The sequence below is a fragment of the Amborella trichopoda genome, chromosome 12, assembly GCF_054954075.1.
Source record: "Amborella trichopoda isolate Santa Cruz 75 chromosome 12, AtrichopodaSantaCruz75HAP2 v2.0, whole genome shotgun sequence".
NCBI lineage: Eukaryota > Viridiplantae > Streptophyta > Magnoliopsida > Amborellales > Amborellaceae > Amborella > Amborella trichopoda.
The window spans coordinates 44,841,044-44,912,581 of NC_142347.1; the positions used below are offsets into that span (position 1 = coordinate 44,841,044).

Below are 71,538 nucleotides of genomic sequence, written 5' to 3' on the forward strand. Positions count from 1 at the left end.
CTGTCTGGAAGAAATATGGGAAATGCATTACCAACATTTTAAAAGCACTTGCTTATCTTTTTTTTCCACAAAATTATACTGAAATGCGGAATTAAAGTCATCATCACACTATTCCAAAAAGATTTTCTAATAATAACATCATCACCATTCTAGAGAGAAAGAAATAAATAAATGTATTAATAATCATAATTTCAAAGATAGAGAGAGTGCAAAGTATTGATCTTAATAACTAATCCATAAAGATAAATCTAATTAAAGTACAGAGAGAGAGAGACAAATCAATTTAAACAACATGTATCATACTCTGTTTAATTTCAGCGCCATCATGTATCATACTCTAATAATTTCAGCAGCATGTGGCTTACCTTGATTATAAAAAGAATGCACCGAAATTATATCAAAGAGTATCAAAATAAATCACTGTTGTTCATATAAGATATAATCTAAACTCCATAGAAATTTCCTAAATTGTATAGAGAGAGAGCCCATATCAGGATTCATAAAAAGAGCTCGAAAAACTCAACAGAGAGATTCCCAAATGATGAATCATACAAAAAGCTTAGAAGAAATTCCACAGAGAGATACCCCCACACTAAAAGCAATTATCATATAATCAAAACCCAAAAGGAAAAACGATTGACTTTATGAAATAAATATTGGTAACGACTGTGTGATAACCCCATGATCACGATTTCTGAAACCTTTCATAATTACTGATTTTATGTAAACTAAAATAACAAGAATGAGCCAAATCAACCTATAACTTTATTGATTTTATGGAAACTAGATTAACAAAGAACGAACCAAATCAACCTAATCTTACCTGCTCGAATTAACCCCTTTGGCCTGTAAAATGTTTACTGTTGCAAGAATCTTTTACCCTATCAAACCCTACTTTTATAGGGCATTAGAAAAAATGAAAGCCCTAAAATTTTTAAGGCAGATTTATGTCATAGAAAAATAGGTGAAACCCTAATTTTTTAATAGAGAAAGAGAGAGAAATTGCTCTTACTTGGACACGGTAAGAGAGATAAATGCTGACTTCGAATAGGGTGAGAGAGGTTGCTCCAAGAGATAGAGAGAAATGCAACAGTTTTGCTCGAGGTTGCTCCAAGTTTGTTGCTCCGAAAGAGAGAGAGAGCAAATTTGCTCGCAGCAGTTACCCGCACGGCTTGCTTGTAGAGAGAGAGAGAGTACAGAAAAGGGAGGCTCGAAGAGGGACATAGAAGAGATGTTGAGTTAGCAGCAAAGGGATTTGGGGAAATGACTCTTAAACAATTACCCATGTCGCCCCGTAATTGATATCTTAGCTTTATCACATGTAATAGTTTTCACGATATATGGGAAAATGACACATAATCTATTTTCATTTCCTTACTCCTTAGGTGTACCCAAACACTAAAAATGCTAGATTTCCTTATAATCTGTTTACTTGTAATGGGTTTCCTGGTATCCAAATGACCCCTTACTGAAAATACAGGTACATGTCCCTCACATTGATGACTCCGATTTCTATTTTTAACCTTGGCTGGAGATCCAAACTCTCGTGGTCTCTTATTCAAAGTAAGTCCCAAGAAAACTCTCTCCCTCCCTCCCTACCTCTATCTTCGAAAAATTTATATAAGGTGTCAATCTCATACTAATGAAGTAAGATTCACTCGGGAAAGGGGCTGGGTAGTGGTGGTAACACCCCCACACCCTAGTTACCACGTTGTGGTTTTCATTTCTAATGATACTATCCCACCAATACATTCAGAAAAACTAACTCCTAAACTATTTGAAAAAATGTATCTTCCCCATTGAATTATCCAAAAAAAGAAGTAAAGTGCACTTCAAAAATCCTCTACAAGAGAGTGTTATGACATTGAAAAACTCTTAAATTGGTTATTTCAACCTCGAGATATATACATATGAAAAAAATCAATTTCAAATTGTAAAAATAATGTATCTTGTAACAAGTTATTTGGACCATCTATTTTTAAAATTCTCAAGTGCTTCTATATCTATCTAATCTATATATTTTTTTGAATTTAAATTTCATAACAAGGGATGAAAAGAGACTTTGAAGCCATTACAAAAGCTTATGATATTGGAATTTCATCTCCAAGTAAAATATAAAAGTGTGCCTTGCTTCTACAGTATTAGGAAGACACCTTATATAAACTTCAACCCTCTACGAAGGGTGTACTTTATATAAGGTGGTCATCATCATCATTATAACCTTTTTTCAATTACTTGGGATTGGCTACATGAATATTAGTCATCTATTCTGCTCTATTAAATGCCATACCCTTAGTGAGATCATAAGTCTCCATATCTTTTCGGACTACTTCCAACTACGTCCTTTTCGACATACCCCTTGCCCTTTCAATCTTTCCACTTGAACTAACTCGCACCTCTTAACATGTGTTGTACTGGGTCGGGGCTACATATGGCTCGCCCACTTAATTATATTATCTTTCATCGTATCGCCTATTGGTGCCATTATTAAATTTTTTCAAATGAATTCATTTCAAATTTTATCCCTTATTGTCTTGCCACTCATCCATCTCAACATCCTCAGCTCTGCTATATTCATTTTATGGGTACATTGTTTTTTGTCAGCCCAACATTCTACCCCATAGAGCAAAGCTGGTCTCATAGCTATCCTATAGAACTTGCCCTTCAACTTTGTTGGTATGCGACGATCACATAGAATTCCAGTTATACATCTCCACTTCACTCACCCAGCTCTAATTCTTAGTGTGACATCTTCCTCAATCTCCTCATTTTTTTGGATTATCGACTGAAGATATCGAAAGTGATGTCTTTTTTGTACTTTTTGGTTGACAATCTTAAGTACTTCCTCGTTTCTACTTCTATTATTACTAAACTTGTATTCTATATACTTTGGTTTAGATTGGCTAATTTCAAAACCTTTAGATTCTGGAACATTCCTCCAAAATTTTAACTTTGTGTTGACGTTGTTTCGAGTCTCACTAATCAAAACTATCTCATTTGTGAACAATATACCGCATGGTACCTCATCCTATAGGTGCCCAATTAAGTCGTCTATAACCAATACAAATAGGTATGAGCTCAATGCTGACCCTTGATGTAGAGTTTATATAAGGTGGTAACTTTTTTTGGGTGAAGTATATGGTGGTAACTTGTAGAAATGAATTCACAATGTTATATTGGATAGTATAGACCTGACATGTCTTTTAATACAGTATAGACACATTGAGCATATTTAAGATGGGTGCGGTTTGTATAAGGTACGCGTCTTCTACTGTACAAGTGAGGCGCACCTCTAAATTTTGCCGGAAGATGTAGTTTTGGTGTTATAAATCTTATGATAACTTGAAAATCCATGTTTGACCCTTATTACGAAATTTAAAAATTAAAAAATGATGTAAATCGAGCAGACCTATAAATATTTGAAAATCTTATAAATAGATGGTCCAAATAACTTGTTACAAAATGTACTATATTTAGGATTTGAAATATATATTTTATTTATATCCACACATTTTGAGATTGAAATGATGAATTGGACTATTTTTCAACTTCGTAATATTCATTTCTATTAGATTTTTTAGGTGCACATATAACATAGAAAGCTTAAACTTTTTCCTTTTGAAGGTTGTAACAAATCTGTGACTACGTAAGGATGCAAATTCTATAAGACCTAGGCGTTCGAAAAAGAACTAAAGCCCCACCACAAATCCTCATTTGGGGAGCACTTTGAGCATGAAAAATCTTTGTTATGGCTTTGAAATCAATTTATGAAATTCGTAGCTCAAAAAATGGTATAGATCTTGCTCATTCATGAGCACTTGAAAATGGACACCCTAAAGAATGTGTTATAACATATACTGTTTTTATGGCTTAAAATCCTAATTTTATTCACAATCATAATAACAAAGGATGAGGTGTTTAATTTGACGGTTTTTCAATTCCCAAAATACAAGTTTATATGAGTATTGATGTAACAATCCTAAACTTTCATATATAAAAAAAAAGAAGAAGAAAAGAAACTTTTAATAAGTGATGATCCATATGAGCATGATGGTCCTTAAGGACTATCACTACTTTCAAAAGCTTTTACCTTCATTTGGTTTAAGCTTTTACGGCCTTGCCACATCCTTTAGTGGTCGTGGTTTTCAAGTGTTAAAGGCGGTCGATTACGCGACACCTCATACATGAGATGGAGGCGTTTTAAAGAAATTAAATAGGACAAAAGATAAGACGTCGCCTAACAACTCCTTTCTCGCTCTTCCTCTTACAAACACAGTGAGCTCCTCTCTCTAGCCGAATTTTTATCGGAAGCTCCTTCTCAAATATTTTAGGTAAGTGACTTCATTATCTTGAAAAATAATCCATTCTTTTTAAAAATGAAATGAAATAATTACTTCTGCTTATTATCATGAATTTTAGGCGCGATAAATTTTATGCACAAACGACCTCATTATTTTGAAAAATAATATTTTTAATAAAATTGTGATATTTTATCTATGTTAGAAATTTTAAATGTTGTAAATTCTTAGAAATAAATTTATTTATTTTTCTTGTCTATTGTTAGAAAATTTTAGATACTGTAAAATTATTAGAAATAAATGTGATATTTCTGCTTTTAATAAAACTGTGAGATTTTCTCTACTGTTTTTGAATATTTAGACATAGTAAATTTCATATGCAAATGGCTGCCTTATTATTTGAAAATTGATATTTTTGCAATTGATTATAGCATTGTCTGTGAATGCTTATTTGCGAATTGACATCCCATAAATTGTGATAATTCCGTATTCTTGAATTTCTATAAGATTTTTTTCTATACATATTAGATTGTCAATTATGCTAGAATGTCTTTACGAACTGCTACATTTCTAAATTTGAGCCCAAAATATTTAACTGGTTATTTTTGAAATATTATTGAAAGTGACTGTTATTAATGGTTTCAGTGAAATTCATATTAATAATTTCAGTGATATGTTGAGTACATGATATTGGTGCTTTCGAATGTTTAAAGAGATTTAGAAATACTTTAAGTATGCAAGTGGACTCATCCGGTTCGCCGGTGAGGTATAAAGGGACCTATCCGGTACGCCGATAGGGATTAAGTGGACTCATATGGTACGCCGGTGAGGTATACGTGGACCTGCAGGGATTAAGTGGACCTATTTGAGATGCCGATAGGGATTAAGTGAACCCATCAGGATGCTGATGGGGTATTTAGGTGACCTACTTGGGACGCCAGTAGGGTAATTTGTGAAATTATTTGAATTATGCACTGCCATTAAAAGGTTATATGCATTTCAATTATTCGAATTATACTTAATTAAACATTTTTGAAAGTGAAACTGTTGACGCATTTCTGTTAATAGATCTCCTTTTTGAAAATATTGATATCTTTCAACCATGATTATTTTTTGGATTATGATGATCACTTATAGAGTAGCCAAACTCACCAAATTATGGTAAACATTTTTTTTCAGGATAACTGCGGTTTCATTTTGAGTGCTCGTCAGGATCAACTCTGGAAGAATATTGTAGTTATGCTTAAACTTTCTTTTGTTACTTTGTAAGGATTCACCACTGAAAATTTGTTCTATCAAGTGATGTATATATGCCTTGACTGTCACAAGTCAGGAATATCAGTATCGTAAATTCTTGGGGCGTGACAATTAAGGTGAGGCTTTCCTTATTTTGATAGAGCTGGAGCTCCATCAAAACATTTTATACCATGTAAAAGGGGTTGTGTAGGTTAAACTCATGGAAAATATTTTGATAGTAAACTGTGGTTTTGCCATTGAAAAACCTTCAAATCGATCATCTCGATCTTGATAATTGTGCTTGTGAAAAAAAAAATGGATTTCAAAACCTAAAAATAGTGTATATTGTAACAAATTATTTAGATCGTAAAAATAAATGTTCACGGATATACAAGATCTATATATTTTTTAAGCTTCAAATTTCATAGTTATTGACGAAAGTAATTTTAGTGCCATCATAAAGATTTTCTCATGCCTAAAATGCTTTCCTCACAAGGATTTAAGGTGAGGCTTTACTTTGTTTTTAATAAAGCCTAGGCCTTTTAGAAAGGAGTACGGTTTGTATAGAGCCTAGGCTCTAAAAAATCAAATTTGAGCCCACCTTCAAGTAATATTGAGAAATATGGTTTCAATGCCGGAAAGTTTTGTGGTAGCCTTAAATTATATCTTCATATTTAATTATAAAATTTAAAGCTTAAAAAATAGTGTAGATCAATCCGATCTATGAAAACTTGAAAATCTTAAAAATTGATAGTTGAAAAATGCGTTACAAGATGCCCTATTTCCAAAACTTGTAATTCATTTTTTTCTTATGTCTATGCATCTTGATGTCGAGATTATTAATTTGATGATATCCGGGCATCAAAACCTCCATTCCAATGAATGTTTTGAAGTAGGCTCTAATTCGATTGTTTAGAGCCTAGGCTCTATATAAACTTTTCCCTTTAGAAAGTGCATCCTATTCTCATACAAGGAAATAAAAACTTATCCCTCTGTAAAATGCCCGCTCTACATTTTAAGTTTCCGACGACCTACCCCTCAAAACACTCAGCTAGCAAAAACCCTAAACCCCATTAGTCGAGATTAGGTTCCCTGTTATTGCAGAGTTTGGTGTGGTGCAAAATAATGGGCAGGAAAACCGCCTCCAAACCACCTGGCCTTTGTTCTTTCAGTGAACAGGGAAAGTTCTTTGCCATTGCAGACGCAAATGGCTCTGTCAAAGTAAGATCTCTTTTCCCTCACCTCTGTTTTTCATTCCATTTGATTTTAATGGGATATTTATTCCATCTCTCTTTAACTCTGTAGATGCATATGACTTCTTTCCCGTTCTCTGTTTCTCTATGTCGCTTGTGTTCGATCCATTCGTCTCTCTCTTAGAGAGACAATTACAACTCTTTTCTCTCTTAGATGATAATTGGTATTTTCTTCCAATTACATTTGGGTTGTGAATCATTTGACTGGATGCTTGCTTTATATGGAGAACAATATTTTTTACGTTTTTCTTAGTATAGAATGAAAGTTTTAACGAAGAGAGAGACATTACTCTTAATCTCTCCTGTTTTATGGGTTTTGTCGAATAATTGCATTCCATGTAAGGAATTGATGTCTGGGTGGGAAATCTGCCATTTTGGGTGAGAAATTTTTTTTCATTTCGAATATGTAGAAATTATCAATTTGACTGGTTCTCATCGGATGAGGCTTGAGAGTGATGGAGAAAACAATTTCCTTGTGTTTTTTATTTTTATTCGTTTCTTTTAGTTATTTTTTATTTATTATCTTAGCTGATTTAGCAGCACTTTACACTATAAAATTAAATATTTTCTGTTTTCTTGAGAAGAATGGTCACTTATTTTCTATTTGTTTTTTTCCTGGTAATTATGAGCTTTTGATTTTAGAAACATATATCAATGGCTCACCATTGATTTTCTCAGAACTTCCATGCAACTGCATCATACACTGTGTCACGGGAATGGGAAAATGAATATGTCTCATGTAAACTAAATACATTGTGAGTGCATTATGAGATATATGGACATGTATACATACCTATATATGTTTTTTATATACAACTGCATCATGCACATCCACAATGAAATTGGAGTGAACTGAAGTTGAGCTACTATTTACTAAAGTAGAACCTTTCATGTGATTAGATGGGCCCAAGTCAGGTGGCTTCTTAAATCAGCAAATATCGTGTTTTGATGTGTATTTTCTTGGCCTTTGGGGCATTCACACATTCTTTGGTAGGCCAATAATGAGGGATCCCAAGATATTATAAGTATTTTAGAACTTGCTTGCTTACTAGGGTACTTATTCCTGGAAAAGCCTTTTTTTTTTTTTCTGCTTGTGATCATGTAAAAGAGGTGACAAGAAGGAAAACTAAAAGGGAAGGGATATTGGAAATTCACATGGCATCTTTCATGTTGGTAGTGGGAGATGGGTAAATCCTTATTTCCAGTGAGTTAATGTTTCCCCTTAAATTCAGCTGGGAGCTTGAGGTTTGGGCATTTTGGCTATTTGCTTGCTTCTTCTTCCAAAAAAAAAGGATGGGGAAATATTTGCATTTCATGTTATATTGGTGATACAATTCAAATGATATTTTTGGAAGGCCATCTGATCAAGGAACTGTTTTTGAAGCTTGAATTTTTCAGGGCTCTTCATGGGTTTGGGATGATGAATTTGTTTGTGACTTGCTGTTATGGGAGGACATAGTGATCTGGTTTCCAATGCTTCCGAATAATGTCATCTTCTCTTTCGTATTTAGTATTGGTAGAGAACCTGTTGGGAGTCAATTTCTTTAAACTTGATGGGAATCCTCAAATATGCAATTTAAGAGAAGTGTTTTTTTATTTTATTTTATTTTATTTTTTAAATATGCTTACTTGGATCATTGTTAGAAAAACCGGGTGATCTAGCCGCTAACTGCCCGGTTAGATCTGGTTTTGGGCAGTTTTGGTGATCGACCTGTATTTTAAAAAAAAAATAAAAAAAATAAAAATTCTCAAAAATAAGAAATTTGGTTTGTAATGCATTTTTAAAATATTCTTTACATTATGGTAAAGGTTAAAAATTGCTTTTGTCACTAATACTCACTTTAATTCAAAAATCAATTCATTAAAATCTATTTTTTTCATTAATTTTCAATTTCATTTGAATGTGTTTTGTTTTAATCATTCTTTATATACTTTTCATATTTTCTTAGATTTTTTTTTGCACCTTTTTTATTTTTTCAGCACTTTTTTGACCGCCCGGGACTTGCCCGGTTAGAACGGTTGAATCGGCCGGTTTACCGGTTAGGCCGGTGAAACCGCTTCCGGGCCCATGTCTGGTTAACCGTTCCGGTTTGATCTTGCGAACACTAACTTGGATGCTCGAAGTTCAACTGTTCAACTTATTGAACCTGTTCATAATATGTAGATATGGGACACACGTAATGGAAATCTTCAAGTGGAATGGAAAGACTCCAATGGCGAAGAACTTAGTTATTGCACTTGTATGAAATGGGTTTTCACTAAAAAGAAGGTATGTTTACGCAATATCTTTACTCGTCCTTGGTGTATCTATGTTTTACTTGAGAATTCAGTTGCAAGTGATCTCATTTTTGAGGACCAGTCGCAGAGAAGACGTTTACCAGACATACTTTCCCTTGGCACACGTGGCGGTGATGTTCTGACCATTGATGTGGCCACTGGCAAGCTGAAATGGAAATCCACTGCATGTCACTCAGGGTATGTACGCCATTGCTAGTAACATCTTGTGTTTTTCTTGTTACCAAAGGTCCAAAACAAATATTATGTGCGAGAAACTTGGTATCATGTGACAGGTTAAGGAGCTTTCTTTAAATCATATGTGGTTATAATGGAGACTGAAAACTTCCTGATTTTTCTCTCTTTTTCATAGTGGTTATTATGATACATTTGTTCTCTAGGGAAACTGTTTTCTTTTGACATAATTATGTGAAGATGGTGCTTGGCAGCATGGACCTAAACTACTTTATTTCCATGCGTTTTGGTTGTCAAACTTTTGCTAGTTATTTATATCTTGTTTAGTTTGCTAATGGACTAATCTAAGGTTGGCCCGTCTTATACAGAGGTGTAACTGCGCTTTCCTTTGCAAATGAAAGTCGTGCCTTGCATAGCGCTGGTGTTGATGGAATGGTGTGTGAGTTGGATTGTAAATCAGGAGAACTTTTAGGCAAATTTAAAGCTTCAAAAGGGTCTATTGCTTCCATGTCTGTTTCCCCAAGTGAGTATATCTTGTTGTGGTATTGGAATTGCCGTCGTAATGTGTTTACACATTGTGTTCTTCTCTATGTAAGAGGATGTATGAATTCTGGATCATTTGCGGGTGACCACATGTTTACATAGGACACATTAATTTTACACATGCAAAGGTTTTAAATGACTAAAGCATCTACCTTTGCATTTTAGTTTTGTATGGCGCAAATTCCATCTTTTTGGTTCTTTTTCTTTATCTTTTTTTTTTCTCATTTATTATTCTTCTAGCTGGTTTCGTTCTATGCTGAATGCTGTTATTGGCCATTGCAATCATGGAAATTGTCTCTCTGCATCAATTCTTGGTTCTGCATACAGTTTTTTGACAAACTTGAAGATTCACATTTGCTAGTGGCCCTAATCTTGGGATATTAAATGCTGCTTCAGGTTCGTTTTATAGCTTAATGTATCGGATTTTGATATCTATTTCTTTCAAAAAATGCTTTTAAGATCTTTTTGAACGTGGAACAACCTTTAATAGGATTCGTTTTGGTGTTCTCACAACAATTGTACATCAGCTGATCATCTTTTAGCTAGTAATCATAACATCTTCCAATAATAGATAATTTATTTTAAGGAAATGTGCTTGGGTCAAGAAGGTAGAGGCTAGGTTTTCATAGCGCAACGTCTGAAGTTCCATTCCTATGTAACCTTGTCAAAAAAAAAATAGATAATGTATTTTAGATTGGAAAAAAACATAGTTTCGCTATTTATTTTTATTACACATGAGGATTCTCTGATGGTCATGTACTTAAGAAGTTATATCTTTACTATATGATCATGTTTTGTAAATGTACTTCCTTTTGTCGGAGTGAAGTGGCACTATCCGATATCTTACTTCATTTATTCGCTCTCTAAGTAAATCTCTACTTTTATATTTTTAAGATATTGATGGATCTGCACTTTTTTTTTTTTGGGAAAAGAAAAGATATACATATTTGGATTGATGGAACTGGATTTCCTTCAGCTATTTATGTATCTGCTCCTCATTGTGATGCCAGATGGAAAGCTTTTAGCTGTGGCCAGTAAAAAGATACACCTGTTCAATCTGGAGAATCAAACTGAAGTTCACAAGTTCCGTGGTGTATGTGCTCTTTCATTATTTATGGTCATCATACCCTTTTATTTTATTATGTATTAATTGTAACACATTAATGTTTTCTGCAGGGCGATGTCCAGCATTTGGGTTTTTCAGAAGATGGGCATAGTTTTTTGTCATCGTCATTTGGTGATGAGCGGATTCAAGTATGGAAGTATGATGTTGAAAACAAAACTAGATCACCTGCTGCTTCTCTATCCATGCAAGGGCTGCCACTAATAGTGGAAATAAGCAATGCAGGTCAGGATAGAGGGGGGCTTAGAGTTCTTTCGGTTTCGGAGAAAGGTGTTGCGTATGTGTGGCATGGCCATAATGTTTCTCAAGGGGAATTTGCCCCCACAATGATTGACATAAACTCATTCCAAAGAAAAGGCGATGCAGAGATAGAGGGGATGGATCATGTTTTTGCTGCCAAGTTACTTGATCCAGAAAGCAATTGCCATTTGGCAGTTTGTGTTGCTTATGGTGACTCAGCCAAGCCGCAATTTCGTGTTTGTGAGGTGACTGATTCTCAAAAGATGGAAGAGGTCAATGGTATGGATGTGGGATTTGAGTAGAAACTATGTCATAATCTGGTGAACCATGGAAAAACTGTGGTCCATCGGGTCATCACCGTCTATTGATATGATGAAAGAGAGAGATTTGGACTCACTAGAATGAGATGTGATCCTAAATTCCTAATGGCGGGGTCTCACTCTCTTTTTATCACTGTCCATTTCAGTGGACAGTCATTCTCCATCACTTTCCATTTCAAGGGCCAGTGGTGATAAGATTGACCATTCTTTTTCAAAAGTCGATTGGATTGTGGTATAGTTGTCTTCAAATGTTTTTTTGGTTGTCTTCCTATTCCTTACTTTGGGTAATTTGTACTTGAGGTCAAACCTACTTAGCTTAGGCATATTCAACTAATCAATGCTGCTTCAGGCCCACTGAAGCATATCTGAGTACATTTCTTTCTTTGATTCTGTTGTATGGTTTATAGACATTATTTTGATGTTATGAATCTGAATCCAGAAACATTGGATGTTCCAAACCTCAAGAAGAAATCAAGTAAGAAGCGAACAGCATCTGACTTCAACAGTACAGAAAATGTTGATATGGGTAAGTTCTGTCTATGGATCTTAGATCATTTCTCTGACCTGGTTTTGACCAGTGGTTAAAACAAGGAGTGGGCTGGGGTCTTGCTACGGTCTCTAGCCTGAGGAAACTCAGAATCTGTTGAGTTTGTCAGACTCAGGGGAGCCTAAAAAATTACTAGTAAAATAGTGGGAAGAGGCAACTGGTTGATTCCATTTTTTTTTGGTTCTGGAATCAGCTGCCTAGTCCGAGTAACTTGGGGGCTGTCCAGTTGGACTTGCCAAGTTTTGATCACTGGTATTGAAAATTATGCTTAGTACGTTTATGCTTTCTTGCTCAACATGGATAGGTGGCTTGGAGTTATCTAATGAAGATGCTGTTCAATGTAATATGAATGAGCCAACTATGGAGGAAAGACTTGCGAGTTTGGATGTACATGAGGATGCGAAGTTGAACGACCATACAGAACAATTGGACTCTTCCAATCCGGTGCTTCCGGCTGCAGATTCAGTTAGTGTTCTACTTAGGCAAGCGCTGCACGCTGATGATCGTGCTTTGTTATTAGAATGCTTGAATACACCGGATGAAAAGGTTTATTTTCTCCCCCTACAGTTTATATATATCATTTTCTAGTTCTTATCTATACTGTTTCTTGGTGAGGATGTTATTCTATTCCTTTTGAAGGCAAGTCCATATTAGTAATATATGCAAGTTAACCATTCAGGCAAAAAGAATTTGAAATCTATTACTACACTTATTGTTATTTAAACCTAAGAAAACAATATCATGCTTGATTGTTTTTGAGGCCTAGGAGGTTATAATTATTGTAGAGGACATACTCTGGAAGGACAACTGATTACCGAAAAAAGCAAGTATGTTCATCAGCCGCTGTCATCGTGTTGACAAGTTTGTAATGGTGATGTAATCCGAGGTTTGATGGTTAATACGCATTTACAAAATGTGAAGACTGAATGTATTGAACAAGATTTCAAAATTGGAGCAATATTACTGGGACCTTGCTTTACACAAATACTTGAGGGGATTGTACCCACAGAACTGTAAGACGTGATAAATGGGAGTAGGATTTGGTAGAGCTGGTTAAAATGAGATGCATAACTTGGTAGGTATACTTTTGTTTGTGGTTCACTGGATATAGCTAGTGCTATTTATTGTATGCTGAATTTGGGAGGAAAGTTCTCCCTGCTGTTAGTAATTTAGCATTTAATTTTACTTTTAATTCGCCCTTGTGGTTCACTTGGTGAAGTATTAGCATTGTGGTACTTGCAATCTGATGTATCCTTCTCCTTTTTTCAGGTTATAGGGAACACAGTTTCTATGTTGAATCCATCAGAAGTCCTCAAGCTTTTCAATAGCATCTTACCTATGTTTGATTCACGGTATGGATTTTGTATTAGTTTGATTTATTTACTGGTTATTACCCTTTTAAGCACTCAAAGTATGTCTGTATGGTCTACTTGATTTTAAATTGGATACCAATGACTCATGGCACCTAAAAATTATAATAATTTATGTCACCCCATATCTTGCCATGTCTAGCATTTCAATCGTATGTCTTTATTCTTCCTCGATCTCTTCTAATTTTTATGGTGGTTAAGAATGTTATTATTATCTCCAGTGAGAATGGTTGGCCTCTATGCCTTTCTTTTTTATCTCTTCCATTTTTTATGGTGGTTAAGAATGTTTAATTATATTCAGAGAGAGTGGATGTCTTCTTTGCTTGAGGGGGTCACCATTTGTTAGCATGGCATGACTTTTGATATTGCTCTGCTGGTTTGGTAGGTTAGGGTCCTGATTGCCGATTGATGGGAATGTATAGTGAAAATTATAGTGTCATGGATGTGAGTGGAGAGGTTTTATGTGATTTCATACTTGAATGATTCTTTGACTTTAACCTTCAAGAAAGATTTGCACAAATTTTACTATGAGATGAAAATTGATGTCTATGCAGAAACATCGATCAGTTATATTTTCCACCAATGCATAAGCAGTTGAGTTTTCTTTTAATCCAGACTAATTGGTTGTAATGGACTTTTCTGCAGGGGTACGATAATTGTCTGCATCATTCGATGGATTCGATGTTTGCTTCTTAAACGATCAAGCTGCATACTGTCTCAAGATTGCTCAGTATATGTTCTCAATTCACTTTACCAGGTTATAAACTATTGCTTTTGTAGTTACTTCCAGTTTACTATAAACATCAGATATCAGTGTTATTAGAACCCAACCGGCTGTTAAACTGGTCAGGGGTTTGGTCCATGTTAAACTGGTTTGAGACGCTGGTTTGTACTGATTTGGCTGGATTTTCGAAAACAAAGAAAATAGCAAAAAATGTTGAAAATATGAATATATCATAGAAAAGAGTTGGCCAACCTTGTTTAAACTAAAATCGACTGATTTTGTTGGCCAAATATTGTTGTGCCCTATTTTTGACCGAACTCAGTTTTTGCTTTGCACTAGATCAGCCAAGGTACCATTCGGCGGTCTCATTAGTCGGATTAGCTAGTCCATTCCGGTCCTTATAAGATAGATTGATATGTAATTCCTATTTATTCTTTTGATAGTTTCTATGTTTTTCCGAAACTAGTAGTTTATATTTTTCTTTCTAATTCCCTAGATTAGGTCTTTCCCAATCTGGCATGTTTGAATTGAACATATTTATTATGCAATGAAATCACATTTTTGTATTTTGTGAGATAGCATAACGTCTCTCTCCCTCTCATATCCAATCACAAGGACATTTATTTGTTGTGTACTGTTCACTGTTTAGTAAATTGCTTGTCTTCATCTTTTTAACGGTTTACAGTTTTCTATTGTACTTTGTTTTCTGCGATGCTAGTGACGATAGAGTACCTATTATACGGCCTTATACCATGACTCGAAAATTTGTTACCCAGGTGAATTGTCCTCCATACTCTTCGCCTGTTGATGCACTTTTAGTCATGGCAATTGTGTTTCATTTGCAGCTCATAGAGTCGAGGATATCTACCTTCAAATCAGGACTTCAACTATTAGGCACCTTGGACCTTCTGTCTTTAGAGGTTGAGTATCATTTGCTTGCCTGGACTTTCTAAACACATTAAATTCCTGGGTTCTGATTTCCATTTTCCAGCAGATTCCTGGTGAAGACGCTGAAGCTCCGGCAATTATTCCTGCAATTTACGAGGATAAGGATGACAGTGATGGTGAGTTGACTGATGCAATGGAAACTAGTAAAGAAGAGGAAGTGATGACAACTCGTGTTTATGAAGAAAGTGATGATAATATTGAAGATTAACTAGAAGTAATGTTGAAGAGGGAGAAATTCAAGTTGATTCTGGTAAGGAAACCCGGTTGAAGCTTGCGCTTTTGATAGCAAGCAATGTGGCCGTTCACTTGCTGCATGTTAGTAGTATTGTTGTCATAGCAGGTCTAAGGTTTGGTATGGGTTTGTTTCCAAATTAGTAAAAATTTGTTCTCATTTGTTTGTAATTTGAATGCCATGTGGCATGAAAATTTTGAAGGAAATTTGGCCTTGAAAGAATCCTTTGGGTAGGCCTGCAAGTGGATGTGTTTAAAATGCCCGACATTGCTGGGTATGTGTTTAAAATGCCCTTGGGCTGGGAAGGCCAAAATTTAGGCCAAAAAATTTGAGCCCGTACGAATGGCAGGCTGGGCCGGGGCCTAGGTTTTGAAGGGTTTAACACAATATGGAATGTTGACCCTTATCTTGCATTATGTACAATATTACTTGAATATTTAACTTTTCAGTAATTTTTAGTTTTTTTTAATTATTTATGGCTAAGAACATACGACATTTAATCAATTACTTTGAATAAAGTAAAAATGAACTCATGTATGTAAAATTGCTTAATCTCATGTAACTTTATGATGGACTCATCTAAACAACAATAATTTGATATTAGGGTTCACTTTATTGATGCTGAATTATTAGTAATGACGTGTACATCGAAAGGTGTCTAACAATTATCATCTAGTGAGAATTGGGGCAATTTAAGGGTGTAAAATACTAAGTCATTTTCTTCCATCGTAGCATGGGTCAATAGGATGAGCAGAAATCATCCTCAAACGTCTTAACTAGGTTTTGAATCAGGGACATTTTCCTCTTGTTAGGAGCATGTAATTCTTTCCAATATTCCGAAATGGGTAATGAGTGGGTATTCATCATCATTAATAATTTATAGTTTTAATAAAATTAACTCTAATAATGAATTATCTATTACGAGGATGGTTTTTACGCTTCTCCTAGAAGTTTTATTCTCTTTTTACCATCTAGCTGTACAATTTTGATCGAGAGTGCCACTCACCGTTTGATCTTAGATCCGATGTCTCAAAGTATTTTATTTTTAGTTTTTTTTATACAAATTGTATGAATATGAAATTTTGTACGTGCTATCTTTTTATTGGGGCACACCTATAAAAAATATTAAAAATAAAATTTAGATAAAATATAATGACCAAAATACCTTTTGAAAATTTTAAGGGTATTTTGGTTATTTTATTTTATTGAAAATATTTTTTTTTAATTTTTTTCGCTAGTGTGAGTTTAATAGAGGAATGGACATTGAAAATTTGGAGTCAAAATAATTTATAGAAAAAAATTAAAAATAAAATAGTGGAGAGACATGACATTGGGATTGGGGCAAGTTTAACCCTCCATTTAGAATGGACAGTTGGATAAGATGGAGGATAGAACTTCTATGCTGCAGGGGCAGCATAGAAAGCTAGCGTTTCTATTACTTCATAGTATCGATTATATAAAGTAGGTTATCTGGGATAAACTTTAGTTACCTAAACTTGTTTAAAGTCACTTGTTAATAACTAGAAATACATAAAAGTAGCCAAAATATTACCAAAAAGATAAATAATTTGATAATATCATACATAGCACTAGGTATGTATAAGACAATTAACAATATAATCCATATAATATTATTAAATTATATTAATTTTAGATAAGATAAATTTTTTCAGATAAAATTACTTGTCATCTAAATAGGGCTTTAGTTCATTGGGCAAAAAAACTACTGCAGGACTTGTTCCATATTCAACTTAGGATCCACTCTATTATTAGCATATGAGTATTTTCAAAGAAAAAAATTCTTTTTTTTTTTGCGTCTTGAATACTTTGATGTGATTGTTCAAATTTGTTCAAATCTAATGATATTATTTTTCTGTATCTACCTATTACACATATCGCAAAAATAATAAGGGATCCTAATGCTATAGATACCTACATTTCGGGGGTAGAGAGACAAAAAGGTGTACATCCTTATTTTAGGGGGCAAGCTTTCTATGCTTCCCCTACAGCATAAAGCTTATATACTTCCTCTTATCCAACCCTCCATTTTGAATGGAGGGCTACGATTGTCTCAATCATAATGCCACGTCTCTATATTGTTTTATTTTTAATTTTTTTCTATAAATTATTTTGCTGCCAAATTTTGGACGTCCAATCATTTATTAGACTTGTACTAACGAAAAATATAAAAAAATATTTTCGATAAAATAAAAATGACCAAAATATCCTTAAAAGTTTCAAGGGGTATTTTAGTCATTATATTTTATCAAAAAATTATTTTTAATATTTTTTATAAGTGCGTTATAATGAGAAGATGGTATGTACCAAATTTCATATTCACACAATTTGTATAAAAAAAAACTAAAAATAAAATACTTTGAGACTTAGATCAAACGGTGAGTGACTCTGTTGATCAAAATTGGACAGCTGGATGGTAGGGGGAGCATAGATCTTCTATGCAGTAGGGGAAGTATAGAAAACTTTCCCTATTTTAACAAGAAAGGCTAAGAGAGGTGGGGAGAGAGAGAGGACCGTAGTTATCTTTAGGGGAAGGGAGAAGAAAGCTGAAAATAATACATTCTAAAAAAAATCTAAAAAATATTCAAATGATACCATCTTTAAAAGGATTTTTTCTAATTCTCTTTCACGAGCCATGATCCTCTCTCTCTTTCTCACTATCCTCTTTTAGGAACTATATATCACGATCCTTCCTCCTTCATCTTTTTTTATTTATAGTTCTACTTATCATTATGATATTATTCCTTAAAAAATGATATATGTATATCATTCTTTTGTGATCTCTATATTGGTTGTAGAGAAATATGTCCATCTTTTTGAAAATCTTTTGAGATCTCTATCTATGAGTTCCCCTATGAAAGAGATAGGTGTGTTGTCTCCAGGATACTTGAATTTGAATTCAAATTTAAATTTTTTCAAATTAGAAGCCCTATTTATAGGAAGTTTACGTGCTCACTACTTTATGGGACATTTATATGATAAGGCTAGGCGAGAGGGTTTTGTTTTTTGTTTTTTTCGTTTTTTTTTAACCATTGTTTGTCTAGAGAGATAAATTTCTTAGAACTTTTGATTTTTATTTGAAGTGGTTTCTTTGATTATTTCCTTATGTAACTCAATAAAATTATAGACAAAATTTGGTGCATAACATTCCAAGATTTTACCAAACTTTCGCAAAGCACTTTTAATTGTCACAAATTTTAAATGTTTTTTAAAAAGTATGTTATCTTGACCTCGAATATAGGCAACGTTCATTTTTTACATTTGACGTATAAGATTTTTAAATTACTTTTTAAATATTATAACATATATATTCCTTTTGGTTTCTATTTCCAGTATATTTTGAAAACTTTCTAATTTTAAATTTACACTAGAAATTGTTGTGAAAGATTTTCTACTAACATGTTTGTTAATGAGTTTTGAAATCTAAAAATTGAAATTCTCTTTTCAGAGTAAATTTATTGTGCGTGAGTTTACGGCCACTTTTACAAATTCTTATAATGCATTCCTAAATGCTTCACAAAATTTATAAGTAATAGGTATCGAGTGTTTTATTACTTTTATATAAGGGAAAAGTTTATATAAAACCTAGGATCTAAGCAATCAAATTAGAGCCTACATCAAAACTTTCATTAGAAGAAGTTGTTTTGATGCCCAAATATCATCAACTTGATTATCTCGACATCAAGAGGCATGGACAAATGGATTTTAAGTTTTGAAAATAGTGCATTTTGTAAAGCATGTTTGAATCGTTAATTTTTTAAGATTTTCAAGTTTTTATAGATCTACCCGATATACACTATTTTTGAAGCTTTAAATTTTATAATTAAAGATGAAAATATATTTTAAGGCTATGATGAAAACCATATTTCTGGAGGTGGGCTCTAATTTGACTGTTAGAGCCTCGGATCCGTACAAACCGAACCCTTTATATAAAGAACTCTTATAACGTCAATATCTAATAATAAATAAAGATATCATGCATTCTATGAGTTTTTTTTTTATTTTTTATTTAATTTTTAGTGCTTTGATATAGTCATGTATTTCTTTTTCAATATTATGACTTAATTTTTCTGTATATTCCTTTTTTTCTCCTATCTCTTTTATATTTTTACATGCAACACCGTAATCCTACTAGTATATATTATTGTTTTTGTTTTGAGAGTTGTTTACTAGTTGAGGAGGTTACATCCAAAATCTTCCTAAATCGGATTCTATTTCTAATGAATGAATAAATGCTCCCGCGGGAGCATATAATCTTCTGGCATGGGTTGTTAAAGAACTTGAGCTGTCCAGCTCAAAAGAGCACGAATATGGCAGTTGGACTTCTCCTTCCTATCTTCCGTATCGAAAACACAGTGGGAAGGCATTTTAGAGAGAGAAAAAGAGAAAGAGATCTAGAGAGAGAAAGTGTTAGCGAGATGGATGTACTCTAGCTAGATTAGAGACAGAGAAGCTTGCTTGTGAACTACCAAATTCTAGAGAGAGAGAGAGACCAGCATTTTAGGGAGAGAAAAAGAAAAAGAGAGAGAGAAAGAGATCTAGAGAGAGAAAGTGATAGAGAGATGGATCTACTATAACTAGAGAGAGAAAAGCTTGCTTGTGATGGACCAATTTGTAGAGAGAGATGGACGAAATACAAGTGGAAACACAGGCTCAAAGCTCGTCCAAAATCATTGCAAAATCCCTCAAAATCCTTGCAAAAAACTTCACCCTCCTCATCACCATCACGGCCCTAACTATCCTCCCTCTCTCTCTCCTCCTCTTCTCACTTTCTCTCTCTACCCGCCCTCTGGCCACCGAAATCTCTCGTAAACAAGCTCTCGTTGCATGGCTCGCACCGAGCGCTATAACGCGCCACGTTATCAGGGAGATAAGATCCGACTCTCTCAAGCTTCTCTCTCTAAAATTTATCTACTTCTTACCGTCTTATATCCTCTCTCTCTCCTCAACGATAACGGTGGTCCGATCCGCCTTCATCGCCCATAACGGAAAAACACCCACATTGGAGTCGGCCATAACGGCCGTTAAGAAAACGTGGAAGAGGCCCCTCGTAACGTCTCTCTACGTTTACTTTGTGAAGTTACTTTATGATAACGCCGTTAATGTGTGCTATGCTTTTCCGGTGAAGTGGGTGGTGGTGGTTTTGGTGACAAGCTGTTTTAGGGTTCTCTGGTTTTATGGGGCGGCAGTTTTGAGCATGGGAATGGTGGTTTCGGTCGTGGAAGAGAGAGAAGGAATGGATGCTCTGAAAACAGCTTTTGATTTGATGGGTGGCAGGTGGTTTTGCGGGTGGCTTTTGGGGGGGTTACAGGTGGTTTTAACGGGTGGTATTGGTTACGTTTTTATGGAGAGAAAGGGTGGTTTTGTGGATGGTGTCTTTCTGGTTTTGATGTTTTGCTTTGTGGTTTTAGTGGGGTACTTGATAAACACGGTATTCTACTTCGAGTGCAGGAAATGTTTGGGTAGAGAGAAAGTTGATGGAATTTGAGAGTTCTTCTATTTAACATTATCTTGTGAAAGCAATATTCAATCTCTCTCTCTCATCCATCATCCAAGCTCTCTTTCTATTTTCTCTAATGCTTCTCTTTCTAGCTTCGAAAATGGCACTAATATTGAAATCGTATACAATTTATCTTTGGTATATGAAGGTCACAATTAATCTTGATCATTAGATCAAAATTTTTTTTTTTCCAACTTTGTAATATTTGTTTATATACTTTTCCTACCGCATAGAAGATATACATGTATTGCACATGATATTTAATATTAATCACTTAAAATATATTAATCATTGAAAAAATTTCAATAAAACATGCTATATTAAAGAGAGAATTTAATGCATTTATTTTCACAATTGAATATTTTATTAATTTATAATAAATGTGATAGTAAAAAATATTTTTAATATATTATTAATTAACATGGATCCATTTAACATACAATTGAAATAATGAAAATGACTTAAATTAAATAAATAAAACTAATAAAAAGATTTATATTGGGTTTGCTATATATTAGTTTAATACATTAGATTCTATTAATACCTATATCTAATATATTAGTCCCTTAACGCAAGAAGCATTAACCTCATTATAAACATAGGAGTCATAAGAATTTATATATATTGCTCAAGAATAAAAGAAGGGAGAGAGATTTAAGTTGATCAAGAATAAGAGAGGGGAGAGAAATTTAAGTTGATATGGAATAAGAGAGGCGAGGGAGATTTAAGGAAAAAAGAGTGATAAAGAAAAGAAAAAGAGAGTGACAGATGTAGGGGTGAGAGGTCAGATTAACACACTTTTTTATTTAACCCACAAGTTTTTTTATTAAAAATAGACATAAAAAATAGTAACTTAAATGAGATGGATAAATTATTATAAATAAAAATATGTATATTGTTTTATTGGGTTGGGGATTTTTGTTGAGCATGGGAAATAATGACACTTGGATGTGAGAGATAAATTATGCTTAATAATGAGGGAGGGCCATTTTCAATAAGTTGTGTTTTTTCTATTGCATTAACTTAAGAGGTATAAAATTTATTTTAAAAGCATGAATATAAGAAATAATTCAGATATAATATTTACATAAAAAATTTATTTAAAAAGCATGAACATAGGAAATAATTCAGATATAATATTTCCATAAAAAAAGACTAAATGCGACCAAAAGATTTTCAATATTGTTTTAAATAGAGGAATCAAGAGAGACACAATGCAAATAAAAAATAATAAGAAAAAGTTAAAGGAGATGGGATCACAATATATTAGTTTTGAATAATTTTTAATAATTCAAAATCTATAATTAAAAGTAAACGATATTCAAGTATCTCAAAAAACAAAGAATTAAATTTCATATATATTGAATGACATTAAAAAACTATAGATATGCTCGATTTGTGCCGTCTTAAAATTTTAAATTTTATAATTAAAATTGAACATGAATTTTCAAATTATGAATGAGGTGAGGTGTCCAACACCATATCTACTTCTTTGCGCAAAATTTAAAGATGCACCTCTTACTTGTAAGTATACGTTGAGCACAGCCTTAAAGTTGAGATTCTTGCGCATTTAGAGAGAGAGAGAGAGAGATATTTCATGTGTCTTTATTCTTTAAATGTTAGAGAGAGAGAGAGAGAGAGCCTCTGCTTTTTATTCCTTCCATGTTCTCAAAGCAATTCCCTAATCTTCCTTTTTTAAATCTGTTTTCTGTCCCACGTGCCAGTATGCCACACGCAATGCTCCTCAACGTACATTGCAAAAATCTATTGATTCCTTATGCTTTTGCTTTAGGGATGTTCCTATTCCTATTGCTTTGCTCTATCTTAACTAATTAATCTTAGTATTACATTTTTAGTTATCATGCCTCTCCCTCTCAGATCAACATTAGATGGATTTAGTGTTTTTTACTATCATATTTTTAGGAACCTGATTTTTTTTTGTTTTTTTGTTTTTATGAGCATAATTTTAAATGTCTAGTTTATTAGGATCCATGTTTTGAAATTGGAATAGTAGGAATTTTTTTGGTTTAGCTTCATAAAGTCTATATTTTAAGAAGTACATTTTTTTTTTTGTAAAAAAAAAAGAAAAGAAAAAAAATACATTTTTTTTAGGTTCTCCCTACAACATAGAAGTTCTATGTTCCCCTTACCATCCAGCCGTCCATTTTTTATCAAAAGAGCCACTCACCATTTGATTTTAGGTTTGACATCTCAAAGTATTTTATTTTTAGTTTTTTTTAATACAATTTTTTTTCAATATGAAATTTGGTACATGCCATCTTCTCATTGGGGCGCACCTATAAAAAATATTAACAATACTTTTTGATAAAAAAATGACCAAAATACCCTTTGAAACTTTCAGGGGTATTTTGGTCACAATATACCCATTGAAACTTTCAAGGTATTTTGGTCATTTTATTTTATTGAAAATATTTTTTTTTATATATTTTTCGTTAGTGTGAGTTTAATATAGGAATGGATGTCCAAAATTTGGTGTCAAAACAATTTATAGGAAAAAAAAATTAAAAATAAAACAGTGTAGATACATGACATTGTGATTGAGACAATCTTTGTCCTCCATTAAAAAATGAACGGTTGGATAAGGGGGAACATAGAACTTCTATGTTGTAAGGGGAATATAGAAAGCTTTCCGGGGATCGTAAGGGGAATGGTTATTTATTTTTTTTATAGATTTTGGTTGAATTAAAAAAAAAAAAAAAAAAAAAAAAAAGGTTATTTCGTAGAGAGAGAGAGAGAGCATGGCTCTTATTATTTTTTTTCTTCTCTTGTTGACGATGTGTGGTGGAGATTTCGGATCCCTACATTTGTGCTTTCTTCTTGCATAATTTTTTGTCAGTTTCCATTTCGCCCTCTAAGATACGTTTGTTTTGCCAACTGCATCTCTCTCTCTAAGGTGTCAAAGACTTAATGTCCTTAATCTAAATTCAAAAGATTCTGCCCTCTTGTAGGAGCATTTTTTAGATTTTCTCCCTCAAGTGAAATTATATGTAGGGCCCTTTTTAGGATCCTAAATTTTGAGAGTGTAACCTTCTCGACTTAGCTATAAACTTTAAAGACCCTCATTTAGTCTTCCAGTGAAAACTAAACTAATCCCATAATTCGAAGTTCAACCAAACATGAGATATTGCAATCACTACTCGAAGCCAAAATATCAACCACGGTTTTTTCAGCTCTAAATTGTTGGCAACCGGGATAACCAATCGGGATTGTATACAATGAGACTATTTACCTTTGGTACAGAGAGGTCGCAATTATTTACAATCATCCGATGTGAAATCTAATACGTTGATTTTGTCACAAAGTTTGAAAAAATTTCTTTTAAACTTTGAGCTTAGTCAATAAAATAAATGCAGCGACCCAATTTCACATCCAATGGTCAAGATTTATTGTGACCACCTTGTACCAAAGATAAATGGTCTCTCTCATTATATACTTTCACTAACCACAATCCCTATATAATGTGGTGATCTTCCTACAATAACAAATCCAACAACTCAAAAGCAAATTGCAATCAACGACAAGCTGGTTCAAAGAAATAAAATGCCCAAAAATAATAATATGTGCAATAAATTTGGAAAAGTAAAATGATAATCCAACATATACAAATAAGTGCAGAGCAAAGGAGCACACTAATTTATGTTGCTCACCCCATATAATAGACAATATATAAAGATAATGAACAATGGACAATGATGCATTAATTATCAAGAGAGAAAATTATAAATTTTGTTGGTTTCGTAGATGTTACTCCACAATAGCAAGAAAACATCAAATTGATCTTTCATACTACAATGACATCATCAATCGACTCTTTTATTTGATACCATTGACCAAATCTGTCGCCACAAAAAAATATTGACAAATCCAAGACAATACAATGCACGACAATGCTAGCAAAAACTTCTCTTCTCTCTCTCCAAAATGACTTTTATGTGCTTTATGATCATCTTGACATCAAGATGCACAAACATGAGAAAAATAAATTTCAAGTTTTGAAAATAGTGAACCTTGTAATGCATTTTTGGAGCATCAATTTTCAACATGTTCAAGTTTCATAGATATGCTCAATACAATTTGGAGTGTCAATTTTGAAGCTTTATATTTTATAATTAAAGATGAAAATATGTTTTAAGGCTATGACAAAGATTTTCAATATTGAAATCATATTTCTTGATAGTGCATTTTACTTTGATTGTTTAGAGCCTCGGCTCTATACAACCATACCCTTGAAAAAAAAGACATTTTTTATTTATTCGAAGTACACTCGCACAAAAAAGGAAATCATGAATTCAGTGGAGACTTTGTATCACCGTACCTACACTGATCTCTACAATATACTTTTTATAAGAAGAAAATAAGTTTATCTATGGGACACGATTCCTAGGAGTCCATGTATCAACTCTAAAAAAATCTATTTTTGAGATAGATTTTTGGACCTAAATTTTAAGAAGATCATGAGTATAAAAAAAAAAAACATAAATTTTAAAAATTTAAAATAATAATTCTAACATTTGGACTGTTGATTTCAATTATTTTTAGATGGACCACCTATTTGCATCCATCTTTAAAATAGATGATATCCAAATACTATAGCTAGTATGTCATTTGCCTCGAGGAGTAAATAGATAGTATACTCCCAAAGGAGTAGGAAATAATTTGGCTTTTTTCATTTTGATACATTTCGCTTTGTGTGGTGATCATGTTATGTTGTTTTCTCTGGTTTTGGCATTATCATCTGTCCATGCTAGCCAGACTCAAGTGCTAACATACTGTTACTTTCTCTAAACTAAACATAAAAGCATAAATTTCAATGATACGAGTATTTATACCATCCCTCATGCTAACTGATTTGCGGCTACCGTGGGAACATAATGTGAATTTGCTCTTTTGGGTTAAAGCTCATCCTTGAGATATCTTGTTGGACCCAAAATTTTAGGATGTAACCTCTAGCACCTAATAACCAATTTCAAAGAAAAAAATTAAATAAAACTTTTTGTGTACCTCCTAAAAATTAACTTCCCAAGATTGAACAAGAACAGTCTAAATTATGGAGGGAAGGATCTAAGTCTTTAAGAACTAAAATTCCAATTTTTGTAAAAATAATCTTCTCATGAGCCTCAAATAGATCCCAAAATTTTAGATTAGACAAAGATTGTGTATGCTATGCTTCTATAAGAGCGCAATGTGCATCTATTCCCTCACTTAGGAGGCCTACTTGGGAGGATTACTTTAGTTTAAATTTTTGGGATCCAATTAAAAATCACTGGATGATTAGGGATTGTTTACATATAGACCATTTGTCTTTTGTACAAGGAGATCACAATCACTCTTGTCCCTTAAATTTTAGAATGGCTCATTATAATAATGGTGTCATTGAATCGACACAAAGTTCTTAAAATGTTTTTAGACTTCATGACCCCAAACCATCAAATTTGACATCTAATGAGTGAAAATGGTTGTGACCTCATTGTATAAAAGATAAATGGTCTCTTTGTAGACAATCCGATATGATTATTCTAAAACAACAAAAGAAATTGAATTTTGAGTTTTATGACCCTTAGATCTTACCCTCTAAAAAAATTGAACGGTTTCTATTTAATCTTGAGATGTTATTTCTTTCAAGTGCACAAATATGATTACTCTTTTTTTTTTTTTTTAATTGAAGTTTATTAATGGGATGAAGAAGTTACATCCCCAACCTTGGTGGATCTAAAATTAATCTTAGATGGGATTTTATCCGAGAGAGTACAAAAATAATATACTCCTACAGGAGCATAATATCTTATGGGTTCAAAAGAAGTAGTCCCCGCTGTTATGTTGTGTGTTGAAGGAAGTATAAGTATAGTATACTCCTGCAGTAGCATGAAAAGTAGTGCTCCAATTCTAATACGGTTCCCCGATTTTTCTAGCCGAAATCTCATTGAAAATTACCTGAAAGTTTTTAATACGAACGAACGGGTCCCTCGTTCATCGTCTTCTAAGTCGTCGAGATGGAACCTACACTAGAACACAAAACGTTTCTCCGCCTTTTTTGTCTCTGTGATTCCTTTGTTATAATCGATCCTTTGTGATTCCTTTGTCATAATCCATTAATAAAGCAAAAATAACGTAAAAAATAAGGGCGGCAACGGATTGGTTGTGGGCCAGGGCGGGCATACCTGGCCTTAGCTCAGCACTGGTCCGCATATCCCAGGCCCGAGGGCCAGGCTGGGCCAAACCAAGAACATAGGAAGGGAAAAAAAAAAAAAAAAGAACAAACAAGAAAACAAGAGGTCCGGGCCGGGCCTGGCGTCAACCGGTAGCACCGTCCCACATATTGTGGCCCAAGCTTTACTTTTCTAGGGACGGGGGAACCGGGCCGGGCTATCGTTTATGTTACCACTCCGACTACAGAACCAGTCAAGGGAGGACCCCATTATAAATACATTCAACAATGGCTGTGTTTTTAGAGACAGAGAGAGAGAGAGCATTAAAAGGGGATAGAGAGAGAGAGAGAGATAATGAAGAACTCAACAATTGCAGATGAGAAAACAGAGCCACTGGGCATGCTAGGAATCCTGAAAGACGCACTAAGGCTCCCTCTCAAGAACAAAAACCTCATGCTCTTTGTCACAGTCTCTTCAATCCTCCCTCTCTCTCTGTTGCTTCTCTCTCATCAGCTCCTCCTCCGGCCCCTCCTCGTCGACCTTCTCATTCACATGACCCTCCTTTCTGGAGAGAGAAAGAACAGCAAGGAGGCCCTAGAGACCATGACCCAGATCAGAAAGGATGTAAAACTAATACTAGCTTTTGAGGTGGCCTATCTCCTCGTAGTCTCCATTGCTGCCCTCTTTGCACTGGCAACTACAGTCTACACAGCTGCCACCGCTTATGCAGGCAAACATCTCACTAAAAAACAACTTCTCTCTAGGGTTTTCGCAACTTGGAAGCGGCCACTTCTCACTTGGGTCTTCATCTTTCTCCTCTGTTTGTCATATTTTATTCTCTTGATGATTTGTTTTGGGGTTCTATCTCTCTTTGTACCTTCAAAGGCCATGGCTGGTTTTTCAATTGCTTTTATTTTCATGGGCCTTGGAGGTCTTATTTATCTGGTTACAGTCTGGGCTTTGGCCATGGTGGTTTCCATAGTTGAAGATAATTGTTATGGGGTTGAGGCTTTGGAGAAGGCCATTGCTCTTATTAAAGGGAGGAGGGTGCAAGGGTTTTTTCTCTCTCTAGTTTTGGTGGTCCTCGAAGGTGTTATGAGCTCTCTTTTAAGGGTTGTTGAGAAAGGAAGAGGAAAAATGAGTGGTGAAATTGAGGTTGGTGTGGTTTTGATTATCGGGTCTTGCTTGGTGAAGTTGTATGCGGATATGGTGTACACAGTGTTCTACTTTGAGTGCAAGAAGAGGCATGGAGAGAAGGTAAAGATTGAGGAGGCAGGGAACACCCTACTGCCGCTTCTCAATGTAAATACTGCTTCATAGCTTCTCTCTCTCTCTCTCTCTCTCTCTTAATGTGAATAGTGCTTGACAGGTTCTCTCTTTATAAACTCCATAAAGACACCATTTATTTTTTTTGTACACGGAGGGCGAGAGGGATTGGCATGAAAATATTATGCAAGGTCTTGTTGAAAGGGACTCTTTGAATGCTATTGATTAGTGTAATAAGGAGCTGAGAGTATCACGAATAATTAATGTGTAATATAAAGGAAAATTGAAAAATAATTTTTGTGTTTTGAACCATCTATTGAGTTAGCGACACTATGCTGTGCTAATACTTATAAAGAAAAAGTATATAATGAGACTATTTACTTTAGGTACAAGGTGGTCACAATTAAACTTGATTATTACATGTAAAGTTGGATGGTTGCATTTATTTCATTGACCAAACTCAAAGTTCAAAATAAATTTTTTTGAACTTTGTGATGTACTCAAACTATCAAATTTCACATCAGATGGTTGCAAGTAATTGTGACCTCTTTGTACTAAAGATAAAATAATCTCATTATATACAATCCCATTTAAAAATCACATTGTTATTCAACAAATGTCAACATCTCATCGATTAATATTTAATGATAAATTAAAACTAACTCATTCCATAATTCTGGTAAGAACCAAACAAGAGAAATTGCAACATCAAGACTCCAAATTATTTTTTTCTAGAATTTCCTTTCCCTTGCGGATGTTGTCATTTCCCACACTTGGGTTTTACTTTCACCTGCCCTTAATTGGCTTCTTTGTCTTCGCTTGATCAAATTTTGTGCTAGTTCAAAATTTTTCTTTTTTTTAAATGATCTTCGATTGATCTTCTACATTTGTTTCTTATTGTGTATTTTCTCTTGTTTAAATTTCTTCTCCTTTTCCTGTTTATTTTTTACCTTTTTAGCATTAGGGTTAGTTTATTTATTTATTTATTATTATTATTATTATTATTATTATTATTTTAGGGTAATTCAATAGAGAAGACATGCCCCAACACGTTTTTTCATATCGATTAAGGGGCTAGTTTTTTTTGAAGGTGTCAGTAAGTTGTGTTAGCAGAATTGAAAACCACATCATAATAACTAAATATAAGGGTGCAACGACCCAGCCGCCTTTCTTTTCTGGGTTAGGTTTTATCCTTTACCTTGTTCATCCTCTTCTTTCTTGATGGTGATTTTGATTAGAATTAGTTCTTAAACTTGTATTTGTTTACTTGGATTATATTTGTTGTGAAAGAGTCAATGGTCAAGTCACTATCGTTTCGATGGTGATTTTGGTAGAGTGCCCTTTCTATGGACTTTCCTCCCCCTAATGTGCATACAAATAAATGATCAATCCTACAAGAATAATTGTTTCATGCGGGCTGAATCGTATTTCTACAATACGGTCGGGATGTATAAAGCATCCATCTTAAAGATGGATGCAAATGTTAGTTATAAAGGGGCTTCACTGCAGCTTTCCAAACATCGTGGTGGACATAAACTCCCAAACACGGAATCCAAAAATAGGGGATCTGGAGGCACGGGATGCTCTCGTTATTTTTGAAGTGTTAAATGTCATTGTCTCGGTAAAATCCCGATGCGTAAACAGGTTTCTGCTAGTACACTCTCTGGATACAGTTAGATTAGAAACTAATTCCCGAGTTCTTGAGTTACACACTTATAGGACTCGTACAATACCACAGTTGCAAAATATTGATACGTCTTTCCAATTGGTATTATACAAAAATCATCAATCGGACTGAGACTTCTCTCACAAGAAAAACATCATCCAATCGGTAGAACACACTTCGATTGGAAAAAAGAAGCACAAAAAATTTCTCGCACAGTAAATTAAAAGATATTTTTAACAAAAAAAAAAGTTACCTGAATGATTGTGAGAACATAGATTCAAATCAATTTTTTTCTCTTACTAGAGAGAGTATGCCCTCACTGTTTTCTTTTTAGGCTTGAAAACTAACCCATAAGGTAGCACTCTCTCTCTTCAAAATGTTGTTGAAAATTGCCATTAACCTCACTCCTTTCACTATTCCAAATTCATACATCTCCATATTCTCTCTCTCTTACGCCCAAGACTTATATAGTAGAGAAATAATATAATATAAGGAGGATAGAGAAGTGGCAACTAAAAAGAGAGAGACCCATGGGGGCAAGGAGGGGAAGTCATCATGATCAAAGTAACAAATAAAAAACAAATAAGACAATATAAAAGGGTGGGACGAAGAAGTGGTGGTCCATGCTCAAAAGAGCATGATAGACCATCACCAATATAAACATTAAAAAGGATTTTGAAACTCCAAAATTTTTAAATAAAAATTAACAATCCCCTACAAGTTTTAAAACAATTAGACTTCTCTCATAAACATACCAGGAAAGATAAATGTATAAGTAAAGATGTTTTTTGGACTTGAACCTTCACGTAGTGTTCTTCAGAAGGTTAAAGTTCAAAAGACATTATCTTTCAAAATATGTGGCTTTTTAAAAGGCTTGCGCTTTTAAGACCTTGCGCTAATCTTGTTTTCATGAGCATTCTAGAACCCAATTCTCATAGGAAGCGGCCTCCACTTCTACACTCATATAGGTGAATTCATGGAAGATATCATGCAGTGCGACAACCCAACCTAGGCTTTAGATCATCTAGGCAAATGGAATAATTAAGAGCAAGCTCAACGTCTTGATTCATTGCAGTAAATGTACCACATTGCTAGAAATGGGGTAGAAATTTTTTTAAATTTTCATACTATAATATTTTGTGGTATCTACAACGATCAGACATCACACGAGCGACTTGTTATTCCCTTTGAACCTTGGACTTGGAATCACCTTATCCAAAGTAAGGTTCCCATTGCCCTAGTGGCAAAAATTCATTTGGGCTCAGTCCCATCCCTCTAGCTCTTTTCCAGACTTGGCGCCTTGCAAGGTTTTTTTAAATATTCTACCAAGTGCCAGGTATAGCTAATATGGAGTACAACTATGACTCCATTTCAAGCATAAGTGAAGTGACTGTACCTCAAGCTAGTATAACTGGATTTATCGAAGTAAATCCTTAACCGTCGCTTGGTATTCAACATTTCACAGTCACACCGTATGAGACTAAAGGTCTGTGCCTTGAATAGGTGGTATGTCTACCAGCAAGTTTCTCAACCACTTAGCCTTCACACAAAGGGTTCTAAGGCAATTTTCTCCAATTAGTTGGAGATATAATTCTATCTCTTGGAATTCCAAAAATACACCCCCATCACAAGTGGAGATACTTTTGAAAGTCATACATTCATAAAAATCCAGAAAACATCACTATACCTTTGACACAGTAGATCACCCACATTCTATAGTTCCTTTCAAATATCTTAGGACCCTAAAGATTGGTTCCAATGCTCTTAACTTGGGTACCGATATTTTTACTTAGTTTACCCACAACAAAAGCTATATCTGGTTTAGTACATGATATTGCATACATTATACATCCAATGACTCTGGCATAGTCCAATTGGGAAACATGGCCTTCATGGTTCATTATGAGTTTAATGTGAGCATCGTATGGAGTCGAAACTAGCTTGGATTCAAATCTTTTGAGCACTTTCTCGAAATAATGGGTTTGGGTTAAAACATACCTAGTTGGATGTCGCACTATTTTAATTCCAACTATCACATAAGCTAGCACCATGTCTTTCATATTAAATTCAGAAGTAATAAGTTCTTTGTGTCCATGATGCATGCAACATTGCTGCTTAGTATGAGCATATCATCTACATATATGCAAATTATAACTATTGCACTACCACAAACGTTGGCATACACACACATATCAAGATCACCAATATGAAATCTGTGTGATAAAATAATTCTATCAAATTTTTATGCCATTGCTTGGGTGCTTGCTTCGAACCGTATAAGGATTTCATAAGTTTGCAAACTTGTGCTCTTGTCCCTTAAAGACAAATCTCTCAAGTTTGTCAACATAGATTTATTCATCTAGTTCACCAAGGAGAAAAACACTTTTGACATCCATCTGATGAATCTCTAGATGGTATATTGCGGCCAAGACTTGAGAGTTTGAATAGTACTAATACGAGCAAGTGGTGTATATGTATCAAACAAGTCAACACCTTCATTTTGTTTAAATCCTTTCTTAACTAGTCTTGCTTTATATGTTTCAATGGTACCATCCACCTTTATTTTCTTTTTACAAAACCATTTACATCCTAAGGGCTTAGCACCAGGAGGTAAATATGCCAATATCCTTTTTCCATTTTCCAATATTGATTTCATTTCATTGTTGACTATCTCCCCCCAGAAAGGAGCGTCACACAAGGACATGGTTTCTTGAAAGTTTTAGAATCTTCTTCCAAAAGATACAATTGGAATCATGACCAAAATAGTTGGCTTCTTGATTCTCTTGCCTCTGCTGGGTTCTAAGTGCTCAGGGTTTTCACTCTCACCAACTTTACATTTACAATGTTTGACTCCAAGTCCAGAAATCTATAGGATTCGTTGTGTTCAGTAAAACCCACAAAAACACACATAAGAGATCTAGGTCCAAGTATGGGCCACTTAAGGTCACAGAGCCTTACCATAAATTTCGTACCAAACATGCCTTTTGGGCATAAAATCAATAACAAAAAATATCTTTGGATATCAGGGGCATAATGACCTCACTGGACGTGAATTTAATTCAGATGTCGCAATGCCAAAAGTCCTGACAGTGATGGGGTAGTCCTTTTACAGGACAATGTCATGCCCACCATTTTGTAGGTCCAAAAACAAGCTTCAAAATTGAAAAACATGTCTGGTGGCTCTTCATCTCATCCCCTACTATACTGACTTTGAAAATCATAACAAATGATATACATCGGTCACTTAAGCCTAAGACTTTTGCTTCTTTTGAAGTCTACAGAAAATCTGCATTTGATCAGATCAACCCATTAAATCAACTAATATATGGCAAGCAGGCAGACTCCAGTGGTTTGTACAGAACATACCTTCCAGTTTACAAAGAAATTAGAAACTCTGTTGCCATCTTAAGTGATGTGCATCCTCAGAATTGATCTGGCCTGACAAAATCCTAGGTTATTACTTTCAACGATTTTCCAACAGTCATCTCATGGATTAACACTTCAAAATAAATATGCTTAGAGACGATGGATAACTTGATAGATGATTATTATTTCTAAATGCTTGGAAAGTAACATGATGTACTTCTTTTTTAGAAGTTTTATCAGTAAAATTTTAAATCAACCAATTTGTTGGGATTTCTAGATCGCTCCAATTGATTAACTTTGGTTGAATTTTTGTATTAAAATTACGAGGTTCAACCACCTCTACAAATTGTATGTCAGACTATGGACTAGGTCAGACTATTGACTATAAGTTAGATTATGGATTATAAGATAGGCTATCGACTGTAAGTCAGATTATGGACTATAAGTCAGACTATCGACTGTAAATCAGATTATGGATTGTAAGCCAGACTATCGACTGTAAGTCGGATTATGGGCTGTAAGATAGGCTATCGACTATAAGTCAGATTATGGACTATAAGTCTGACTATCCGTTGTAAATCAGATTATGGACTATAAGTCTGACTATTGACTATAAATTAGATTATGGATTGTAAGTCAGACTATCAGTTGTAAGTCAGATTATGGACTGTAAGTCAGACTATCGACTGTAAGTTAGATTATGAACTGTAAGTCCGGCTATCGACTGTAAGTATGACTATCGACTGTAGCTCATATTATGGATTGTAACTTAGATTATGAACTGTAAGTCAGACTATCGACCGTAATTCGGACTATGGACTGTAAGTCAAGCTATCGACTGCAAGTTAGGCTATCAACCGTCAGTTCAGCTATCGATCGTCAGTTCAGCTATCGATCGTCATTTAGGTCATCGACCATCAGTGATGCTATCTTCTTTGATCATCCAACTCTCAATACTCTTAGTATTACACTCTAAACCCTAACACTGTTTTTTTTCTTGGGTAAAGTTAAAAGTCAAGAAAATTGAAACTAAAATGCCATTTCTCTTTCTCTTTCTCTCTCTCTCTCTCTCTCTCCACTCAGACTCCCTCTCTATCTACCTGCCCTCTCTTTCTATCTGTCCAATACGTGCCCTTTCTCTTTCTCTCTACCCGCCCTCTCTGTCGTACTCTACCGAGTACTTGCCCCTCTCTTTCTTTCTCTCTGCCCAATACCTGCCCTCTCTCTCTTTACTTGCCCTCTCTCTTTCTTTCTTTGCCCAATACCTGTTCTCTTTCTTTCTCTTTTTCTCTCTGCCCAAACTCTCTCTCTCACTCTACCCACCATCTCTCTCTCTCCCCAAACTCCCTGGTGAATATCCTATTTTTTTGGTCGGGAAAATTGCTAAAACCCCCCCAAGTTGGACTTTTTACCCACTTTATACCCACCCTACTTTTCTTATCAACTTCCCCTCTCCCCCCCCCCCTCCACAAAAAAAATGTTGTTTTTTAGCTAATACCCCCTACACAAAAAGTTCACTAATTTTGAACGAAAATACCCTTCCCTCACATAACAAATTATTTTCGTTAGAGAGGCCGGTCCGACATTTTGAACAAGCGGTCCGGCGATTTTTTTTGCTGGAATGGGCGGTCCAGTATTTCATGGTGGCAGTCCGGCGTTTCATGGTGGCGGTACGGTGTTTCATGGTGGCAGTCTGACGATTAGTTTTTTTTGCTGGAATGGGAGGTTCGACATTCAGACGTTACGATCTTGCATTTTGAAGTTGTGGTCTCGCATTTTGAAGGGACAGTTCGGTGTTTTGATATGGCAGTCCGGTGTTGTACAAATGTCCGTCGTTTCTTTTTATTGGGATCCAAAAATGATTTGTCATGGGAAGGGAGGGTATTTTCGTCAAAAAGATGTAACTTTTTGAGTTGAGGGTATTAGTTATAAAAGATGGTTTTTGAGAAACATAAGTGAAAAAAGTTTAGGGTGGGGTTAGAGTGTCCAAATAGTATATTTTTGAAGGTTTTTAACAATTTGTCCTTTTTGGTCCTCGGTGGTGGTGGGTTAGAGAGAGAATGATGAGAGAGAGAAGGGGGAATGGCTTGGTGCATAGAGCCCTCGCTGATTCTAGAGAGAGAGAGAGAGAGTCGATCACCCCATAAGAACAGCCCTGGGAATCCTCCGTGGATTGATGGTGAGTTGGTGGTTCTTGATGGAAATCACATCAAATTAGGTCCCATGGTTGGATTTGTGTACCAGACACCTGAGTATCACTTCTTGCTTTTCTTCCATCGGCTGAGGCTCCAGAGCTAGATCCAAAATCGAACGTTGCTTGAGCCAAAACTAATGGCTAAAATTGCATTATGTAGAATTCTGATTGATTAAAAGAGAGAAACCCGAAGGGCCAAGTAGAGAGAGAATCGGAGGTGTAAATGTGTAGGAACAACAGCACAACTGATGTTTCTTTAGTGAGAGAAAGAAAGGAAAAAAGAAAAAAGAAAAAAGAGAATCCTAATCCACTGCTGAAAAAGAGAGAAAGTGACAGGGTGTGTAAAGAGAGAGAGAATGAACAAACATTTTAGTTTCAATTTTTATGACTTTTTGATGGAAAGGGTAAATGTAAAACAAGAACGTCGGTTCCATGGTGTGATATTAAAATTATTGGGAATAAGATGTCTATAAAATTTATTTTTGGGTATCTATTATTTTCATTTTTTAAAGAGTGATTTATATATGGATTTTAAAATTTTAGGTAAAATACCAAATGCTCCATTTATATATAAAAATTACAAAGAAGGTTGGTCAAAATATTTTTTTTTATTATTGTTTTCAAAATTGGCCCTCCGTCTACTCAAATTTTGATTTTTTTTTGTTTTGTTTTTTGTTTTTTGTTTTTTGAGAAAATGACATACATATTCGTTATAGTTTCCGTTATTACGGCTCTACTGAATAGTTTTTGTTATTACTACTGTGCATATTTTTTTCATGTCAAAGCAAATTTTTTTTTAAAAGACGATTTTACCTTTTTTCGGTTGTTGAACAATCGAATTCAAAGTAAGTATTTTCGGTAACGGGCCCAATTTCGGTTTTTGAATAATCAAAAATTAAAAATTTTCGGTTCTTCAAAAACCAAAAGTTTTTTTTCTCTCTTGTAGATTTGCGTATCGTCTCTCTACCTCTCTTTGTACATTACATGGTAAAAATGTTTTTTTTTTTTAAAACTCTCTTTCTCCCCTTCACCCAACATCTTTTTGGGTAAGTTCAGGGTAAGTTCATAATCGGTGAGATTTCTCTTCGATTTAGGAGCTTAAAGTAGCGTTCCCCTTATTTTATCAGATAACCATGACTTCAAAGAAGTAGAGAGAGAATACACCATAAGATTTTTCCTAATCTTCTATTTTCATAATCCCTAACATTTCTCCTAAACGTAAGGGCTCAAACTAGTTGTTCTCTTTTGATTTTATTGGATAACTATGACTTCAAAGAGGTAGAGAAAATACATCGAGAAAAAACAGTTTTCGATTATTTTAAATTTTCGGTTCTTCAACGATCGAAAATTTAAAATTTCGATAGTTCAATAACTGAAATTGGTGTATTTTCGATTGTTGAACAAATGAAAATACTTTAAATTCAACGGTTCAACAACCAAAAAAGAGCCTCTATGCACAAATCCATTACCATTTCCATAATCCCATCTTCAAAACACATATTTAGCACACAGTAGAATCCCAACCTCAAAAAACCCTAAACTTCTCAATACCTTTACCAAACGGTGAAAATAGCAACACGGTAGTTTGTCAAATAGGGTTCTCAGCTTTTAGGCTTCTAATTTTAACGTTCCTTCCTTTATCCTTGAAAGTAAGCCATAAGGACTTTTCCAAAGAAACTGCAGAGAAAGTTATCACATGCGACCTAAAGAAATGGAAAAGAAACTTACGTGAGAAATTAGAAACTGCAGATAAAGTTATCACATGCGACCTAAAGAAATGGAAAAGAAACTTACTTGAGAAATTAGGGGTCCTTATCAACACCTTGGTTGATTTACATTTTTGGCGCCTTCTCTTTGTTTTGAAGAATTAGCTTGAAAGGGTTTTCTTTAGAATTGACGATTTGGATAGAGTCTAAGTTGATCTAACCGGATTTAATCCATTGGTTGCCTAGGGATTATGGGCCACTAGGTATAGAGGACTAGGGTCTACTGCACTAGTATGGTCTCAAGGGCTCTAATTTGCAAGTTTCAAGGAATACCCTTTTGTCAAAATTTCAAGGGGTGTCTACGGTACTATAATTGGATGGATCCCACAATCTCTATAGAATTTAATTATTTAAGTTGAAAGGATGAATAAGATAGGGTTCCTTCCCAAATTCTCCCAAATTTTGGCTGTATGGATGTGAAATTTGTAGATTAAAGTGTTGCACATAATCCACGAAATTCTGTTTTAGACTCAGTGATACACTCGCAGTCACCCAATTTCACATCTAATGACCGATAATGATTGTGACTATTTTATACTAATAGGAAATGATTTTATTGTATATATTTATGATATGTTTTAAATATTACATGTAAATTAATATCTATCTTATGTTGATCTTGAATTTTCCTATTTACGTGGGTTAAGGGCTGCCCACGAATCAAAGTTTAGGAATTTATAGATAGGCATTTTGGACATTTGGTTGAGTTTATTTAGTGTTATATTAGGATATGGGCCGATATGATAAGGTCATGAGGATCTGTTTTGGCTTGAAGATAAGGGTGGGAATGGGTCGAGTATGGATCGGATCCGGATATGAATCGGGTCCGACTAGACCCAAGACCCAGACCCAGACCCAACCTGTCGGGTTCAAAAGTTGGACCCATACTCGTTCCCGTCTGTTCCTGGGTCTTTTCTATCGGGTTTTGGGTCTGGTCGGGTCCATTGCCACTTTCGCTATGAGCTTCTTTTTTTGTAACCTACAATGGTGAACAACGGAGAAGTGATTTTTGAGGGGTGGGCAATGAGAGAGAGAGAGCTATATCTCCAACAAGCTGATAGAGGGAGAATTGCAAGAGAGAGAGGATGGCGATGGGATTTGGCCATTTGGAGAATTAAGGGAAGACGAAAAGTATTGAAACAATTTTAGAGTTGGGGCTTTGGCCTTTGGGTAAACTAAAAATTCAAGTTCGGGTACGCGCCGGGTCGAGTATAACAAAACCCGTACCCGGACCCAAGACTGTCTGAGTATCCTTTATTGGACCCAAACATTGTCTGTCGGTCCAAAACTTGAACTCATACTTGGACCTGTGTCGGGTATACCCAACGAGTATGAGTCAGGTCCGGGTCCACCCTGCTTGAAGAGATATTTGTGAAGAGAACAACGTGTACCTTTTGAAGCCGTGAAAAGGAAAACATTTAATCAAGTGTTCTGAAACCAAAATTGGGGTAAGTAGCCATGCAGAAAATCAAACTACCAATTTAGATGGGCAAATCACATTAATTCTCTGATGTGAGAACCGATCTAAAAAATAAAAATTTAAAAAAAATAATGAAAAAAATGTAATGTTTGGGAACCCGGTGGTCTATTCACCTGGTTCCCTACTAAACTCTCTAGGTGACAGAACTTGACGAGTCCAAGGGACCCAGATTGATTCCCAACTTTGACAAAAATGGGTTAATTTGGACCAATTTTCAATTCAAATTGGTAATTCTCGACTTGGATTGTCAGTTTTGTAAACACTGATTAAATCATTTTCACTTTCGGATGATAGGTGCATTAGTAACAAACTACCAAAAAAAAATTATTCTTCTTTATTTTTGATAAGTTTCATTTTGTGTGGTCCCTGTTATTTTATGAGTTTTCACATTATCATCGACCCAAGAACTTTCATGTCATGGAGGGAGAGATCATGCTGATGACTTATATAAAATAAGGGGAACGGGTCCAATGAAATTTCAATAGACCATGTTACAGTGTATACGACTTGCTATACTCTTTTATTTAAAAAAATTCCTTTTTGCCTGTACTCTTTCTTCTTGACTCCGTCTACCTCTCTTTAACCATAAAAAAACTAAAAAATAAAAAAAATAGGGGGGATAGTTACAAAATTATTAAAGGGGTCAAATTATTTATATTATTATTCAAAAGTTTATTTTTATTTTTTTATTTCACTTAAGTACCTCTTAAAAATTTAAAATACCCAAATTGTCTTTTTCAATATTTGAAATGAGAAACAATCAAAGGTAATTTTTAGTAATTTGACCCAATACTGACAATACCCCTAGCTGTTAAGTACGGATAATGCGTAACTTGGGCGAATTTTTGTCATTCTGCACGTGCATCACGAACATTGAACAATGTGTTCCGAATCTGTAATACAGATTTTTCGTTCAATGGCATATTTTGGAGGTTCAAATTACTAGAATGACCATGATTTTTCCTCGTTCCAAATAATAAACAAGGGTAATTTAAGTTTTCATAAAAATTAATTTCTTTAATAAGATATCTAGGTGAAATGAAGAATAAAAAAAAAAAAAAAAAAAAAAAAAAACTTCAAAATGTTAAGAGAGACAATCTAATGTTATAAGGCTTTTTATCTCATGTTATAATTTTTTTTTTTTAGAGATCTGTGTTAATTTTAATAGTGATCTTTTGAAATCTTATGTAAATGGGTGGAAAAATATTTTATAGGATTTTTTTTTTTAAAAATAAAATTTTATACTCTTGTGATAATTTTTTTTTAAAAATTCATATCAATTTTAATAATGATCTATTTAAAAATCTTACGACGCATGGGTGGGGGAAGACGTGTGGGATAAATCATTACTCTTTTCAAAATCTGAAATATGGTTCCCTCACTTATCTAGATTCTAGACGAAATCTCGTTGAAATATTGAAAGAAATTCAAAATTTCGCGAAGAGATGCCGAAACTATGAGAATACGAACAAGTCGCTCATCGAAGTCGTCGTGGAAGATAGAGACCCATGCAAAAGACAAACGGGATTGTCTACAATGAGACGAAATACTAGTTTGAATTTTCCTCTGTTTTTAACGTTTGTGGATGATTTTTCCTATGTGATCCCTTTGTCACTATCCATTAATAAAGCAAACATAACGTTAAGAACCCGCCATGGAAGAACCCCATTACAAATACTTAAATAGATCAAACAATGGCTACGAATTTAGAGAGAGAACATTAAGAGAGAAAAAGATCATGAAGAACTCAACAATGGCAGATGAGAAAACAGAGCCACTCGGCATACTAGGAATCCTGAAAGAAGCTCTAAAGCTCCCTCTCAAGAACAAAAGCCTCATGGTCTTTGTCACAATCTTTACAATCCTCCCTCTCTCGCTCTTGTTGCTGTCTCATCAGCTCCTTCTCCTCCCCTTCGCCAAAGTCCTCCTCTTCCACACGACCCTCCTTTCGAGAGAGAGAGAGAACAGCAAGGAGGCCCTAGAGACCATGACCCAGATCAGAAAAGATGTAAGGCTCATAGTGGCTTTCGAGGTGGCCTTTCTCCTTCTAATCTCCATTGCTACCATCTTTTCACTGGCAACTACAATCTACACAGTTGCCACCACTTATGTGGGCAAACATCTCACTAAAAAACAACTTCTCTCTAGGGTTTTTGCAACTTGGATGCGCCCACTGCTCACTTGGTTCTTTATCTTTCTCCTCTGTGTAGCTTTCTCTGTTCTCTTGATGCTTTCTCTTGGGGTTCTCTCTCTCTTTGTTGGTCCAAAGGCCATTGTTGGTTATTCAATTGCTGTCAGTCTCATGGTCCTTGGGGTGCTTATTTATCTGGTTACAGTCTGGGCTTTGGCTATGGTGGTGTCCATAGTTGAAGATGATTGTTATGGGTTTGATGCTCTGTGTAAGGCTAGTGCTCTCATTAAAGGGAAAAGGATGCAAGGGTACTTTCTCACTCTAGTTTTGGTGGTCCTTGGGGGTTTTATAGGGTCTCTTTTTAGGATTGATGAGAGAGGAAGAAAAATTGGTGGCCAAATTGCTTTTAGTGTAATTTTGGTTATTGTGTCTTGCTTGTTGAAGCTGTATAACTATGTGGCTTTTACAGTGTTTTACTTTGAGTGCAAGAAGTGGCATGGAGAAGCGGTGATGATTGAGGAGACAGGGTACACCCTTGTGCCAGTTCTCAATGTAAATACTGCTTGATAGGGGGTTGTAGGTGCTTAATAAGTTTTAGCTCTCTCTCTCTCTCTAATTAGAGAGTGCTGGATAGGTTTTCTCTCTCTCTCTCTCTTGTTGTGCTCCATGTATTGTGCTTTCGAAAGCAAAGCCCCCAATTTTTCTCCACTTTGAATGATATAAATATATATGGTTATATACTTCCATTTGTATTGATTAATGAATTGGTGCGGATCTTAAGCTTGGACTATAGATGTCTGTGGTTTTATGTTTGGTTGATATAAATGATATTGTTGGCAGTAATAGAAAAGTAAAACCAAATGTTTCCTTGTAGTCAACACTATAAGTTTGGGTAAATATCTTTTCAATAAGTCTTGATTTGTATCTCTTAATAGTTTCATCACTTTTGTATTTCGTTTTATAGACCCACTTGCATCCAACTAATTTTTTTTCTTTATGAAGAGATACGACATCTCAAGTATGATTTTTCTTTAAAACAACAAGTTTCTCTTTCATAGCCGTTCTCCATATTGCATTTGAATTAGCTTCCTCGAAGCTAGTGGATTCTTTAGTTGAGGAAATTTTGGTAAAAATACATCATATTCTGGAGATAATTTATTAAGATCCATATATTTTTCAAATCCTTTAAACTAAGAGGAGATTGGTTAATATGACCAGATCGTCTTGGCTAAAAGTGTTGATGAATTATTTCTCCGTGATATTCATTTGATTGAACCTCTTCATTAGAGTTTTGTGGTGTTTCAGGAATTGATTATTGGGATATTTCCTGATTAGGAGTATTATGAAAGAAGGACTCGTGTGATCTAGCCGGAGTATATAAATATTTTTTTTTCTTTTCTTCACGGCTTAGATCGCTCATAAGTAGTCTGTTTACAATATAATAATTTTAAATAAAATAAAATAAAAGAATATAATAGGATCTCAAGAACTTGAAGTCATTCAAAAACTTTTCTTTCAATTACAAAGAAAATACATAACCTATACCCCACAACCAGTCATCACCTTTCGATGGCATTGGATCTAATGGTCAACCTTCAATCTCAATTGGGAAAGCAAGTTTTTGACAAGCTATACCAATGGAACGTGAATCTCTTTGATTACAAATTAAATAGCTAAGTGAACCCCCTTGATAACCTAGTTTGAGGGAGATGTTTCCCTCTGTACCACGCCCTATAGACTTAGCCCCAATGTGAGATGAGAGATGATGGGAGACAAGAGAGCAACTATGAGGAGAGGGGCGTGCCTGCTTAGGGTTTTTTTTGAGAGCAAGGAGAGCTTTTAAGATGAGAGAGAAGTTCTTTCTAAGTGAGGTGTGCCTTCTAATTTTCATAAGAGAGAGAGAGAGAGAGTTCCTCTACTAGGGGCGTGTCCCTCTTATTGTATATGGGAGAGAGGAGATATTTTAGGGACAAGAGATATGATATATAGATTTGTGTAGGGTACTCACCTTTTTATATTGCTTGAACAAATTTGGGGTTTTTTAGGGTTTTTTTTGGCTTGTCACTCATGTGAGATTGAATATGCATCATTAATCTTGGGTGACTTGTGGGGTGAGAAATATGCGCTCTCTATTTCATGGATGAGATATCAACATCCTGTGAAATGTGTTAGAACCATTATACCCCACTTCCTAAACTATTTTCCTATCAATTAATTCAATTAAGAAATTAATATGTGATAATATTATCTTTTCGTATTTTATGCACAAGCCTTCTCATACATACCAAAATATCATTCAAAATTTCATTAAGGTTTAAGCTTTCTTAAAGCATCGCAAACTTATCTCTCAAGCTTTAGAGCTAGATTACAAAAAATAGAAAGTGTCCTAGGTGGGGCGTGCCACCCATTGCGGCATATAATGGGCCCCACACAATTTGCTATGGTGAGCCCAAAAGTTATATTGGGCCTCCCATGTAATTATATTATTACCTATTTTTTAAAAAATATAAAATCATTATTTGAATATTTAAATCATTAAAAAAAACCAGTATCGTTGTTTTTATAAATCAAAATTTGATAAATAAAATATCTAGAGATTTAGAAAAATTCAAATAACAATTTTAAAAATCATATATTATTAAAATAGACAAAATTAAATACTTTGATGAGAAAATGATCCAGATGGTCTTGGAATAAATATCTACTGGGGCACTCCAATGTCCAACTGCAAACTACAAACCACATATGCTTTATCAAACCGACCCAACGTTGTACATGACCCATAGTCCATGCAAGGGATTATTAGTGGGTCACCAAAGTTTAGCTAATAGGCAAAGGGTCAAAGTTCCAGTTTATGGATTTCAGGTTCCCTACTGGAGATGAAACCTAGGTCATCATGACCTAATGCAATCCATTGCTCGATGATGTATATGAGGTATCTCTCGCACAAGCACGCACTTCACCGTGAAAGGTGGTTCGCTTTCCAAAAAACAGCTATGAATGTGCATATCATGTAATGGTAGTAATGATGAGGCTTTGACCCTATCTCTGAAAGCCTCCATCACAAGCAAGAGTCACATAGTCCATCGACTCACTCTTCTAGGCATACTCTGACATCAAGGGATGACTCATCTAATCCTTATTGGTTTGTATATCTATGCCCAGGAAATATGAGTTTTTCTCAACCAGACTGACCTAGCACCTTAAACACAACTCAGTATCAGCAAATATCATTTGCTTAGTATGGTCCAAACGGGACCACACTCCCACTGAGCTCATGTTATACTATATACTTATTTTACAAGCACTCGAAGGCCTTTAATGATCACACACACCCAACATATTACTCTTAATGGCTTCGACTCTGGAATTATGACCATCCATTTTTTAGAGATTTTGGGTAGAGGTTGTCTTGCTAATCTTCTTTTGAGGCTTATCAGTTTGAAAATAAGGATTTTGTTCATTAAAATCAATATTTCGGGAAACATCCATTCTCCTGATTTTTTAGTTATAGCATTTGTAACCCTTTTTGGTAGGTGAATAACCCATGAATATACACTTAATGAATCATTTATCAAGCTTGTCTCTATGATTTTCTGATAGATGCACAAAGTATTCACAACCAAATATCTTTAAATGATAAGCAATAAGATGGTAACCAAGCAACATTTCAAAGGATTTTTTAGATGGATTATCGGACTCCATTTTTAAGGACATGTAATCTCTAACATGGAAATCATGAAAAAGTTTATATAGATGCAAGGCTCTAAACAATCAAATTAGGGCCCACATAAAAAATTCATTAGAAGAGGTTGTTTTAATGTCCAAATATCATCAAATTGATCATCTTAACTTCAAGATGAATGACATGAGAAGAAAATGGATTTTAAGTTTTGTATATAGTGCATCTTGTAATGCATTTTTGGACCATCAGTTTTCAATATTTTCGAGAATTCATAGATCTGCTCGATCCACACTATTTTTGAAGCTTTTATAATTCGATATAAAAATATATTTTAAGGCTATCACAACGATATCCAGTATTGAAACCACATTTCTCAACACTATTTGAAAGTGGGCTTTACTTCGATTGTTTAGAGCCTCGGCTTTATACAAACCGCACCCTTTATCAAATCACATCTAAGAGCTGAATTATTTTAAAACTCCGTTTGTTCTATTGATCTAAATTAAATAGCTCATCATTCTTTTGATCAAATTTAAATGGGAAAGTTTATATAGAGCAGAGGCTCTAAACAATCAAATTAGAGCATACCTTAAAAATTTCACTAGAAGAGATTGTTTTGAGGCTCAAATATCCTTAAATTGATCATCTCGACATCAAGATGCATGGACATGAGAAAAAATTGCATTTCAAGTTTTGGAAATAATGTATTTTGTAATGCATTTTTGGATCGACAATTTTCAAGTTGTCATAGATATGTCGATCTATACTATTTTTTAAGTTTTAAACTTTATAAATAAAAATGGGAATATATTCTAAGGCTATCACAGAGATTTTCATTATTGAAACCATATTTCTCGACACTATTTGAAGGTAGGCTCCACTTTGATTGTTTAGAGCTTAGGCTCTATACAAACCGCACCCATTCTAGTACTAAACGTCTCATTCTGTTTCAAAGGGATTTGATGAGAGTCATTGGTTTGTAGAGAGATCTACTCTCCCTATCCATGAGTCTGATGAATCTTATGGCCATGTTATCATGGCGATCATATGGAGTATCTTTTCTTGCCAAGGGACAATATGCTTATGCAGGAGTGCCACTTTTTTTTAACTAACCAGCATTTTCTCCTCAATTATCCGTGATAATTTGGTCCTCAAATTGGTTTGGGGATTGGCCAATAAAAATCAGTCCAATTAGGTAGGATTTAGGAAAAGAGAAAGAAAAATAGACATAATAATCATAAAATATAAAATATAAAATACATTAAAAATATTTGCCCAACTTCATTTTAGCCGGTCGAACTCTTAAAATTGATTGGAAAAACCGGTCAAATATCGATTTTAACTGATTTTTGATGAAATTTGATTTTTACCGTATATTAGACCGGTCAAGACACTGATCAATTATAACAGGTAGTCTTAATAACTATAATTGCAACTATATCTTCATGATTAAACCATTGTTAGAAAAATCGTGCGATCTAACCGCTAACTGTCTGGTTAGATCGGAACCTGCCAGTTCCGGTTTTGGTGATCGATCGGTATTTAAAAAAAATTTAAAAAGATATATATAAATTCTTAAAAATAAAGAATTTGGTTTGTAATGTATTTTTTAAAATTCTTTACATTATGGTAAAGATTAATTTTTTTTTTTCATTAATACTCACTTTAATTCAAAAATTGGTTCGTTAAAATCTATTTTTGCATTAATTTTTAACTTCATTTAAATGTGTTTGGTTTTAATCATTCTTTATAGGGTGCAGTTGGCATATAGATGCATCCGTACCTGTAGAGGTAAGGTGCATTTTCAAATTTTATCATGGTATATAATTTTGATGTAAAATGTTCTTAGGATTATCTCAAAATCTATTTTTATTTCTAATTACAAAATTTAAAATTTCAAAAATGGTTAAAATGATCTATAAACATATGGAAATCTTGAAAATGGACGGTGTAGATAATATGTTGTAAAATGCACTATTTCTGAAACTTAAAATCTTTTTAGTTTTTATAGTCATACATCTCGATGTCGAGAAAATCAATCAAAGGGTTTTTAAACATTAAAACTACCTTTTTCGATGGATTTTTGAGGTGCACCCGTAATTCTACATTATAAGGTTGCATCTTTATATAAATGTTTTCAATCTTTATATGTTTTTCATATTGGAATAGATTTTTTTCTATATCTTTTGTATTTTTTCAACACTTTTTTGACCATCCAGAATTGTCCGATTAGAACAGTTGAATTGGCCAGATTACCGGTTGGGCCGGTTAAACCGCTTCCGGGGGCAACGTCCGGTCCAATTTTGCGTACGTTAAAGAAACAAAAGAACAGCATGTCATTTTACAGATTTAAGAACAAGAGTTTGAGGGGCATTTCCGTTATTTTTGATGAAAGATTTCCCTCGCTGCAACAGATAAAGGGGGAGTGATGGCCACCGTCTTTCTCTCTCCTCAACTTTCTCTCTCTACCGCTAGAGCTCATTCTGATTGCCACAGGTAGCTGTTTTTCTCACTCTTCCATACTAGGTAGCTTTCAGTTTCTCGCTGTCTCTCTCTCCTCTTTTTTTTTGCATATAAAAGGGAAGGAGTGATGGCTTCTTCTTTTCTCTCTCCTTATCTTTATCTCTCTAGCTCCGGAACTCACCTCCATCACCGAAGGTAGCCTTTTTTCTCACCCTTTTATATTGTTAAGGATATTTCTCTCTCTAAGTTCTTGCTGCAAATTTTTTTTTTCGCATTAATTCGTTTTAGTGTTCAATTTATCTCTGTAATGCGTATTCAAAATAGTAGGCTATTGCCCTCTTTACTCAGAGTCTGTGTTCTTATTTTGACGATGATTAAATTGGATAGTAAGTTTTTAGGAAATTTGATAAAGGTTTTGTGGATAGTTTTCGAACTGAAATTGATGGTGGAATTGTTTTGAACATTGTAATCGATGTTGAGATTGTTGCTTGATTGTAACTAAATCGACGATTTTAAGTTTTTTAACTGCTATCAGAGAGATAATTGGCCTTACGGAGACTATATTTTCATTTGCTTAACCATATAATTTGATATTGTCACAGTCCATAGCAGTCTTTTATCAAAAAGAAGAGGTAGAAGCCGTAAATCACGATTCATTCGTTATCACATCACAATCGATTCTATAATAATGAATGAAATAAAAATTGAATAGAACCCATACAAAATGATAATTAAAATTTAATGTTCACAGAATGCTTGTGGTTCGAAATTCATTGGTTCCATGGCATATTGTGCAATAGCTAACCAAAGGAATGATTTCAAAATCTGAGGAATTGGTGGATTTTTAGATTACTTTCACCCACTGTCTGCCACAAGGAATAAAAAACACGGCCGTGTCCACTCAGATTCGGCTCATTGCCAAGCCAAGTACTCAGGTCCAAGTCGGGCCACCTTAAAAAAACTAAAAATAATCGTAAAAAATATATAAAAATTGGAACCAATGTATAAAAATTATGTGAGTAATGTGGAGTTTTATTTTTTTACAATGATCTGTGAGTTTTATATTTTCCTCACTATAGATCAATTTTTTCTAAATCCATTTTTTTAGCTTTTTTGGACTTTTTATGTTCCCTTCAATTTCGTTTCATTTTTACAATTGTTATTTTATTTTTGCACAATTTTTTTGAAATTTTTTATTTTTTAGGGCCTTTTGGCCTAGTACACTACTTGGCCCAGGTACGTGCCTTGGGCCAGGCTGAGTCTGTGGCCCCGAAGCGAGATAAAAAAGATTGGCCTCCGATAAAACTCATGCTACTTGGGATTTAGATAAGTGCTTTTACATAGAGTTTGTGGCACTTTTGTTTTTTCAAATTTTAATGCTAAGTTTAAAACAAACCAAAAAAGAAAAAGAAATAGGAAAAGATATAAAATTGGTGCTCTGTTGAATAAAGCAAGTTTTTCAAGATACCAGCTGGACCAAAGTATGGAAGAATAATCCGTATGTTGATTGGTGAGGGTAACATGGAAAAGACGGATTGGCACTCATATCTTCATGAAATTTTAGTTTTACAGTATTTTCCTTTGTTCTAATCTTTATTAAAGGAAAAAAAAATGTTCTGCTTGCTGAAGTATGTTTTTTATTGTTACTGTGGACCTACATCATTCAATGCCATGTCAAATGTGTGCACAACACAAATTAATATTCATAGAAGTATTTATCGGACAGGAAATGCTTGTTCTTAAATAAGTAAGAGAGACGTATACAAAATGTTTCTAATGAAATGGCTTTCAACTGCATATTCCCGAAATATGCTTTACGATCAGAACATGATCTAAAATGATTTTTGAGCTCTGCATCCTCATCCCTGAACCCAATCTTCGTAGATAAAAAAAATGAAAATATGGTTCAAGAAATATCATCAGTATTTAATCAGCAATGATCAAGTGATGGTCAAAGATTACTTCTTGTACTAGCTACTTATATAATATGTATAAACAAAACTATCATGTCTCTTTAGGTAGCTAGCTGCATCTCAAGTTTAGGAGTTCCATTTATGTGTTTTCTCTCATCCATCTGCAATTCATTATTGTTTTAGTGGAAATGGACTTTGAACAACTATTCAGGTGTGTACGAGGAAAGTGGGGTTGTTTGTCCCAAATTCTTAAGTTATTAGAGTTGATACCCTCAACCCTCTAGGCTTCTTCTACAAAATCCTTTTTAGATTAGATGGTTTCACACCATATCTCAAGTATATTGACCATGCCAAATCCTTGTCTGTTAAAATTGTTATAGTGTATTTTCTAGAAATTATATTAGCTTTTATTTTATTTTATTCGGAGTGATGTAGAGAGTGTTATTTGTAACTTGTGTTTTGGGAAGTTGTATAACTAATAGGTGGTTGGTAGTTTTTTTTTAAAAATAGGTAGTTATTGCTGTAAAAAAGTAGTTGTTGTAAATGGGTAGTTTGATTTTAGTGGTAGGAACCTCTATTTCGAAAAGAGGTGTGTGGTGGGAAATGTGGTTGTCTTGTGTGTCAAGTGTAAAAGCTTGTCTGTTTTTTTTTTAATGCAAGTCTTTCCTTCACCTCATGTTGGTTCTTCTTTTTCTTTTTATTTGCTTGTGAGTCTTGGGCTAGTGTGATATTGTCACACTAATTGAGAAGCGGATTGTTCCAGTGTTGTGGCAACCGTCTTTCTCTACATGGTATCAGAGCCACAAGGGTGGTGGTGATGTTGTCTTGACTCCCTTGGTGAAGAAGATTGATTTTTTCTTAAGATGAATTCGGGTGGAAGGATGAATGGTTTTAGCATTGAGTTGCTCAACCAATCCAACTACAAGATATGGAGTCTTACCTTGTTGGTGAAGACTTATGGGAAGTTGTCGGTGGAAATGATAAGGACGCTCCCACACCAAAAAATACTGATGCATTCAAAAAATGGAGGGTAACATGGCAGAGTCCATTTTGAAGAGATCTATTTCTCATAATCTATTTGATCATATTGTAAATGGCAAATCGGCTTGCGATATTTGGACTACTCTTGATGGATTATTCAATAAGAAAGATGTGGCTCTATTGCAATTGTTGGAGAATGAGTTGACTAATTCAACTCAAGGTGATCTTTCTATTTCCCAATTCTTCTTGAAGATCAAGAATCTTTGTTCGGAGATTTCTCTTCTTAATCTGGAAGATCCCATTTCGGAGGCACGACTGAAGCGGCGCATCATTTGTGGTCTAAAGAGGGAGTATACTCCCTATGTTACTTCTACTCAAGGGTGGGTTGAGCAGCCATTCTTAGTAGAGTTTGAGAACATTCTTACTTCACAAGAATCTTTGGCCCGTCAAATAGCTAGATTTTCGATTTCGGAAAGTGATAGAGATGCTTTATTTACTAGCAACAATAAATATTCTCACAAGGAGAAAGATAAAAGTAAAGGTTCCAATGATCATGATGATGAAAAATCATCCGGTAAAGGTGATGGAAACCGAAAATATGTCAAGTGTTATCGGTGTGGTAAACTTCGACACATAAAAAGAACTGGCGTGTTAAATTGAAAGGTGGAAATGTAGCCGAGAACAAAAGTGGGCCAAATTGTGATGAGGAATGTGGATGCATTAGCCTCTATTAATTTTGAGGATGATTGGATCATAGATTCCGGTTGTGGGCATCATCTCACTGGCGATGATTCTAAGTTCTCAAGTTTTTATAATTACAATGGCAATGATGCTATCATTAATGCTGATAATTCCATTCATCTTGTGAAAAAAGAAAGAGTCGTCACTATTAATGGGGATAGAGATAATTGCATCACACTTAAGAGCGTGTTCCAAGTACCAGGTATGAAGAAGAACCTTTTCTCTGTTGCCAATGCTGTGGATTCAGGCCAATATGTTCTATTCGGGACTAAAGACGTGAAGTTCCTAAGGAACATTACAAGTTTGAAGGCAGATGTTGTTCATACCAGTAAAAGAGTTAAAGATTTGTTTGTTTTATCATCTACCATGTCATATGTTGATAAAATGAGTACAAATGATGTGGCTTCAATTTGTCATCCTAGATTGGGGCATCTTAACATGGACAAATTGAAAGTTATGGTGCTGAAAAATTTGGTAAATGGATTGCCTAAACTCAGTACATTTGGTAAAGGTGAAGTATGTGAAGGGTGTCAATATGGTAAGGCACATAGTGATTTGATGGGACCTTGTGTTACATCTTCATATTTGGGTTTTTGCCACATGTTATTGTTTGTTGATGACTGTACAAAATACACATGGGTTTATTTGTAAAAGAGAAATCAGATGTGTTTTCAAAATTCAAGGAGTTTAAGATGACCGTTAAAGGCGTTCTAAACATGAAGATTAAGAGGTTGAGGATTGATAACGGGGGGGGGGTTTAACTCTAATGACTTCTCTTCATTTTGCCGTATACATGGCCTTAAAAGGGAGCTTTCTTGTGCCTACACACCACGGCAAAATGGTATGGCTGAATGAAAGATTAAGCACATTATAGAAACATGCAAAAGTTGGCTTCATGCAAAGAATTTACCCAAAGCCTTATGGGCAGAGGGTATGGCATGTGCAACATATGTGATTAACCGGGTGCCTCTTAGTGCATGGATCCAAAAACTGATAATTTTACAGTTTCTAGGGATGTAGTATTTGATGAGGCATCTGCATATTATAAAATGAATGGTACTTCCATGGGGAGTGTTTGTGATAGAACTCATGTTTGTGATGAGAAGCAAAAGGAAGTTAGTTTACCTACAACTCCAAATGCTCCAATGTTGACTGTTGGTTCTTCTTCTTCATCTATGGGGGAGCAATGTGATAGGGGGAGTAGAGTTGATTGTCATAAAATGCATGAGAAGCAATCTGGTCATAATATTGCCGAAGATGTGGAAAGTGCATTACCTCTTAGGAGGTCTAAGAGGCAGATTGTTTTGCCTGCTCGTTTCAAGAATGAAATTTTGTTAAGTGTGCACCCATGTTTTGATGCTAACCCTATTGATAGTGAGCCTTCTTGTTTCTATGAAGCAAGAGCCATCAAAGAATGGGATTGTGCCATGGATGAGGAGATGCATGCTCTCATAAAAAATCAAACTTGGGATCTTGTGCCTAAACCCAAGGATGTGAAGCCTATAACATGTAAGTGGGTTTACAAAATTAAGCGTAACGCAGATGGAGGTGTGGATAGATTTAAGGCAAGGCTTGTTGCTGGAGGTTTCTCTCAAAAGTATGGGGAGGATTATGAGGAGACCTTCAGTCCTGTTGCAAAAATGACTTCTGTGCAGTTAGTCATTTCCTTGGCAGCTTGCTATGGATGGAAGTTATGGCAGCTTGATGTTCAAAACGCCTTTTTAGATGGTGAGATTGATAAAGATATCTACATGGAGCAACCACTTGGTTATGTATCTCATAGTCATCCAGGGTATGTTTGTAAACTTAAGAAGGCTCTTTATGGGTTAAAGCAAGCCCCTAGAGCGTGGTATGGTAAGATTGCCGAATATTTACAATTTTGCAATTGTTTTGCTTCTAACTCGGATTGTAGCATGTTTGTTAAGAAGTAGGGAGGATTGCATGTGATTGTTCCTTTGTATCTAGATGACATGATAATTACTGGCAATGATGATGGAGAAGTTGCAAGGCTTCGGGCTGAACTTCTATGCGGATTCAAATGAAAGATTTGGGCGAGCTTAGTCATTTCCTTGGCATGGAAGTGGAAAACTTGAAAGATGGAACATTTTTTTCTCAAAGGGGCGATGCTGAAAAAGTTAGTTTCCAAGTTTGGTTTGAACCAAAGCAAGAGGTGTGCCACCCCTCTTGATGTTAACATAAAGTTAAGTCGTGAAGAAGGCAAGCTTCTTCCAGATCCTCGACCTTATCGTGCTCTTATTGGTAGTCTCATATACTTGAGTATTACAAGACCTGATATTGCATTTTCTGTTGGGGACTGGTTAGTCGTTATATGCAAGCCCCATGTAAACCGCACTTGGAGGTAGAAAAGCGTATTTTGAAATATGTACCCTTTACTCTTGATATGCGCCTTATGTTCAAGAAGGAAGTTAGATTTGAATTGAATGGATTTTCTGATGCTGATTTTGATGGTGATTTAGATGACGACATAGTCTACATCGGGTTATGTTTTCTCATGTCGCTCAACATGTGTTTCATGGTATAGCAAAAAGCAAGATTCAATGTCTCTCTCTACAATGGAGACAGAATCTAAGGCTGCTTCTCTTGCTGCACAAGAATGTGTGTGGCTACGGCGGTTGATTGATGATGTTTATTCACCAATTAAAAAACCAACTATCATTCATTGTGACAACCAAAGTGCTCTCAAGATTGCAACAAATCCAGTTTGTCACGCATTGACCAAGCATATTGAAATTGAGCATCATTTCGTTCGTGAGAAAGTGCTAAATGGAACAATTGAAGTTTTGGAGGTGCGAAGCAATCACAATATTGTGGACATTTTCACCAAGTCACTATCCAAAGGCCCATTTGAATTTATTAGAGCTAAGCTTGGTCTCATTTCTAGAAAATCACTTTAAGGGGGAGTGCTAAACTTGTTAAAGTGTATTTTTTAGCAATTATATTAGCTTTTATTTTATTTTATTTTATTTGGAGTGATGTAGTGAGTGTTATTTGTAATCTTGTATAATGGGAAGTTGTATAACTAATAGGTGGTTGGTAGTTTTTTTTTATTTTAAAATAGGTAGTTATTGTTGTAAAAATGTAGTTGTCGTAAATGGATAGTTTAATTTTAGTTGTGGGAGTCTCTATTTCAAAAAGAGGTGTGTGGTGGGAAACGTGGTTATCTTGTGTGTCAAGTGTAAAACCTTGATGTCCTTTAGTTTCAGTTTTTTTTTTTATTGCAAGTCTTTCCTTCACCTCATCCTGGTTCTTCTTCTTCTTTTTATTTGCTTGTGAGTCATGGGCTAGTGTGACATTGTTACACTAATTGAAAAGCCGATTGTTCCGGTGTTGTGGCAACTGTCTTTCTCTACATTGTTGACATAGTCTGCTTCCTAGTTGAAAGATCCCTATCCTTTCTCTTACTTTGTGGGGAAGGAGTCAAAGGGAACAGTTAAAAGCTTGTAAAAAGCAGAAATAACCCACTGGTGTAGGCTCTCTATGAACAACCGAGTTTGCAGGTTCGATTCCCATGACTTACCTCCGAATTTTTTTTATTTTATTCCATGCTTACCAATCAAAAGAAAAATGTATGGAAGTAATCTTAGGAGCAACAGATGTGATTTAAAGCTCTAACTGTATATAAGTATTTTAGTTGATGGGTTAGAACTTATTCAATTGTGAGATGGTATTATGGAATTTGGTTTTGGAAAATTATTTCTTCTCTAGCTTATTAAGGTTTGCATCTTTTTGGAATATTGCATATTCCAGTCTAGTTGTTAGGACTTGCTCAATATGTCATATAGCTTCTGGATTACTAGTCTCTGAAAGGTTATTATTATGTTCCCATGTTAGTTCTACATAATGTAATAATGATATTTAGAACCAAAATGCCTCTATACAAAAGTAATTTACTTGTAAAACAAAACTTCACAGAGAGCTGGTTATTCTGTATTTATTTATAATGGTGTTTCGGATTATCTGATATCTTTTGTATGTTTATGCCAGTTGGAAATTCGGAAGTGGGCAAGCTGTTCATATGGTTTTTTATGGATCAAATACTCGGGCATTTCGTGTTTTGACTACTGCAAATGTATGAAAAGAATTATTGTCAAACTCCAGGGCATTGTGAATCATTTGACTTTCTTTTAAATGCTTTGTTTTGAGCAAGATGAATGGTCGTGAGGGATATTTCTTCAATGAGTTATCAAGTCTTGCCAAGGTTTCTGTAGTTTGCCCATGGATTTGACAGTATAATCAAGCTTGGCAAGCAAAGGAAGCTAGTTTTCCAACTTGCATTGTTTATTGGTGTTTTTTTCTTTTTTTCCCCTTTTGGGTTGATATGTAACGAATCAGTATCACATTGGAACACTAAAGCTATATCAGTTGCTTCCATTCTGCATTTAGGTCAAAATTCCATGACTAGTTGTGGCTAATGGGCTTGATTTAGAGTATATGATATCGACCTTGATGTGACTTCATGAATGTCTGTTTCAAAGTACGAGAGTTAGATGCACAACCTTTTGAATCTTATCTGGCTATTTTTCTTTGTTTATTCCTTTCCCTGAAGACCAGATGTAGTATTTGGCCTAGGGACTTGAAGCCTTACCTACATATGGTGGATTGTTTGGATGCTTAATTCTTATTGCTGCTTTTGTATATGTGTATAAGCAAGTGCATGCATGCTCAAAGGGAGATCTACATTTATTGTCATTTGTGAAGGGTGGAGGACAATGACAATACGTGATCAACAATCAACCGTTGATCTTCCTTTCATTTGGGAATCACTTAGGGTTTATTATTGAGAATCATGTTTGTTGTTCTTTTGAGTGATACTGTTTGATGCTCTTGAATCACATGCTTCCAGATGTCTTCAAGGCAATTCAAAGAAACACCTGATGATATCATGGTTGACCCTTTGGAGGCCAAACGTCTGGCTGCAAAGCAATTGCGAGAAATTCAGGCAAAGCAGGAGCTTAAAGTGAGTGAGAACAACTTCATGTGTACCAAGCAAATTAACAGATACAAAACAAACCGTGATTTCTCACAATATGATTCAGACTGTTTTGTTGCAAGGAGATATCATTCTGTGAGAACATTTTTTGCTTATAGTAATCAGTTGCAAACAGGGTTTTTGCTCATGAACCTGGCATGCTTGACATGCAATTGAGTTTCATATCATCATGAATTTAGAGTCTATAAGTTGGGAAAATAACAAAATTCGTGCACATTTCAATATTTTAATCACTTATGAACTGGCATTATCTCTCATTTCATGCTCATTATTTTTGCGGCTGGAAAAACATGAATGCAGAGGCAACGCCAAATTGAAGCAATCAATGGCACATGGGCTTTGATTGGTCTAGCCACAGGCTTGGTAATCGAAGTTCAAACTGGAAAGAGCATTCCATCTCAGGCAAGTTTTGCATGCTTAGCATCACAAGAAGACTTTGTTTTGTTGTCAACACTTAATGAAATCTCTCTCTCTCTCTCTCTCTCTCTCTCTTTCGCACACACATTTTGGTGGGTCAATGGTTAATGAAAGTTGCTCATTTTCCTTCTCTCTTTCTCTCATGTTTTTATATTCTAACAGTTAGCAGGATACTGGGATGCTGTTGTTGGTTTTCTAAGTCGTTTCATCCCACATGGATAAAGATGATCGGGCCATATGAACTTCTGACACATATGACTGCAAGAAGTTACATTCTTTCCAGGATGCTTATAAGATTCGCCCTTTGTTTTTCTTGGTCATATGGGTTACTTACCTTCACAGAATCAGATTGTACTCCTTGTTTATTTCCTTCATATTGTAACAAGTGTATTTAAGGTCTTTAGCCGTGCTTTTTGTAAATGAATGTAAAAGTTAAAGCCTTGACTTGCTGAAAATTTTGTATTTGAGGAACTAGAGACATGTTTCTGCAATGAGGTAGAGCGGTTATGCACGCCTAACATCACAGGGCCTTTGTTATTGCTGCCAATGGTACATTCTCTCTTTGATGCTTGTAATTTTTGTCCCTTCGCTTCTCTTGCTCATATGGTTCTTTCCTTTACAGATCCAGATTGTTTTCTTGTTTTTTCCCTTCATATGGTAAGGTCTTTAACGATGCTTTTGTGAATGATTGTGAGGATTAAATCCTCGACTTGCTGAGAATTATGGATTTCAGAAACCAAAAAAGTGCTTTGATATGTATAGATCTTCATATACCTGAAATTATGTCCTTTTGATGGTCCAATACATGAACCAGCAACTAGGGAAAGCGAAAGAGAGCAGACGAAGACAAACAGAGAGCAGACGAAGACAAACATGCTTGGGGATCTTACAAATCTGAGCTCACTTCAAGAGAGTAAAAAATGATCGAGTACTCGGCATTGTTTCATGTCCAATTTGAAGTACCGGAAAGAGGCAATTATAAGGACCTGTTGTTTGGAGAAAATTTGAGAAAAAGAGGTTCTCTAGAAGCTATGTTTAATTTGGAGAAAATAAAAAGGAGTTTCTCTAGAAGCCATGTCCTATTTGGAGAAAATTTGTGAAAAAGAGTTTGTCTAGAAGCTATATTTGGCACAAATTTGGTTTCATTAGAAGATGCCTAGTGTACTGGGGATTGACTGTCATTCTTGTGGAAAACTAGAAACTTCTTATTAGTCATATGCTTGAACAATATAGCTGTAGAAGAATTTTGTGTATAATAGAAGTCTCTCTATCTCTCATCACTTGCTGGTAAAGCCAAGTAGCTGCTGAGCATTGTGGAAGCAATGTTCAATTGTTCATGTTGTTCCTAGAAAGGGCTTGTGCTTCATTCTACAGTACCTTGCCAACATCTTCCGACAAAGGGCTATGTAGTGCTTGTATATGTAACCTTCCCGCATGTAAACTTTTAAAAACATCAATAATGAAAGGAAAAGGAAAAAAAAAAAAAAAAGGGAAGGCGGGGGGGGGGGGGGGGGGGGGGAGGGGAAGGGGAAATGGGGCTCGTCATCCTTACTGATTTACCCAAAAAAAAATAAATTAAAATCTTCATGTTGAATCCCAAATCTTTACAGCCTTAAAAGGGGCTCGTCATCCTTACTGATTTACCCAAAAAAAAATAAATTAAAATCTTCATGTTGAATCCCAAATCTTTACAGCCTTAAAAGTTGAATCCCAAATAAAAATATAAATTATTCTCAGGTTATTTGCAGCCTGGAAAACTGGATCTTGTGACTTATAATTGCGGGGCAACAGCCTTAAAAATTGAATCCCAAATAAAAATATAAATTATTTTCAGGTTATTTGCAGCCTGGAAAACTGGATCTTGTGACTTATGATTTGTGCGGCAACAGTTGAATGCAGCATGACAGAAGAAAATCCTACTGAAAGAAAAGCCCTTCCATGAAGGATTTCCAAACAACCATGACAGAAAAGGTCCCACCTGGAAAAATTAAAACATGTCCAATAGAGAGAGAGAGAGAGGGGCCGGGAGGGTGGAGTCTCATGCGAACTAGAACTAAGAGGACAGCAGCAGGAAGGCTTTGAGTTGCAAATGTCCTCATCCACCATAAAATTTTTAATGCAGTTGTGTATCATCTTACAAAGAAAGCATCTGTGATTCAAGAATTGGTACAAACAAAAAAGCCAGAAGGCTGATAACAGTAAAACACCGATGGATACAGGTTACAAACCCCATTGAATAAAATACACTGATGATCAGAGGCATGGAAAGACAGATTGTGAGAATAATAAAGAAAATGATGATGAAGAATCATTCAAGATCTACAATTCCAAAATTGGAGAGAAGTATTTTCAGTTGGTCCACAAAATCTGAACCGGTTGCATATTCAGTTAGCAGTCCGACTGCGAATCCGAACATTGCCCATCTGCAAAACAACAAACCAAATCCAGTGACCACACTCTTCCCTCCAAATTTAGAAAAACAACAGCCCTTGGTTCTTTGATTCTTCTATAATGAAGCATAATGACCTTCTAATAAAAGGCTTAATGACTAATGTCCTGAGTTTGACATAGGAAGACAAGTTGGCCAGTGCCATCTCCCCTAAATTCCAAACCGCATCTCACAAATCATGCCAAAAGGGACAATAATTCACCCAAATATTTATTTAATAAAATATAAATATATAATATATAACATAATATAATATAATATATAATATAATTAACATGCAAGTTAGTCATGAATAATAGAGGAACCCAAAAATTTGTCATAAAAAAGAATTTGCTCTAGGGATCCCAAAAATTTGTCATAACAAATCTCTCTCTCTCTCTCTCTCTCTCTCTCTCTCTCTATTTGGCATCCCCCAACACAAACCATCCACCATGATCACAAGCTCCAAGTTTTAACACAATAAGAAAACCATACGAACCCTAAATTACCCAACTATGTATAGAACTGATCATGAACAAGAGTTATAAACCAAGTATTGGCAGTTTGGCACAATCAAACCAATTCTCAAACCCTATAATCAACAACAAAAATGATGGGTCCCTAGAACCAGTCAATTTGCACAATTTTCAATAGAAAAGGGAACCCAATAAAGAGAGATCTTTGGACACATACCTTCCATTTGCAATCTCATTCTTTCCAATGAATCCAAAGAAGGGGCCTTCATTGGCCTCCTCAATCTTCTTCTCCCTAAAGTAGTCCTGTAGCTCCTTTGCCTTCTTTCTCTGATACTCCAAAGTGATAACAGATGGCTTAATTTCAGGGCCAATATCCAAAGAAGCTGGCTTAGAAGGAAAAGAAGGAGAAGAGGGAACAGTGGTTGGTGGAACTGGTTTTAGAGGTGGGTTTGGTTCTCTTAGAGGAGCAACTGGTCTTCTCAATGGCCCCTCTGCATTAGAGGCTGTAATGGAGGGCCTCAGAGAAACATTTCTTGATGAATTGAGAGGTTTCGTTGTTGTTGCAGAGGAAGAGGAAGATGAGGTAGAGAGCTTGAGAGATGATGGGATTGTAGAAGCAATTGACATCTTCTTATTCTTCTCTCTCTATTATCTTCTCTTCCTCCTGTCCTTGGATATGGTGATGAATTGTGTAGAGAGAGAAAGAAAGGAGAAGAGAGAAAGAGGACGGTGTGCAATTTTTTTAGTGGGTCGTGAGATGTGTCGTAAAGGAAATCCAACACAAAATCCAGAACCAGTGGATGAGATTGTTACAAGTTTTGGGACTCATGCCAATAGGCAGGACTCGGTTTAGAGACTCCTATTAGTCCTGGGAATTGTATACAATGAGACAAACAAGGTAGTCACAATTCCTTACTGCACGGAAAATTTGATAGCTTGGATGTGTAAAGTTTGAAATTTTTTTTTTTTTTAAAGTTTGTGTTTGCTCAATTTCATATCCAATGGTACGTATCATTTTGACCGCCTTGTATCAAAGGTAAACATAGTTTTATTTTATAATTTTTTTTAGTCCTGCCTTTTTTTGCTTTTTTCTTGGCTTGTATTGTATCCGAATATTTATTTTTGTCACAAAGAAATTACAATTGCCACAATCCATTAGATGTCAAATTGGATGGCTTGGAATGTGTCATAAAATTCGAGAATTTTTTTTTTTGAAGTTTGAGTCTAGTCCAGTGTTCGTAAAATCGAATTGGATTGATTAACCGGATATGGGATTAGAAGCGGTTTAACCAATCTAACCGATTCAACCGTTCTAACCAAGCAAGTCCCGAGCGGTCACAAAAGTATCGAAAAAAAAAAAAAAAAAAAAGATTCAAAAAATAAAATATAAAAATACATAAAGAATGCTTAAAACAAAACACATTCAAATGAAGTTGAAAATTAATAATAATAATAATAAAAAAAGGATTTTAACGAATCAATTTATACTTTGGGGTATTTTTAAAATTTTACGAAAAAGATGGGAAAATATAAAAGTGAGTATCAAAGACCAAAACAATTTTTAATCTTTACCATAATGTAAAGTATATAAAAAAATGCATTACAAACCGAATTCCTTATTTTTGAGAATTTATATACTTTTTTTAAAAATTTTATTTTTTTAAACACTCGATCACCAAAACCCCCCAAAAGAGGAACTGGCCAATGGCCGGTTTCGATCTAACCGGGCGGTTAGTGGTTAGATCGTCTGGTTTCTCCAACAATAGTCTAGTCAATAGCATATTTACAACTAGATGGTAGTGATTATGACCTTCTTGTATTAGAAGTAAATGGTCTATTTATATACACTTTTTTTTTATAAAGAGAAGGAACAATATGGTCCGGCGCAAGCATAGACTCCTTTCACCGGCAAACTTTACGTAAGCCCTAGATAGCCCTGTTGTTGGGACTGAAGTGGTGCTCGAAGGACTTGGTCTTATCGAATCTATTATCATTAGTGTATTGATGCTTAAATTGTAGGAAGACTTTGCTGAGTCAAAACTAATCTATAGACTATTTTTTGAAATCTAAAAAATTTAAAAATTGATTGAAAATATTTTTTTTTTTTAAATATTGTTATTACGATTATGGTGCCAAAATTTATCAAACCTATACATCACCATTCATCCATTAATATTATCCATGTTTTATAATGATGAACTAAAAGATATTGGAAAAAGATTATATACAGTTGGGGCTCCAAATAATTATATAGAGCTGGGGCTCTAAAATTTCATTAGAAGAGGTTGTTTTGATACCCAAATACATGATCATCTTGTTATCAAGATGCATAGACGTGAGTAAAAAATGGATTTCAAGTTTTGGAAATAGTGCATCTTAGAATGCATTTTTGGATAGTCAATTTCAAGATTTTCAAGTTTTTATAAATCTGCTCAACACTATTTTTTAAGATTGAAATATTATAATTAGAGATGAAAATATATTTTAAAGCTATCACAAAGATTTCTAGTATTGAAACCACATTTCTCGACACTAATTGAAGGTGAGTTTTACTTTGATTATTTAGAGCCTCGGCTTTACATGGAGTGAGAGGAGAGCGTATGTGTTTCATTTGGGGTAATATAGAGGATAACCATATAAAGTTTCATTTAGTGATCTAGGACTAGGTTTGAATGCTGTCAAAGTTAGGGGGTTGGGGTATCAGAAAGCTTAAATTTGTGAATTAGGCGCTTCTATCCAAATGGTGGTGGATAATCTTTCATGACTCTTCTCATCTCTGGAAAGATGTGCTAATTGCTAAATGTGGTTTCGATCATCTCACCCACTCAATTAAAAAAGGTAGACGAGGCAAATTCGTCTCACATATTTGGAAGGATATTTATAGCTGTAGAAATATTGTTTTCAGCAACATCAGATGGCTTATTGATAATGGAGAAAACACTTTTTTTTGGTTCAACAAATAGCTAGGTGATGCACATCTCTCTTCTACTTATCCTGGTCTCTTTACCAGAGTTGCTCAACCTGATGCAAAACTTTCAGAGCTGATTTCTCTTTCCCCCTCTAATTGTATGGTATGAAACATTAGATGCCGTTGCAATAGGCTATCAGACATGATTATTTCACAGTTTCATAATCTCCTCAAACAACTTGAACACGTTTACATTTCTTCTAATGCCGAAGACTTGGTTATATGAGAATCAGAAACTAACAAAATTTTTTTCTGTCAAATCAGTGTATAAGCTCTTTTTTATGGATCGGGTCTGTAATGTTGATACCTCTTTGGGTTCTATCTGGAAATGACCAGTTCCAATTAAAATCCAAGCCTTCCTATGAATGTTTAACAGTAGACAATCTATCGCATGTCAAAGGAAATATTTAACAGTAGACAATTTATGAAAGAGAGGTAAAATTATTCCAAACATTGCTTGATGTGCAAAAACGATGAAGAAACTTGTTATCATATTTTCCTTTGCTGTCTTTTTGCTTCTACCTTATGGCTCTAGGCTTTTTGTGTTCGATTTATATGGCTTTTAAAGGCCTTATGAGTGCTTGTAAAATGAAATGATATAGTGGAACATGAACTCAGTGGGAGTGTGGTCCCTCGTGGACCATACTAAGCAAACGATGGTTTGCTGATACCGATCTGTGCTTAACGATCTAGGCCAGTCGGTTGGGAAAAACCCATATTACCTGGGCATAAAGAACAAACCGAGAAGGGTTCTAATGGGTTAACCCTTGATAAGGTCGGAGAATATGCCCAGATGAGTGAGCCGATGGACTGTGTGACCCTTGTATGTGATGGTGGCCTACTGAGATAGGAGCCAAAACCTCATCCATGTTCCATCACACGACATGTATATTGATAGATCGTTCGGGAAAGCCAGATATCCACCTTTGGGTGAAGCGTATTCGTGTCCAAGAGATACCACTATACGCCATAGAGCTGTGGCCGCATCAGGTCGTGGTGATCTTGACTCGTCTCTAGGGGAGGACCTGAAATCCACAAACTGCGATTGCGATTCCTTGGCTCATCGGCCGGACTTTGGTGATCCGCTAATGAGCCCCTACTTGGACTGTGGGTCATGAAAAACACTAGGTCGGTCTGATAAATTAAGTGTGGTCTGTAGTCCACAGTTGAAGGTGGAGTGCCCCATAATTGTTGATTCTTAAACCATATGGATCATTTTCCCATCAAATTAATTTAAGTGTGTTTGTTTTATGATAGAAATTATTTTAAGATTATTATTTGAATTTTTATGAACCCCTGGATATTTATTTATAATTTTTTGATTTATAAAATTAAAGATATTGATTTTACAATTGTTTAAATATTCAAATAATATTCTAAAATCTTTTTATTAATTTTAAATATATATAAATTCCATGAGGGGCTATAGTGCACATGGGCCCACCATGTGGCATGTGGGTGGGGGCCTACATGTGCCACAAAAGGGTGGCACGCCCCATCCTCTTTGTATTCTCTTGTTTGTTTTTAAGATAATGTTAGTTTGATTTGTCGCATGTGGTCAAATCTTGGAAGGGATATATTGACCATGGCTTTATCTATTTTGTAGCAAGTTTGTTTTAAAGAGATATCGTCAATTTGAATTGATATGGATCTTATCTTATTTATATTTGGTAGTATTTATCTACTTGATATTATTTGACATATCCTTATAGAACATGGATCATGCAATTTTATAGAATGCATGATAATTATTTTATTTAAATATATTGATGGAAAATTAGTTTAGGAAAGGGGGATAATGGTTCATGTACCTTCCATTATTGATCGCCCATCTATGGAATAGATGACTCAGATCTCTCACTCCACAAGTCATCAATCTCACAAGAAGAGGCAAGCTAAGGAAACCCTAATATTATTCAAAGCCTATAAAAATGGATTGTCTCTACCAAAAAATCTCAACACCTTATCTTTTGTACCTAATTCCTATCTTTCTCTCTCATATCCCAAAAAGGGGACACACACCACTCTCTCATGTTTGATCTCTCTCTCCCATTGTGAAAGAACCTAAGGGTTTAGGTTATGAAGTTCTTCTCTCCTATCTCTCAAATATCGATTCACGGTTAAGGGTTTTAGGGTTTAGCCAAAAGAGAATCCATCTCTCTCAAACTAGGTTGCTAAGAGAATTCACTTAGGGTTTGAATTTGTGATCAAAGGAGTTCATGTTCCATTAGTGTGGCGTGGCCGAAATTTGCTCTCTTGGTTCGAGATTAAAGCTAGACCGTTGATCCCGCGCCATCGGATGGTGGTTACTCAGCGTGGGGTATAATAAGCCCGATTGAGGTAATCTCCAGCACTATTCATTTTTGTTTCTTGTAATCTTATCTTTTATTCTCAAGCATAGTGCATAGTTATTTCAATGACATCAAGTTGTTAAGATCTTGGTTTTATTGTTATGTTGATTTTATTTTGAAATTTATCTTATTATAATAAAGATCACATGTAAGTGATCTTTTGCCAAAAGAAAGGGGTGAAGAAAACAACAAAGAAAAAAAGAAAAAAAAAAAAAGTATTCCCAAGAAAAGATCATATAGGTTCATTCTGTTTATTGGGTTTTTTCTTCATGATTCTTTTGAATCTCATCAGCATTATTAACCATATTTATGTTGTTGGATTACCAAAAAAAAGAATTGTGATCTGAAATTTTTTTTGAAGTGCAATCTTATGACAGATTTAGTTAGAACGTAACAGGAAAACCTTTGATGGGGTGTCTCAGAGTATTTAAAGGGTAAAAGATCTCATTTTACAATCTCTTTGGAATTTGTTCTCTTCTACGCCTAAAGAACGGGGTACACTTCGGATGAATATTTATATCAATTTGAAATTTGTAGCTAATTCCTCTTCTCACTCTAGCCGTCCACTTAGAACTTGGATTGTACCTCTAGAAGCTTACGTCAAACTTAATTTTGATGGCAGCTCATTTGAAAATCTAGGGCGTACAAGTGTTGGTGGGCTTCTTCGCAACAATTTTGGATTAATTTTTTTTTTTTATTCGGCCATTGTGGGTCTACAACTGCCAATCATGCTAAATTGGCTTCTCTCCTTCAAGGCTTTCATATTATTATCGACAGGGGTTTCATTGGTGATATTATAATTGAAGGGGATCATCTGAATGTTATTAAGTGGTGTGAAAGAGAGCAAAAGATTCCCCTGTCCTTATTTACCCTCTGGTTAAAAATTCAAAACATTTTTGCCCTGTCTAATTTGAGGATAAGCTTTGGTCACACCATGCATGAAGCCAATGATGTTGCCAATGGCTTCACTAAACATGTTGTTTCTCTTCCCTTTTGCAAGTTTCTAACTATTTGATCTAATATTTGTAATCTCATGCTCTTGACAAGAGCATCGCTTTAATAGTTCATAACATTTGTCAAAACAAATAGAATAAGAAAAATAAGTGTAATAAAATAAAATAAAAGCACAATAATGACAATAATTTCAACCAATTTGAAATTTATTAGAGAATAGAAAGCAATGTAATTTTCTTTTTAACATTGGCAAAATCGTGAGATTTTTTGGTACAACTTTATGGCAATAAAAAATTTAATAATATAAAACATAAAAAATTGGAAAGAAGGAAACAATTCAGCCAAATATAGCAAGAATACTTGAAATGATTACAACTTGTGAAGAGATTTGGAAAAACCAGCCGAACCTACTGGTTCTTCGGTCAAATGCCAATTCTGACGGGGTTTTTGTCAATTCTGGTTCATTGTCTTCGTAGGACCGGCCAAGGGTCCAATTGCTGGTTTTAACGGTTCGACTGGTCAGGTCCGGTCTGCTCTGATCCTCATAACCATCACTTATGACAGAACCATAAATAAAACCTCCGTCAGGAGCATACAATACCCTCGGTAAAACTCTTTGCCAGAAAACATCTACGTCCCTGATCCGAGCTCAATCTAGAAATCAATCACATAAAAAAGGAGAATGTATAGTATGCTCCCACAGGAGCATGTACAGTTGATCTACTCCCTAGGTTGGAACTCCAGCTTGGGATATTTTTTAAGTCTAAAAATAGAACGACCTAGGGAATCTGGATGATTATTTTCAAAAGCAAAAAATTTGCACTTAAGAATCTAGATGATTATTTTCAAAAGCAAAAAAATTTGCATTTGGAGTTTGTTAGAGCATAGATCTCCTCTAAGAACCGGACGTTCTTTGTTCAATCTTGAGACATTATTTTTTTTAATGTGTTTATTTATGGAAGTTAGTCTATAGGTTTGGGTTTTACCCGAGGGAGTAAAGGCACAATATACTTGCAGGGAGCATGAGATTTTTAGCAAATCGTTAAAGGCCCTTCACATGTGCTGAAAAAGATGGTTGTCTTATAAATGAAATGAGAACATCCAAAAATAGATTTGAATGTTTAGCGATGAAATATATATTTTTATTTTTCAAAACGCTAATTGTGGTTATTATAAAAAGGATCCCAAAATTTCATATAAAAAGAATCTCTTTATTCAAAAGAGTAAGTGCATATTGTGCTCCTTAGGCTACACCCTTGAAACCAGATTCCCCAACATCAAGGCCTCCCCCGAGTATCTCTGTCCCTAAGGCCTAAGTCCAAAAAAAAACTCATGATAGTGCTATTTATATAGGGATTGTATCACAATTGGACTTTAGCCATTGAATGTAAAATTTTATGGATTGAAATGTGCCATAATGTTTGAAAAATTTTATTTTCGACTTTGTGCCCAATCAATGGCACATCTCCAACAACCCGATTTCACATCTAATGATCAGTAATAATTAACCTCCTTGTATCTAAGTAAATCTTGTTGTATACTTTTCTATTTATCATACCTAAAATTTTGCACACATTCTTTCTCTATACAATCAATCTTAGGAAAGAATTAATGATAAATGAAAAAGCGTCACAAAACATAGTAATTTTGATAACTGAAAAAATTTACAAAAATTGGAAATGTTTTGTAGAACATGGTTATTTTGACGCCCTGCAACCAATGGTAAATACATGCCATCTGATTTATAAACTTTTCCCCTACCCGTTGGTGAGATTGGAGTTAAAGATTTCATTATGAGGTGTGGCACTACTATTGCCAAGGCCCCAAGCATTTTTCAAAGGGTAAGTGGGGATGATCCGGATTATATACTTTTAAAACCCAAAAATAATAGTTTTTAATAGTTATTCATGTCATGATTGTGGATATGGCTCTTGATAAAGCAGAATGATGGAACAAGACTCATGTAGCCGACCTCAAGTAGTTTAGGATAAATCTCGCCGGCCTCAAGTAATTTAGGATAAATATCGAAAGATGATGATGAGGATTCTGTGGTTAAATATTTTTTTACAAAAACAAGGACTTAGAAAATATAGTTACATGTTAGCACCTTAACGAATCAAGGCCAAGCCCGAATCCTTAACATCACAACTTTCCCTTGCTTCTCTTATTTTGAAGTGAACTTCACAATTTTGGCATGTGTCATTGTTTACTTGCTTTTTGTAATATATCATGAAAATTATAGAATTTTCTAGTTTCTTTAAGTTCATTTAAATTTTAAAAATATTCTTTCAATAAATTTAATTTTTCATTTTCTTCAAAATTTTCCATTTGTTTTATTAACTTAGTCGGATAAGTAGTTAGAACATTTACACCAGGCATATTACAAGAGCATATATGATTTTGTTCTTCTTCTTCTTCTTCAGATTCAGAAGTTTTGTTTCAGGCCCATCTTCCTCCTAATCAGGTCTTATATTTAATTCATTAAACCAAGCGAGATCAGAGTAGATTTCCAAAAACTTTCTTGATTATATTGGACCAAAAGAGATCGTGGTTGGATTTCAAAACGATTCTGGCATTTACACCCTGCTATACCAGCCAATAAACTAGTAAATATTGGCTAGACCAGAGCTTATAGAATCATAACAAGTTCAAGCTGTTGCCTTTGAAGTATTTTGAAGGAGCTCAACAACACCATAACTGGTTGTTTTTATTAAAAACCTCAATAAAATTAATACAACTCAGCACCACACCTCAAAATTTCTTGCTTCAGCTCTAATCAAGGGGTAATCATCATTGCGCAGATGCACATAAATAGAGAGAGACATTGCGCAGATGCACAGATATATATATATATAGAGAGAGAGAGAGAGAGAGAGAGAGAGAGAGAAAGAGTGTGAGCATTTATTGAACTGTACAGCATGCAACTCAGAAGCCGCAAGGCTTCAATCTCCATAAAACAAAGTTCTCGATACTGAACCAGTTCATCTACTCTTTAGCAGTACAATAGTCGAAAAGAAATAAAACATCCTCAAGGACCAAAACAATGGGTCTCGCAGGCCCCAAGGTCAATAAATTCACAAGACACCACACCTCCAAAAATGTGATGCTTATCAGTGTTATCCAAGTCAATTGTCAAATTTACCTCAACTTCTTGAAGCACTTCACCTTCTCAAATTCAGGGCCACTATAATTTTTCTCCACTTCCCATGCAAGTTGTGACATGCAAGTTAATGAAGATTTAGCACCTTTCTCATCTGTTACCTCTCTAGGGAAAGGTATGCGGACCTCCAATACATCCATTTGAGGAGTTAGAATGCGTACATCAAACCCTAACCGATCAATCCATACCATCCTCGCATTTTTCACCTGTTGAATATAAAAAGCTTAATGGGGTTTCTAGCGCAACAAATAAGATCACTTGTAAAATGCACAAGATGTAAAACATATCTTTACAACAGTCCAGTATGGTTTCTAGTTCTCGAACATTCCTTTAAAGGGGCAGAGTACTTTTAATCTGATGGACTAAGAAAAACCCATAATCCCTAGGGTGAACACTGTCAACCGAATGGTGGATGGAAGGGAAGGAGAGTTGGACAATACTATTCCTACCATGGGTAAGTGACCCCCCTCCCACTGAACTGCCCAAAAAAAAAAAAAAAAAACAAACAAACAGAGTGGGACCCATTTGAACATGACATGAACCGATAACTATGATCTTCCTGCCATATGTTGGATCATAAAATACTTCCTAACTTTCCGAAATGTCAATTGTGGCCACTAGAAGCCTAATAATAACTCTACAACCATAAGACAGAAATTGAACACAAATCCTGCATTTAGTGGTACTGAAATAATCCAAAAATAAAACAACAAGGGGACCAAGCAGTGAGGATACTCATCATTTGAGAACTTAACATGCTTCCAATAGGATAAGCATGAAAATATTGACAAACTGAAATTGCTATACATAATCAAAGTGCAACTCTAACAAAATTTCAGATAAGAAAACATAGGACTCTGATGTACTCATAATAGATAAGACAATTATAGTACTGGGAATAATAAACTAGAATAAAAGCCTCTAGATGTCAATGTTAGGACGTAGATAAAGTTGCTAAGGAATAAGGATGTCAACAAGCCAACCCAGCTTGGCTCGGCACGTAATGAACCAAGCTTGAGCAATATTTTTTGGCTCGATGAGCTGAGCTAAGCTACGCACATTAGCGGACTCTTTAAGCAACCTATACCAAGTTGAATCAAGCTCAGCTTGAGCTTGTTCAATGCACAATATGATATTATACATTACACCAAATTAATCTCATCCCAAATTTCATCTAAATTGTTTTGCTTACCATGTTTATGGTTTTGTGCTCGGCTGAATTTGCTGATCACCTACTAAGGAAGGCTTCTTTAAAGGGAATTTGAAAACCCTTCAGAATTTATACTTTCAATTAATGGTGTGAAAAGGAAGTCTGCAGTATGTGTGTGTGTGTGTGTGTATGGAGAATACTTGCAAACACATAACCATTTTCCCATACACTTCCCTGAAAAAGACATTCCAAACAGGATTCTTTTTTACCCCAAATTTTGGGTATTCTCCCAAGAAAAAAAAAAACTTGATAAACAACAAAAACAATAATTGATTTTGTGCACATCCAACACTGGATCTAACAATGCACCAGCCTTTGAAAAAAATGGGAACACTAATTGTGCAAAAAACTTCACATTCAACTAACGGGGAGTGCCCTCTCCCTTGAAAATATATTAGATGTACTTGAGCAGGAAGCTCATGGACATATTACTCTATGATAACATATAATTTTATTCGATGTCTTCAAAGAGACAGCTGTATCATAGAATATAGCCATCTTTGGGGGTTCGGAATGAAAAACAATCTGTCTATATAAAGCCATCTTTAGGGGTTCTTTTTCTCAAATTTCTTTTCATGGGCTTGGTCGTTAGATTCAAGAGGATGTGTGTGCAAAAAATGGGGTTAAACAAATACCCACAATTGGTGATGAAACAAATAGCGCCCCCAAATAGTTGGGAAAAGGCACTCTGATGATGGTGATGATGGTGAAACAAATGGCCACAACATCATTATCTTAGGAGGAAGGGGGTGGCATTTTTCTAAAGCATTAGCCCAGTGGTTATTTTAAGCTTTTCCTATATATACATATAAATATACATGTACATACATACATACATAGCAGTACGGTTTATATAAGGGGGCAACCTTGTTCTCATAATCACAGAATGGTATGGTGCTCCAATTTTCCAACTATATGAACCAATGACTATAAAACAAGGTTCGTCATAGGAGTTCATCCTGGCACCACGAGCTAAATAATGTATCTTGAAGTTTTAGATTCAGTTCAGCCCAGTACTTAAAACTTGCTAGACACGGCTGAGTCACTCAAAGCTGACCAGTGAATAGGAACTGGCTGAGCCTTACCAATTCTGAATATTTCTTTATTATTTTCTAATGACTTGGCTGATTCTAACTTGCTGACAGCGACCCGCATCACACCCAATTCCAAGACCGAGTTCAAATTTAACCTTACCATTTCAGCTTAACTACAGCAGAAAGTAGGCATGAATACACACATTACATGCCTATCACATCTCATAACAAACAGGAATTTGAGATAAACCCGATGCACATAGGTAACACACACGCACGCACGGACACACACACAGGTATACCAAATCAAGTGCATTACACCATCATCTTAATTTCTTAGATAATTGGGATTACTCATGACAAGAAAGTTTCAAGAATCAAAGTAAATCTTTTTGTTACTCTTTCCATTTTCCTTTTATACTAGAGCCTAACGTATCATATTTGCTTTTTTCCAATTGTCGAAATAGATATCTAAATATAGTTTTGTCAGAGGATGACTCATAAAAGTCTTTGACTCACAAGAAATACTCAATTAAATTCGAGTTGTGAGATGTTTCAATTTTTATGTGGAGATCACACCTAAAAACATGCATTAGAAGATTCTAGGGTTTCAAGAATTTGTATATTGATAGGGCTTGGAGTTTACGAAGGTAAAATCCTATTACTTGCATAAATTTAAGTACAATAATTATGATACTAATTCTAATTGTGCAACGATTGTTCTCAAAAAACATTCAATGAAACAATATTTTTAGGATAAAATCTAATATGCCCTCCACTATTCATATCTAGCAATAGAGTATATATTTTGCTTGATACGTGTAGTGCTTGGATACGACAACAAAAATTAGAAAAACCGATGTCCAACATGCACGAGCTAATATACTTC

General features: G+C 35.0%; 6 protein-coding genes, 1 long non-coding RNA gene and 1 other non-coding gene across 23 annotated transcripts in view; 6 read left to right on the forward strand and 2 right to left on the reverse strand.

The window, feature by feature from the left end:
• Positions 1–6,544: 6,544 nt before the first annotated feature.
• Positions 6,545–15,755, forward strand: LOC18435397 (uncharacterized). 14 transcript variants are annotated; one of them, XR_016045977.1, is made up of 12 exons: positions 6,545–6,755; positions 8,952–9,056; positions 9,147–9,262; positions 9,625–9,779; positions 10,810–10,892; positions 10,976–11,407; positions 11,922–12,008; positions 12,334–12,575; positions 13,299–13,381; positions 14,045–14,156; positions 14,900–15,043; positions 15,118–15,755. XR_016045977.1 is itself a non-coding variant. In XM_088853907.1 (12 exons), the coding sequence occupies exons 2-12, from the start codon at positions 9,030–9,032 to the stop codon at positions 15,277–15,279; spliced, it is 1,677 nt and encodes a 558-aa protein (XP_088710033.1). In that variant the 5' UTR covers positions 6,545–6,755; positions 8,172–9,029; the 3' UTR covers positions 15,280–15,755. The 14 variants fall into 14 exon arrangements, 10 of the variants coding, with proteins under 10 accessions (XP_088710033.1, XP_088710037.1, XP_088710035.1 ...); XR_016045976.1 differs by having other exon boundaries at positions 14,969–15,043; XR_016045979.1 differs by having other exon boundaries at positions 9,153–9,262.
• Positions 15,756–19,521: 3,766 nt separating this feature from the next.
• On the forward strand, positions 19,522–20,844 carry LOC18435398 (uncharacterized). The gene has a single exon (XM_006845443.4). It carries the CDS (start codon positions 19,946–19,948, stop codon positions 20,807–20,809), a length of 864 nt encoding a protein of 287 aa, XP_006845506.3. The 5' UTR covers positions 19,522–19,945; the 3' UTR covers positions 20,810–20,844.
• A 6,430-nt stretch (positions 20,845–27,274) lies between these two features.
• On the forward strand, positions 27,275–28,475 carry LOC18435399 (uncharacterized). The gene has a single exon (XM_006845444.3). The coding sequence runs from the start codon at positions 27,343–27,345 to the stop codon at positions 28,306–28,308; it is 966 nt and encodes a 321-aa protein (XP_006845507.1). The 5' UTR covers positions 27,275–27,342; the 3' UTR covers positions 28,309–28,475.
• Positions 28,476–40,435: 11,960 nt separating this feature from the next.
• Positions 40,436–41,597, forward strand: LOC18435400 (uncharacterized). The gene has a single exon (XM_006845445.4). It carries the CDS (start codon positions 40,465–40,467, stop codon positions 41,422–41,424), a length of 960 nt encoding a protein of 319 aa, XP_006845508.2. The 5' UTR covers positions 40,436–40,464; the 3' UTR covers positions 41,425–41,597.
• A 5,380-nt stretch (positions 41,598–46,977) lies between these two features.
• Positions 46,978–55,118, forward strand: LOC18435401 (uncharacterized). 3 transcript variants are annotated; one of them, XR_016045981.1, is made up of 3 exons: positions 47,020–47,038; positions 47,174–47,200; positions 54,646–55,118. It is a non-coding gene; the product is annotated as an uncharacterized LOC18435401 (transcript). The 3 variants fall into 3 exon arrangements; XR_016045982.1 differs by lacking the exon at positions 47,174–47,200 and having other exon boundaries at positions 46,978–47,038; XR_016045980.1 differs by lacking the exon at positions 47,020–47,038 and having other exon boundaries at positions 47,136–47,200.
• A 1,063-nt stretch (positions 55,119–56,181) lies between these two features.
• On the forward strand, positions 56,182–57,348 carry LOC148779616 (uncharacterized). The gene is made up of 2 exons (XR_016045983.1): positions 56,182–56,617; positions 56,691–57,348. It is a non-coding gene; the product is annotated as an uncharacterized LOC148779616 (long non-coding RNA).
• A 797-nt stretch (positions 57,349–58,145) lies between these two features.
• OHP2 (one-helix protein 2) lies at positions 58,146–59,632 on the reverse strand. Its single transcript, XM_006845447.4, has 2 exons — positions 59,190–59,632; positions 58,146–58,491 (listed from the first exon to the last, which is right to left on the reverse strand). Exons 1-2 carry the CDS (start codon positions 59,597–59,599, stop codon positions 58,377–58,379), a joined length of 525 nt encoding a protein of 174 aa, XP_006845510.1. The 5' UTR covers positions 59,600–59,632; the 3' UTR covers positions 58,146–58,376.
• An 8,494-nt stretch (positions 59,633–68,126) lies between these two features.
• PGR7 (proton gradient regulation 7) overlaps positions 68,127–71,538 on the reverse strand; it is a 9,102-nt gene continuing 5,690 nt past the window's right edge. The window contains exon 5 of the mRNA XM_011625499.3: positions 68,127–68,611. Coding sequence (XP_011623801.1) covers positions 68,384–68,611 — 228 coding nt within the window. The 3' untranslated portion in view covers positions 68,127–68,383. The remainder of the gene's footprint in view (positions 68,612–71,538) is intronic.

What these genes read in the sequence shown, in the direction of transcription:
- LOC18435398 (XM_006845443.4), top strand. Translation starts at nt 19,946, where the DNA reads ATGGACGAAATACAAGTGGAAACACAGGCTCAAAGCTCGTCCAAAATC.
- LOC18435400 (XM_006845445.4), top strand. Translation starts at nt 40,465, where the DNA reads ATGAAGAACTCAACAATGGCAGATGAGAAAACAGAGCCACTCGGCATA.
- LOC18435397 (XM_020668070.2), top strand. Translation starts at nt 6,660, where the DNA reads ATGGGCAGGAAAACCGCCTCCAAACCACCTGGCCTTTGTTCTTTCAGT. An exon ending in TTCCATGTCTGTTTCCCCAA is followed by an intron (nt 9,780 to 10,809) that starts GTGAGTATATCT and finishes TTGTGATGCCAG; the next exon opens with ATGGAAAGCTTTTAGCTGTG. An exon ending in TTCTCAATTCACTTTACCAG is followed by an intron (nt 14,157 to 14,899) that starts GTTATAAACTAT and finishes TTTGTTACCCAG; the next exon opens with GTGAATTGTCCTCCATACTC.
- OHP2 (XM_006845447.4), bottom strand. Translation starts at nt 59,599, where the DNA reads ATGTCAATTGCTTCTACAATCCCATCATCTCTCAAGCTCTCTACCTCA. An exon ending in AATGAGATTGCAAATGGAAG is followed by an intron (nt 58,492 to 59,189) that starts GTATGTGTCCAA and finishes GTTGTTTTGCAG; the next exon opens with ATGGGCAATGTTCGGATTCG.
- LOC18435399 (XM_006845444.3), top strand. Translation starts at nt 27,343, where the DNA reads ATGAAGAACTCAACAATTGCAGATGAGAAAACAGAGCCACTGGGCATG.